This window comes from Centruroides vittatus, unplaced genomic scaffold (genome assembly GCF_030686945.1).
Source record: "Centruroides vittatus isolate TY-2023 unplaced genomic scaffold, ASM3068694v2 contig_1050, whole genome shotgun sequence".
NCBI classification, from domain to species: Eukaryota; Metazoa; Arthropoda; class Arachnida; order Scorpiones; family Buthidae; genus Centruroides; species Centruroides vittatus.
Genome location: NW_027120679.1, coordinates 699,677 through 760,624, shown reverse-complemented (window position 1 = coordinate 760,624; position 60,948 = coordinate 699,677). Strand labels below are relative to the sequence as shown.

General features: G+C 33.4%; 1 protein-coding gene across 2 annotated transcripts; it reads right to left on the bottom strand.

Moving 5' to 3' along the window:
* Positions 1-20,890: 20,890 nt before the first annotated feature.
* Positions 20,891-35,461, bottom strand: LOC136971007 (toll-like receptor Tollo). 2 transcript variants are annotated; one of them, XM_067265492.1, is made up of 2 exons: positions 35,334-35,461; positions 20,891-24,968 (listed from the first exon to the last, which is right to left on the bottom strand). In XM_067265492.1, the coding sequence occupies exon 2, from the start codon at positions 24,923-24,925 to the stop codon at positions 21,428-21,430; it is 3,498 nt and encodes a 1,165-aa protein (XP_067121593.1). In that variant the 5' UTR covers positions 24,926-24,968; positions 35,334-35,461; the 3' UTR covers positions 20,891-21,427. The 2 variants fall into 2 exon arrangements, with proteins under 2 accessions (XP_067121593.1, XP_067121599.1); XM_067265498.1 differs by having other exon boundaries at positions 20,891-24,965.
* Positions 35,462-60,948: the final 25,487 nt, after the last annotated feature.

Below are 60,948 nucleotides of genomic sequence, written 5' to 3'. Positions count from 1 at the left end.
CAGATTTTTCTTTTTTCAGATATAAAATCTTTATCTTGATAAAAATGATCCTTGTAAGAATTTACAGAAAAATGTTTTTTTTTCCCCCAGATAAAAATGCTAAAAGTCCCTAACTTTCTCTTTTGAATTACAGGAAGTGGGTTGCCTCATGGGATTATACGCTGTGCGCCTTTTTTTTTTAACAAGTTGGAACAACAACTATTTGTGCGACGCTTCCCTTTCATCTTCGTCTTCTTAGAAGCGACTCTTACTGTAGATATTATTAATTTTTATACTTGTTTATCGTCCTTTCAATTCTTATCAATACAATTTATACTGGAAAGCTAAACAAGAAAAGAACCCTCGAGGAGTTTTTGTTAATAATAATATACGACGAGAATTTTCAATTTATAAACAACTGATATGTTGTTATTGGACAATTTTTCTTTTAATCGAGAAGTTACTTTTAGCCATTTTCTTGTCGTGGAAGTTCTTTGATCGAACGCTGCCCTACTCCATAAATAAAATGGCTTGCGGTTTCTAAATTTAAACATTAAATCTACTAGATTAAAGTAGGATTTAAAAAGTTTTCTAGTCAATCCAGTTGCATGATAGCTTTTATAAAGACATAGCGACTTTTCAACAAGTTAGCCATCTTGGTTTGCCCTCGAAGCTTTCAACCATTAGACGAGAGCAGTTGATGTCTAACTAGCAATTTTAATTCCTCTGTAATAACAAAACCCTTCGGCCATACGATTGAGAGCGAGAGAAAGAGAGAGAGAAGCAAGAAGAGAGGGAGAAAGAGAAAAAAAATGGTAAAGTTTCTAGAACAGGATCTGATTCGTGCTGTGTCATTTGCTAAGCTATCAATCTCTATGCACTTCAAATTTCGTTTCTTTAATTGCCTACATCCACAGCTGGCAAGTAACAACAATTATCTTCATATATATAAGTTATCTTCATCATATTTGATTATATCTTGAGGCTATGACGTTTCTATAAATGTAGACAAATATAATTCTAATGGTCGTGTTTTGTCCAGCTGCACTTCAACTTGTTTTATAAATAGGTGTGTAGCTTTTAAAGAGTCACACTGTCACACCCAGAGAATTTATAGCCGTTGATGACAGTTCAGATGATTACATAAATATAGACCCTCTAACTGAATTAAAATGGCTAAGATTTAATTTTTAAGTGAGGCTCGGAAAATTTTTATTGTTAATTTCGTATCTCTTTTTTTTTGAGAGGATTCAACTAGGGTGGGCTTTTTTCAATGCAGAATTTGGAAACAACTCGCATCATCCAATCTAAATATTGTTTTTGAAGCAGAACCTTACTTTAATTGAGGCTTAGACTACTAGTTTATTTCTTCTTGCTTTTATAATCCGTTTCAGCTGCCGGAATTTAGTACTCGACCCATTTTTTTATACTATCAAAGCCTGATATTTACGATTCTCAACAGATTAGAATGAAGAAAATCCACCCCCTGAATCTATTATGTGGTAACAAAGCCTCTAATGTAGTAGATGCCTCATAACTCAGCGGGTTTTCAGTTAAACTAGCTAATATTGTGGTCAAGTATCTTTTCCATGTTCATCGTTGCGTTTCACGCTAGTCTAACTGTCTCTCGGCATTAGTTCCGGACCAAAGATTCACTGGATAGGCTGGTGACAACAAAGATAGTTTTCTGTTTGACCAACTGCATAAGTGGCCGGCGAGCAAATTGGCTATATCAAGCACATGCAGGTGATTCTCAGATAAATCATCGCATCAATCTATCCAGATAAGAATACACCGCCGGCGAGCCATATGTCCATCTCCAAATTCCACCCAAAAAAAAATTATTTTTACTATATTGCCAGATAAAAATCAAAATTCGTGATTTGCTTGTCAGCAGCAGACGTAAAACAAGAGCCCTTCTATATATTGAGCTATCGATCCTCACTATTCTCCACAAACAGCTGCTCGTGGGAATTGGAGGACCCCTAGGGTTCTATATCAAGAACTAGACTCATTAGAAGCACCAATTATGTAAGCAAAGCCGTAACGAAATCCCGGGTAATTTATTTAAAAAAAAAAATGCTTAGAATCTACATTCGAATTTTAATTACGCCACTTTACTTTTTTGTTTTATACGACATTTTGGGTAGCTTTTAAGTGATTTCTGTGAAGCCTCGTAAGCTTAGTCATCAGCTGGAAGGGATTAAGCTTAGGTCATCGCATGCCGACATTTCTAGAATGTTATTGTATCCCTACCCGTGACACATACTACCTTTAGCCTGGAAAAAAAATGATTCTCGACACATTTCTGTACGTTAAGTTTTATGGAAAGCACGACACTTCACCAACTAAACACGTATAGGTTTAACTAAAGAATTTCCTAATTCACGTTAGAAATATTTAAATTGATTTTTTTGTTTAGGGAAGGAGATACCTTTGAGGATCATCATTCCTGTTACGTTTTATTGCTTTGCTTGATTAACTCGTTGAGTCTGCACCAGAGGGCACAGTGCCTTTAGGGACGAGGAACACCCCAATGCACAGAAACGTTCTAATTAAAATGTATCGATGCTGAATGAATAGTAGTTTTACCTATTCATCTAATCGTCATCTGGATACAATCATTTCTTGGAATGAGTTTAGTTGGGGTGATTAAACTAATCAACTAACAACTTCCCCCTCTAACGATTTCAATGTCGACATTTTGTTCGATTAATTAAAACAGTGTTAAAACTTTTTTTTATTTCTTCAGCTATTTGTTTTTGTAAGATTTAACGTAATTTACGACCTTTCCTTATCTTAAACATCATTTCACATTCGGTAGAATGGTTTTAAAAACCTGTAAAATATTTATCTCGCTTCTAATTAATTCGTGTTTTTTACTTTTTAAAAACTCGATTTTCGTTCAAGAACATTTTTAAAATTCAATTTTTATTCTTTTCGTTCAACTTGATTATAATTTAATTCAATTGACGGCATTTCTAATAATATTTCTTCAATTATTTTCACTCAAGTAGCTATTTTTCTTATTCGTTCATATTCAAATTAACCTAAATTAAGTAATATTTCAACCGCAATCGATTATCGTTATTCAGATCACTAAAATAATATTACACGAATTATTCGAAATGCGAATTTTCCGTTAAATTACACCACATTTCTAGTCCGAAATCGAATATTACATAGTTTTTTTATACGCGATTTTTATTTGTTTCAACGCTTGTCTTACGAATTAATTGCCGTAAATTATTGTTCGCATTAAATCATTCATTTTTTACTGGATATTTTACGATTCATTCATAGCTCTGAATTCTATGCTATTTTAATTTTTTTTACTCTTGTTTTACATGTTCCCTTCATACATTTGATGCCAAATTTCGTTACAACCTGCGAATCGTATGCCGTTTTTATTCATAATGCGAGATTTTTATATCGGTTTCTCAACTTCTTGCCAAAGGAATCGTAATAAAACCCCAATTTTTTGAATGATTCCGCAGTTTAAATCTATAATTTACAGCTCGAATGTCACTTAAAATGCGATAGAAAAATCACAAATTCTGAATGAAAGCGATTGTAATTAGTTTTTATTAACATTTTCTCTTCTTTACTCTGTTCTGTTCTTCCAATTTCGTTAGTTATTTTGTCATCAATGCAAACAATTTCAATTATGCGAAGAAGAAGTCATAATTCTCTAGTATCCTTTGATCATAATACACAAACAAACTCATAAAAATGACGCCATTTTTGTTTATTTCCGACTTGGAAAGGTTCCCAAATGAAAAATAAGAATCCTAAGTATGTCCGGGAGCGGAACATATGAAGAAAATAATGGACAATCTCAAGTTATTTCTGTACTGCATCACTCAGATACGGTGCAGAAACTAGTTACTTAAACCTAGACCTAATTGTTAAATTGTCGGGCTTGAATATAAAGGAACTTTTCTTTACTCTCTCCTTTTTTTTTTAACTTCTGAATTCTTAAATAACGAATCCAGTTAGTGAACAGGTAGCACAAGAAAGTCATTCATAAGTTGTAATTTTTTTTTTATTTTTCATTTAGGTGCCACACAAGTCATTGGTCCTACAAACTATCCAAATGCTTTTTGATCGAAAACATGTACAATTAGTTCTGGTTTTACTTCTCTCTACTCACGTGTGTTCATCCGAATGTAATTGCTTTCCAACTTGGAGAAATTATAGGGTACAATAATAGTGTCAGTGGATATCAAATCGTCTTAGATATACGCTTCATCGCTATCTTTATTTGATATTATTGATGCTTCAAACTTTTGATTTTTTATTTTGACAGGTTGTATTTTACGTTATTTCTTGTTTTTTTTTCGAAATCTAAACTAGAAGTTTAAATTCATAAATAACGAAAAGAAATTCGTTTTGCATAGGTTTAGGAGCTATCTCTCTTCTAAAAATGAAAACATCATTCTTTAACACATTTCGCATGTACAGAAATAGAAAACGCGTTTCCATTCGCTCCCGACTATACTTCATTATCCGTATTTGCAAGTAGGCGCCAATGTGTTGATAATGATGCAACGTTGTATCCTAAAATTGGTACGTTTTATCTAACGAAAAATCAAAGACAAATGTTATCAACTCATCAGTAACAAATTCTGGATGTCAGTGATGCTGGAACCAAGCAGAATTTTCATAATAATCAACGTGAAAAAAACAGAAACAATTTACAAACTCCATCGTAAACTACGATGAGGTTTATTGGGGACTGGTAAATTTATACAATTTTGGTACACGCCAAATCATTTTTTTTTTTCGTTTCTTCCTCCTCGATACTTAATTGGATATATAGACTATCCATTTATCAATTCCTATAGTGTAGAACATTACTATTCAGAACACAAATTCCCCCCAAGTGATTGTTGGGAGTCAACGAACACTACTTCATATAAGAAGTTGTCATTCGAATTCATGTACAGATGATAAATGTTTTTGTACATTTGCACGAACACAATGAGCTTTCGATATCCTTTTTTTAGCTTTCGGTCGATAGGTAAAACGTAATTACAACCGGGATGAAAATACTCAAACTTTTACCCAACTTATTTTCTATCCATTAGTCATTGGTTAGATTGTTATTGCAATTATAATTATAGAAAGAGATGTTTTAGTCTTTTTCCCCCTATCCCTCGAGGGTTGAAGGGGGCTGACGGGGTTCGCTACACTGCACCCACGGCTACGGTTACAAAATAATACAAAGAGTTTTGATTCTTTGTTTCTTAACAATGGCTAACTGCATTCGTCTACATGAATTGCTTCATATATTTAAAGTTAGATGATTACAACCGTTTTTAACTTGTAGGAGGGTACAGTTAACTTCTTTAGAATCCGTTTCCTGCTGACGATATATACGGGATGTAATTTGCACAAATATTCCCATGGGGTCTATAAGTGGAGCCTCACATAAGACAGAAATGTATTTATGAGGCACTACTTTTTTAGAAATGAGTTTGAAACGGATCTTTCAAATAACTTAAAGGAGCATAGAAAAGGGTGTTAAAGTTAATTTATCTGTGCATAGAAACTTCAAATAATTTAAATGGGATCTCAGATTCATTATAAAGGTTTTCAGAAGGAATCTCGCAAGAAAAATTCAATTTCAAGAGTTTTTTAAAGGCTTTTTAATTCTTAAACATGTGGTTTCAGTTAGACCTTTAAAGGCTTAATTATATTAATTATTCAAGCCTTTTTTCACAGAAGTAGATTAAATATCGAAAGATTACATTTCAGCTTGCAAATATATCCAAATAATGCTTATATTATTACAATTAAGGCTCACGATATAACTCAATCCCGAGTAGAAAAAAAATTGTTTATACATTCTTCAAAGCTTTATTTATATACTTAAATTTCAATCACTCATTTAGGGGAGAATTAATTATACAATTTAAATTTACATTAGACAATTTAAATAGGCTTTAGGCCAATATAAACAATGAAAAATCATTAAATTCCCAAAATAGAAGACTCATCAATCGAAGAACTAAAGTAACTGCCTAACTTATATTAATAAAACGATATAATCTTTAATTAAAGGTAGAGGGATAATTTATCGAATTCAGATAATGATAACATGTTGTGCGATACAAAGAAGAAGAGAAGTGACAAATGAAGCGTTATATAATGGCAAATGACTCGATATGCTGTGTGTGGTGCATCTGGCTGTCACACATACCAGGCATCGTTTCCTTTTACTCTCTGCCCGGCTCCTACGTAATCAGATAGTGCAGGAGGACGGTCTTTGCTGTCATTTAATGTACTACTCGACCATACGAAGCCGACATCTGCAAAAATCTGTCTTTCACTCCGACCATAACTGATAGCCATGAAAACTTCTTTTTATAAAAACCATACCCTCTTGGCATTAATAAAAATCTTACTCTTTTTGCTTTTTTTTCATTTTATTTATTTTTTTCCTCTTGATTTTGATGTTTATTAGAGGTTGCGACTCGAAAATATCGAATGTTACTTTACATAGAAGAGATTCGGGAATTGCCCAATGAAATTCGCTGTAATTGTTTATGTAATAAGTATTTTTTCCATGTAAATATTGAAGTATCACACAGATTAGTTAAGGTTTGTTTGCTAAGGCGTTGAGGTCTTCGAACTGGCAAGCAAACTATAATAAATTAAGCACATTTCGGCGCATAATTATGCCCGCTGGCCAGCTCATTTGGTTGTTTTAAAAGTAAATTTTTCAACAAATTCGACGGCAGAATAAAAATATGTTTACTTATTACGAGTATGGCACGTGATGCTTGGACTTTAATTTAAAAATGAGCCCGTATACAAAGCCACCTTTTTGTTTCTTTCTTTCATACATGATTAAATTTCTACTTAAATACATTAAACCGAAGCTGTTTACTAAAAGTAATCGATGTGTTCGACCCGGCGAGTTAACTTCGATTACATTACATTACATTAAACATAGTTCTGTCGGGTGAATTTGTAACTATAAATTTTAATAAATTAAACTAAATAATTATTTATTTAAATTATATTATTTGTAAATGACTAATAAGTTTATCGATAGATTCGCCATTTTGTTTATCTAGATGCTGGGATGCATTAGGTGAAAATTGCTCATTAGAGGCAAATGATGCATTCGAGATGAGTACAGTAATTATAAACTAAACGTAACGAGAGAGAGTGAGATTATAATTAGTTAAAACACTCGCCTTTCTGGCGATAAGTTATAATAAATTAAACAGTCGAGAGAACGGCATAAAAAATAAATTAAATTCTTTTAAATTATTTGTCTAACGCCCTTGGTTAAATTTACGTGTCAGAGTGTATTTTTAATAAATCAAGCGCATCGATATGTAAATTCTTTGTTAATTATTTCCGCGGGGTGAGTCAGAGTTTATTTACTAATAATGCACCGTGGCAGTGTGTTTAATCTCTAAATAACGTTTAAGTTCTCTACAATTGTACAATTTATTTTTGAAAAATATTATTTTGTAAGATTTCGCAAGGGAAAAAAAATGGAATCAACAGACCTTAAACCGTTAATGACTTTTCTACTTTCTATCTGAGTTGGTTGCAGAAAAAAGAAGAAAGAAAAAAAAGGAACGTAACAAATCCGACTTTTATACTTTACTCGGCATGACGTCAAGACCTCCCACGTGATATGACGTCACTGGGAGGTACCGATTTTTGAATATTTAAACACACCCTTAAATTAGTGTCCGTTCAATGAGGAGTTGTGTCAGTTGAAGACCTCCCAAAGTTTGTTCTTTTTGACATGATGACCACTTAATGGACCCAAATATACGTCTATCAAGTGTATCTAGCAGACATGTTTGATGCCAATTAAACTTTTAGTTACTGTAGTAGTTTAAGTTGCTCTCTCCTATTCTTGAGTGAAGTGATGACCTTTTGCTCGGTTCGTTGTTAGTCATTAGGGGAGGCCTTTTACAAAATACTTCTTATTGTAATAGCACAACGGTACGACGACTCTTAATACTTTAGGGCATAAGAGAAATTTTATAATAAAGAATATGTCTTGGTGCCGAACCATGCATAAACATAAGAATATTAAAACGAATTTTCATGTTTTTATCCCATTTTTGGATTCACCAAGTTGGCGAGTGAGTTTTTTACACTGTTCGCCAGTTTGGCGAGTCAATTTCAATTTTTATATGCCATAATACTATTTAATTAACCCGTTCCACCGATAAAGAGCCCATAATTTCGTTATTGCAATTCAAGATGTATCGAACGAAACGGAAGTGCTACTACTACTACTATATTAATTCACTGTAGTCGAGGTATCAAGACACGATAGCGGATGTAGTAATGGGATCAATGGGAAGGGCAAGATCATTGTGTACACAGGTGTTGTCTCCAGCAGAGAAACTAAATTACAAAGAAGGGAAGAAAGAAAGAACCATGTCCGTCCACTCCGATAGAGCCCTTCGCTCATAATTCATGATTTGGAGAAGTTTACAAATACTCGTCGTGGCTCAACCACCCCGGGATGTCGTGGGTGGTTTCCTTTTGAAAGTTCGACTCGTCTGCAGAAAGAGGTCGACAGAATTGTTTGATTAATTTGACATCAGGGTGGAGCCGGGTCGATTCTCCGTGTTGGTCCCATCACCTCTGTAAAATTTTTCCTAACTTTTAAGGTGGAAAGCATAACAACAAACTGTATTGCTAGGTCTTGCGCTTATAATTGCCCCCTCCGCAGTTCTGACCCCAATTGGTCAAGTTGTGCCAAGTAACTCGCCCATTGAAGGCGTTCAGACTATATAACATAATTGTTTAAGAGTTGAGGCCATGCTATATACGGGAGTGTGGTCCGAGAACTACTCTGCATGTTAACTGTGCCAGCTTAAAAATGTGCATGTGGGTTAGCAATTTTTCTTTTTTTTTATTTTTCCGAGAAGATTCAAGCTCTCAACAAAAGCTTAACCATTAAAAGATGTAACAAATAAGTTACATCTCTTAATGGGTCTGACTTTTGTACATTTTATTACTTGTTTACCTATAAATAGAAAAAGAGAGGGTCAAAACTAGCACTTTAATTATAGTTTGGGCCTCCCAATAATCGTAAATAAAAAGTCCAGTAATCCAATATTTAGTAATAAAACCCATAACTTATAAAATTAAACGAGGTGTTTACATAGGGGATGTAGCTGACCCCAGAATGGGCAAAGGGCATCACGTGTAGAACGTTAACACGCCCAGTGACAGAATGATGGTATTACCAACTATTGGTGACATACAAGTCACAAAGGGCCTCAAAACTCTTAAAATACGAGCGAAAGCTGGTCGCGCTTTACTAAATAGAGAAATGGAAAAGTATTAAATTAGTTCGGAGATAAGATCTGGTTACCACGGTTAATCGAATTACATTACTTTCCAAATAAAAAGTGGTTATCTGATGCCATTACAATATTAAATCTCTTAACGGCGGATGGAAAGACGACCTAGATTTTTGATTTTCGGCATAAAGAGGAAGTTTCAGTTAAGGCAATATTACTCGCCAATGCGGCGAGTAATATTAGCTATAAAAATCCCCAACGGGCTGAAAATTTAAAATTATCCTTTTCGCGCTGATGAAACGTAGTCAGTGATATTAGAATTTAGGTAAACTGTAAGTAATTGAAATTGAATTTTCTATGGATTTAGACGGATAAACCATTCAAAATGGCGTGCGTGTTGATTTCGTGTAATCAAACTGAAATTTTCTAAACAAAAACATAATCTGACTCGTCAGCAGGTATTTTAAAGACGAGTTTTAAATGCTCTTATGATTGAAATTAAACCTGTTCCACACAAAATGTAAGCTTGGTTCGTCATTCTGACGAATAATCCTACTTCATCTTCATGGTATCATCAATGTGGTTAAACTTTAATAACGAAATAAAAATGCTTTAACTGAGAGGCCTCCAAGAGGTAAGTGTAATAAAAAAGAAGAAAATTTCATTTTTCTATCTATTTAGAAGGTATTACCGGAGTCGAAATTAAAATTTCGAGTTTCTTTTATCGGGAGTGTGGCGAGTAATAAAGTTAGACGTGATCGGGTTAGAAATGACAAGGCCCTTTTGTTGGATGGGTCATTTGTCGCACAGATGACATAACATGCTTCCTCGGGACATGTGACAACTGCACTTTATTCCTCTTATCCATTGATTGAGGGAAGAAGGCCATTAATTGCGTGAGAGGGGCAACGCTGCACAGATTAAAGGGGGAACCGACCACACAGGAAGATGTACCACAGGATTAGAGATAATCTCTTCCCATTTTTAGATTAAGAACACGACAATAGAACGCATTTACAGAGAGCTTCGTATCTGCTTTTTACTCGATAGCAACTTCGATAATTGTAATTTAGAAATGGGCACTTTTCAGAAAGCGTTTCAGCAACGCTACGTCCTGTGTGTCTGTTCTGGTATTCGTTTTAAATTATATTATTAGTTTAATAATGTTTAACTTGTTAGTTTGCTCGAAACTATGTCAAAATCGCGGAACGAGGTGATGCCGTCCGCGTTGTAAAGCATGCATTTGGATTAATTAATTCAGTGTCAAGTTTGAAGCGGATTAATGCATTGTTTGGACCTCATATTTTTCTCGGTGATGCCTTAAAATTAGCCTAGTCATATTCAAATTAGATATGAAAGCTAGAGGTGATGCCCGATGACAATTACAATTCACGGATATTCTCCAACAGAATCTTTTCTTCTCCGGAGATAAATTTGTTTAGATTTAGCATTAATCAACATAAAATAGTCATACGGAGTCTCAAAGCCACGCTTTTTTACATAATGTTATTCAAATTAATTTTCTACTATTTTTCCTAATTCTGAGCTGTGCTACAACGCCCTGAGATTGACGACCCCCTCTTTGATGCTCTTCTTTGAATTTTACTGCATTTAAACAATATACGGGCTTTGTAATTTAACTGTTGTGGGGAACATCGTCTTGAAGGTTCTCTAAAGGGAAGCAAAGCAGGGCGAAACTAACTTGCCACTACTACTAGTACTCCACCAGGAGAAGATTGCAGGTATGCGGGCGAGGACTTACTGATGAGTAAGAACTCAATAAGGGTTTCATAAACAAGGGTGGGCGATAATGGCAAACGAGTTCGAGTTCGAGTTCACTAACCCGCTCGTTACATTGTCACCACCTCGTCTGCGATTCTAGGGAAAAAACCCCACCCCGTAGGACACGAGGGACTTTAAAACTAGAGTCGATAATGATCGAATAGTCGCGATATGTCTATCTTAAGAGCGCGGCCACAGCTGGGAGAAGTTTCTTGACCTTTGACCTTATTTATATATTGTAATATGAGTTATCAGTAGGAGGGCGAAGTCTAACAAACAGTACTGTTAATTGGCACAGATCTCTTCTTACAACAGTGACCTAAACCCCTTTCAGTCCAGAAATATGTAAGGTTATAGACCGTAACCTTGCTACTAAGGGATTATGCTGATAGGGAAACAATAAACCTCGTATAAAGTTACTTCCTTTAGTAAGACCCTCTTTTGCTCCAGGGAGTGCTTATCGAGTTTCTTGTCGATATTCCCTTTCAGAGTTTTATATTTTTCTCCTTTTTTTGGCTTGTTGCTTGTTTCCTGCAGTCAGTTATTACTACAGAAGTATCGAAATGTGTGTGAGGATGACGAAGGGGAACTAGAGATGGGCTTGATGCGGTGTGTCAGCTGCTCGTCTGTCAGGGTAGATGTGCTGCAAATTTGTAACGCAGCTGCTACGCTCCGCTTTGCCATCTTTCACGACGCCTTCTATTTGGAGTGACGTGTGCGGGGAGGGAGGGATGATGCTCCCTTTTTTTGTTGCTGTGGTAGTATTTCTCGCCGGTGTCTGTTACTCTTACCTGTCGTGTCGGTCTTTAAGTGTATTGCTTAGCAATAAATATCGAAGTTCGAGTGAACATCTGGAGCGATGATAATACTGCTACAATAGTGTAACAGGATACGCAGAATCGACAAACGTATTACAATAAAGGACGCATTTTACTTGTTATGCTTCTGCAGTAACAATGGAATAATCTGTTCGTGCTACCACAATAACAATAACTAACGTGATAAATAGCTTTATCAACATGCGAAACGAAAATAAAACTTTGCGGCCATTGTTATGAAACTGTCTTATAAAAGCAGGAATGGACGTTATAACGCTTCTAAATGTTGTTTTAAAATCTCGATATGCTGCTATAATATTAATTTATGATATTTAAACTATACTGTGTTACTTATATCATAAACTACGAGCCAATTTTATTATTTCTCATTCGAAAAGTAATTAAGGTTTGAAAATCGATTTCCACTATAACTTACTGCTATAGCAACAAGAGGGAACGTCATATAGAGCTTAAAGCATTATAGTATCGTGTGGTTTAAATCCTAGACTATATTAGGTTATTATAATATTAATTTACACTTGTTAAATTGTTTACACTAATCAATACTTCTCCAATCAATATTTCACCTATATAGTATGGTGTTAACACTATAGCAATAATGTTTAAAGTACAACTTTTTTCATAATGGGCAATTGTGATCGATCTATAATAGCAAGAAAAGGAGCCGCCGCTTGGTGGTCATAAAGCGCTATTGGATTTGTTTTCGGTGGTTCGTACTAACGCGGATAAGAGCCAAGCGTTTTTAGGTTGTGGAGGTAGGGTAGTGGTTCAAGGGCTAAGTTCGTGCCCACTTCATCAAGATAAAAATGACTTTTGACGAAGACTAATAGAAGGCCCGATAAAATGTAGATAATTTAACACTCAACGAGACGTCTGATGGGAAATTCATGTTTTAGAAAGATATTCTTCATCTCCATTGCTCTCGTTTTTTCAGTGTTGAAAAGACAACTTTTTCCGAAAATTCCCCCTCTCTGGGTGGCCCCACCTTTGTAGAAACGAAGCTTTCTCTTTGTGGAAGAATGAAAGGTTTTGTTTTGAAGGGAAGATTGCCAAAAAATTCGTGATTTCGCCCACACTCGGTGGAACAGTTTGCGTATTTTAGGGGGTCCTAACGCTTATCTATCAGATAAGAAATCTACCTAACGAAATCCATCAGGGTTTGTTTAACCTCGCAGAAAAAAAAGGATCTTTCTGATTAGGATTGTATCTTTTGAAGCTTTTTTTACGAGTTCCGATAGCCTTAACTTTTTTAACAACACAAGCACTTAGAAGAAAGAAAAACAAGAAATTCGAAATTGTTTTTCTTATCCATGATTATAATTTATGGGTTAAATTTTTCAGGGAATTTTTATTATAAAAGACATTTCACTCACGCTAAAAATTATTAAAATAGTTCAAAAATTTCATATAAAAATCTTTTAAAATCGATAAATTGAGAAACGAACGAAGAAAAACAGTAGATATTCGATATTTCACTTGATAACAGCCTTAAAATTTAGATTTCTTATTTTAGTAAGTGGTTTCTCGCTCCGGTTTCATGTCCTAAGGCCGTGTTTTAAGTTCATGGCATTTAAAACTCTCTAACAAAATCATAAATTCGGATTTTCTTCAATAAATCTTAATATTTTCCGAAGGTTTTTGTTAATATGTGTAGAGTTTAATCATTTTAAAACTGTATATGTTGAAGGGGGTCCTAATCCACAGTTTGCAAAAGCCCATCTAAAACTGCTAAATGAAGCAAAGTCATAATTTTGGATTTTACCTTAATCACACGACCTTAAAATCTTATACGGTTACATTTAAAATAGCGTTTTTATTGTTGAAAGGCCTTCAATGTACGTTAAAAAAAGGTAAACTCTCGCGTGGCCTTAAGTTTGGAAAAGAAAATGTACATCTAAAAACTGAGTAAATGAAGAAGAATCGTAAATTTTGGATTTTCTCCTAATCGTACTACCTTTTGAATTCCGGACGGGTTAGAATAATGATTTATAGAAGCCCCACAAGACTTCTCGTTAAGGGAGGCCTTCCGGGGCCCGCACGCACTTAGGCGGAGTAAAGAGGGGGAAAGAATTACAACCATCAGTCGAAGTATAGCAAAATGATTAACTACGCTTTATCTGCGACATCAGTTTATATTTCGGAGGAGGAGCCCTGCGACAGGATATTCGACTCTAACGTATAAAAAAAGGGAACTATCCATGTATAAGTAGTTTTATTGACATGACATCTGGATAATGATCGTGTTAGGATCACCAGGAGTGTCTTTACTTCTTCAAATGACCGACCGGTCCCCTTTCTTCTTCGCTTTATCGCACAGGCCATAAAAATCTACCTTAAAGGTTATAAAAAGGAACACTTGGAAACCTGCGACAGGCCCTAGTAGTTCGAGTCCTTTGCTCTCCTTTAATTAACCAATGAGTAATAGTTGACCCCGCCGGGGCATACTTCGTTAATTCCTGGCTTGCATGACTTCTTGGCTAAACAGAAGCCACACCCAATGTCTACCGCACTTTACCTGATGTTTTCATTGATTGAGACGCTTTGCCCTCTAATTAAAGGAGTAATATCGAGTCCTGATTAGATTCGTCTGGACTTTTAGAGTCTTTAAATTATGTTTGGCACGTTTTGAATCGCTTCTTTTTTTAATAGTCCTATGACCCTGTTAAAATTTAGTATGTGTTTAATTTAGATCCCTTGAAGAGCCGACATCTCGAGTTTAATGTTTGATTTACTCTTTATCATCTTTGTTTTACACTCGTGTTTTGTTGAATGTGTTTCTCGCTTTCGTAAACTTGTTTGAACAATTTTTTTCTGTCTTCTAGTAGATCCTGTCTGGATTTATCTACCCGTTTGTTCCGGAAAATTATAAGATTTGCCCAATCCTTTGTCATGGTTATTTTACAAGCTTCTTCGATTCTTTTTATATCCCGTACATAATAAAATTCTACTCTTTCTCTATTTTGGTAACTCTCCACGTCTATTTGAGAGTTCTGAATCACATAACACCCACTCTTACCACCCGCTAACAATTTAAATCAGTTTGAATTGTGTTTCAACCTGTTTAAACTTATCAAAGCAGGGAATGGATCCCGCTAGATTGATGCCACCTTTCAAATAAATCACAGCTCCGTCACGCTATTGCTTTACTGTGCAAGCAGGGAGTAAAACAAAGCCACATTGTTTATGTTTCTGTACGCTTTTTATACATATATATTCTACGTTTTATTATTTTGTAGCCTATCTTTATCCTAAAATTTCGGTTTTTCTTAAGAGAAAACGTGTTTTCACTCGGCTCTAACACGCTTCTACTTTGTTTGCATAAGCAACACCTTGGAGATTTCTCCTAATTTTATACTCGAGCCGACTTCGGTTCTTGAGCAGAACTGAAATTTTGCTTTAGAACTCGACCATGGCCCACTTCCAACATTGTCCAGCGGGAGACGAGACATTCAAGTATTTTGGCTCTTCTCCAAAAAACTAGAACTTGTAAGCGCTTGTTGACTGTTCCGAAGGAAGACAACAAAAATTTAATGTTTTTATAATTAAAAAATAGTTTGTTTTTTTTATTATTAAAACAGCATTTTCCTTAAAATTATGATATAACCTTGACACGTTAATTTATAAAAATATTCCATTTTCTTATTAAAGTTTATTTCGTTGAATTATCAGAAAATGCATTTTTCCGCGTGACACATGATACTTTTAAGTAAATTTTGCTCATTATTTCTCTCATTTTCTATATCTGAATAGTAATTTTTACATTTTTACTGTTTATTTTTATAAATTGAATACATTTTCGCGTAAACTTCTGATATAATATGTCAATTTTTTACCCAAATAACTATCGTTTATTCAGTTGCATGCGAAGCTTACAAGGACCATATGTTCCATATAAATTCTATTTGATTATTTTTAAAAGTCTGGCGATCGAATATGAGGAACGAAAGAAGTCATAAGGCCGTGTTATATTATCCTAGAAGCCCTATAATAGTGCAAAAAGATTAAAAACTAAAGCATGATCGAGTCGCAGTCAAAATCTATTAGTAGAGGCTCATTAAAGATCAAATCACCGTTTTTCTAAAATGTATGCGGGACGATTTATTACCGTAATCTCTAAATTGGGTTATTTAATGCATTTTTGGGGCCATAGTAGCGGAAAAGTATCCTTGTATAAAAAATGACTCGATTAAGTCATCGCGAGAACATCAAATTAAAGGAGAGCCACAAGTCTAGGAGCAACGACTCCAATAATGATTTATCCCGACGGGGGCCACTATACTGAAATTTCCGGGGCCTCCTCAAAGGTTAAACATCCTATTAACATATTAATAAATAAATTTAGTCATCAGAGCGTATCTAGGAAGTGACAGTTCAATGAAAAGTTGCCATTACGAGTTATGTCCATGACCTAAATGTTTACACATTTTCTTTGTACAATTTACACACGAAAAGTTGGAGGTAAAATCAAGGGTATAACATCGTTAACGGTTGTGACTCGACTAGAAGGTTATAATTTTACATTAGCTTCGAAATAAGTGAATTTCCGAGTCAAGCTTTGGCCTATTTTTACCATTCTTTGCGAAAATAAAGTCGATAAGAATGCTGCAGTATCGACAGTTTCTCTCTCTCTCAAGGGCTTTCTCTTGTTATTGCAGTGAATCCACAATTATATAACCATTATTTTTAGTAGCTATAACAGTAGTTTAGATGCACTACTTTGCTCGATAATCCCTTATAAATATTCTATCGTCTATCTGCAAAGGAAGTTGGGCCTCCATCCAATTTGACTAGTCATCTTTAATTATTACAATATCATAAAATTATGTATGTATAGCCTCAATAATTTCAGTTTTAAAAAAGTTCCTACAGATAATTATCATTTTTGTATAAATTTGTACGTAAAAATATCAATTTTTGCATATAAAAATCATAAAAAATACAGGTTATTTACACAAATAAATCGACACTTTTCTATAAATTTTTACTTAAAAACACATCATTTTTTAAATAAAAAACTGATGCAAAACTTATTTTTATATCAGTCACATTTTATATATTTTTCAATAAACAGACAACGTTCCTATATTCGGATAAACTTCACATAAATATCAATAAAAGTCAAACATTTCGTATAAATTTCAACAATAAAGACAATATGAAATCGATTTTTCTGAAGGAAAAAATCAACTTCGAGTTAATACCAAATTTCATACGGGCTTAATTGAAATATAGGAAAGTTTAAAAAAGAAATTTGGCTTTTCTGTTTGTAGCAGAATAGTCGCAACACAAAGATAAATGAGATAAATGGACGAAGAAGGTATAAAGTCCTTTTGCAACAGAAAAGAGTGAGAGGAAGGAGAAAAAAATTTAAATGACGATATAAAAACTCTCTACACTTCACTTCTTATCTCAATTTTACAATTCCTGTGTAATTTTACTTTGCTTTTACAATTCTTACAGATTATAAATTGACTTCTATCTCTTCTCGTATAAACCCATAAATCATGTCAAGAACTCCTTTTTTTCCTTCTCCCTTGTATCCTTTTACCTATCCTCAGGAAGAATCTTTTCTTTATTACTTTAAATTCTTTCGAATTTTCGATATTTAGACGAGTGATTTAATTCTATATAACTTATAAAAATATAGATTTATATCGCTTTTAATTGTGTAAGATTATATATGATTTAAGTTCTAAATATGTGGTCTGAAATTAGACAATCTGTGTGATTCTCAGAGTAGAAATGATAGGAGATGGGGAGAAGAAAGTAATTACCAGGGGAGGAAAGTTAACTATTAGTTAGGATGGAGGGTATGGGGACTGATAAGGAGTGAATAACAGTATTGAACTAATGAGTTATTCCTTGTATGATAAGGAAAATTGATAATTAAGGCCCCCTCCGTGATGATTCTTTGCTTCTAATATACTAAAAAGGCCCAGTAAATGAGCCCTAGAGGGGTTGTTTGAAAAGAAAAAAAAAATCTCATTAAAGAGCAGCATGTTGAATTATGTCTTTAAACGTTCTAAGCGTGTTTCTGTTCTCGATGTGACTCATATTATTAAATTTAGAAGGCTTCTAATAAAGTTTATCCTTCAAAGAATCTTGAGTTTAATGTTTTATATGAATATTAATACTGTAAATATAATATAATCCCATAGAAAAACGTAATTTTTCATATATACGCTTCAAAATGCATGTTTTTACATTTTTAATGATTTAGGGCATTATATCGCGAAAAACAATAAAGCATCGAAGACTTTATCGATTTAAAAAATTGTTAGATAATTAATTTAAATTATAAGCCCTAAAAATAGGGTTTACAACTTGGAAACTTTTCCAAATCTCCCATAAAATTGTCATCACGGCGACAATTTTCTGCATAAAAATAAAATTGTCGCGTACGAATTAATTAATTCCTATTGTTTATACCTCAAACAATAACATTGTTATTATAATGGACTCATTACTAAGATAGCAACACAAAGATATTATTAGAAAGATAAAAATATGAGATAAAATAAGTTCAATAGATTTAAATATAGTTAATAGTTTAGCGGGTCAGAAAACCTAGTAATATAAGTCTAAACTATTAGAGCAATGTTTTTTTGGTCGATTCGGTCGAGTTCAATTTTTATAAAATATGAAGGATTCGCATGAGATAGCGTGCAGTCTGCCTGGAAGGACAACTGGCCATCTGCTATCGGGACCTCATCAGTTGTATAATAGCAGGCCTGGACCCACCGTAATCAGTACCTTGACAGCATCACGTGATCTTGATTGTCAAGCGGAGGGAGGAGATTTCTGTCACAGACATGTCTTCATTTCGGTCTTGCTTGGCTATTAAAACGTATATATACTTTACCCCTTCCCAGCTGCCTATTTTTCTCTGCGGGTTTCAAATTGAATATTGTTATTATAGTAGTGTGGGAATCGGTAACAGAATAGCGTAGGGCTAATTTTACATCTCTGGACGTTTTCTACCGATTTCTACTCGCTGTAAAATTATCGGAAAGAGTCCTGTTCGCTCGAACTTAATTCTTATTATAATATTACTATGGGAACAAAGGTACAAAAGAGGACCACCGGTGCGACTGGTCGTAACTGGTTTGCATTTGTCCTCGGGATAATGCTGTCAATTGCTACAACGGTAATAATTAATGTCTTGTCTACTTGACTAGATTTGTAATTGTTATTTTCTTCGTTTCTTTTTTCCCTTCTTTTCCTGGCTGTTTTCAATCTCATTAAAGCTTCTCGCCCTCTCCTTTAATTCAACATTAGTTAGAGTCTCTTTTTTTCACCCATGGGAGATAAATTTTACGTTATCGTGTCACAATTATCTCTAAAGTACGCTTAAAGCTGCCCTTTTTCTTAAGCCACATTATTTTTATTACTCTGATAGCGTGTTAAGAGGGAAAGTTCTGGTAACAGGATGTTTGAAAATGATACAACGATTATAAACCAGTAGCATCTTTTGTATGTATTGTTATATAAACATAATTAATATAAATTAGCCTTTCTTTAAGATAATATTTAGCCAAAAAAACCTTCTAATTTTAATTAATTTTTTCGTCAGGATGGGATAAATCTTGATTAAAAACTAATATACCCATCCGTTTTGATTTTTAGTGGGTCAGTTATTATCCACATTCTACTGAATTAGGCGCAGAATTCGTCCGAATCTGAGCAGTTCTTTCTATATTTAACATAAAAATTAAACCAAAAACATTTTTATGAAGTTTTCCTCGGAGAATAAGTAATTTTACAGCTTATTTTTACAGTTATTTAAACGTTCGAGGAAATTCAACAGCTAAGAAACGTCGTTAGCACGCATCTGGAGGTGTGAAGAATTCACAAAGTATCGAATTAAGTGGGAACAAGATCTCCTATCGAAACCCTAATTTACCTTTCGCCTAATTTGTGCATGCACTAGGTAATGGCGCAATCAGTCAAGAGATGAGTAGCGATAAAGATAGCAGCAGCGAGACGAAAATGAAAGGTGGCAAGTGATGTTGGTGGTCTCTAGATCAGATACAAATCTCGGAATGCAAATCGTACAATAATAGAGCGATTGTGGCATCCAGGAATAGTAATTTGCCTTCAACAAGTTTTTCCTACTCACTCGGAGATGCCACAGACCTTGAACTCTGAACGCATTTCTCATTGGTAGGTCCTTAAACACCGATTGGTACCAGTTTCCAATATTAAACTTGTTCAAATTGATGATGATATGTGAAATGAGAGCGTGGGAATGTAGATAGCGTGCTTTAATTATCATAAATATGTCAAATATATAATCATGTTGGAGGTTTTTCTAATAACATAGTGAATATTGAAGTCTAAATAAGATTGATTTAATAAAAAATATATATATCTTAGACTTGGATCTCTGAATTATAATGTTTAAAATTGCAGCTTTTAATGATTTTCCTCTAATTAACTCTATTTAAATATAGTCTACATAGAATCTACGTATTTAAAAATTCCTTATCAGCTGTTTCTAGAGTTTGATTATTTTAGATTTTAAATTGTTATAACAATTTAAAGGTAGAAGTTAGATAGATCTATTATTAATTAGGATTTTAAGCCAAAATAGGAAATTACATTCTGTGTCCTTATTTAATATAAACGTCGAATATTTGACATTTCCAGCCTAATCAGAAAATTTCCTAATAATTTAACGTAATGATCTTTTCTGGATTTAATACTATTTTTATAGTAAGAAAATTATGTTAAAAATATCTAATATTTACGTCTTTTTCGTAGAGATTTGAACATTTTACATATAACGGACTGAGTCATTAATCTGTAATGTGCTAGGGCTAGGATTTTTGTCAGAATTGGAACCTTTAATTCGACCTCTTCTCATGAAAACGGTAGCTCATGTTCATCGAGTTAAGTACTTGCGAGGGTGTGGTCGTGATTAATGATCCTCTTTCTCTTTCCAGTTATTTTTCTTTCATATTCTGCAGCCATCATTAATTATTCCAACAATCGTAATATCAAATGATGAAGTTTTATTAACAAAAATTATTTACACAAGATAAATAAAGTTCTTCCTCTTATTTTTTGATTCTGTAAAGCTTACATAGAAATGGGCAGAGAGAAAAAAAAAGAAAAGACTTGTCGAAAAGTCACTGACTGCTCTTCACTATCACACGTCCTCCTCTATCATGCTGTGAAGCTTTAGCACCGATGCTCTATACCAGATCACAGGAGATTTCCAGCGGCAGATTTGTATAATACCACAGTAAGGGCCTTCTGTAAACGTAACGGTGGGGATAAGTTATTTCGTAACCATTGAATTCGCATCCTAGTGAATGAAGGACTTTGGGCCCTGTTGGAATGCACTTGAATAAGGATGCATTTTAGTCACTTGAGTTTTTTTTAGGATAAACGACTCCGTTCTTTAGTAAAATCGGCCCTCGACGGATGTACAATCCAAGTGAAAGGCACTGGACTCGAGTTTCGCACGCGTAGTGATTGGTACTCAGTCCATCGGGTTCTTTAAATAAAAACATATAATATACAACACTAAACCAGTTTGACGGAGTTAGAAGGTGGAGAAAATTGGTGATTTTTCGGTTCCGTCACTTTCCCGTCCGGTAGGGAGTAGCGTAACTTTTCCCAGAACCTCTTATCTCCCCAGCGTATAACCGGAGAGGAGTGGAAGCACATTTTGGCATCCGGATCCATCTCTTTGAAGGAAACCCTATCGAGTAATGCCACCACCAGTCTATGTTTGGGGTTGCGTTGTGATTCTCTATGCGCCGTCTTCAATTCGAAACGGCACCATTCACTCTTCAAAAACTGCTCTGACAGCACCACAATGGTCCTATGACTGCACTCGATGGCTTCCGAAATGGCTTCTGCAACGTAGCCAGCAGAGGGCAAATCTCTATAACGAAGGCACAGTCTGTATGGAGGGTTCCCACATTCAAGTTCAGGGGCTAGAATCTGCGCAATGAAGGCTTCGTCCTTTTTACAATAAGAAACGAAAGCATCGAACAGCTTCTCGTTCTCGGGAGTGTAATTGTTACGATGGAAAAGACGGATGCCATATTTAGTAAACAACCACACTTTAACATCCTTTCTATAAATGCACGCGATTACTAACACAAATACGACTAGGAGCAGCACCGACGGTGCAGTGATCATTACAGGTATGTAATCTTCTATAAAAACAGCCTGGAAATAAGTAATGGAGCTACGATTGTTGCACAGAGTCGAAGAGTTGAAGCTGCGAATGAGGAGCCCGTGAGTCTGATTAGACGAACAACGCACACTTTCTACATCCTGCACCTGTTTTGTTGATTGTAGCCAATCATAAAAGTCTTCAACATACCTACATCCACAACTCCAAGGATTATTTCCCAATCTGACATCATTCAAATGTCTGTTAAGGCTCAGCATCCACACCTGATACTCTGCAATGCGATTGTGATGCAGATGGAGCACTTCCAGTGATTTTAATGGTATAAACGTAACGTTAGTCACAGTAACGATTTCGTTGTGATCTAAATACAATTCACGCAAGTGATACAACGTTTCGAATTCAAATCCGTGAAGAATGCTCAACCGATTATGATTTAAATAAAGAGTTCTGAGAGATGTCAAACCGTTGAAGGTACGGTTATTTATAGTAAGAATCTGGCTATTGTTGAGATATATCACGCGCATATTCTTCCTCCCAATGAAAGTATGGCTAGTTAACTGGGAAATATCGTTCCCATCCAGATAGAGAGCAGTCACGTCCATGGGGATGCGTAGAGGGATGGAAGTATAGTTGCCGCCACTACAATCGACAGCATTAGTATTCCAAGTCTGATCTGCGTAACATGTACAGTTTTCAGGGCACACCATCTCACAATCGCAGGCATCGAACTCGCAGCAGTGACACAAAGCGAAGCAATGGCTCTTATAGTTGCACAGGAAGTTTGAAGTGTTGGCTTTAGAGAGTGGTAAACTTTTATGATGTCTAGTAAATGGAAATTCACACATAACACTGTCCAGATCCACAATTTTCGGGTACTGTCGACTAGTGTCCAAATTATTGATTCTCTGGAGCCATTCCATAGTACAGTCGCAATAGAAAGGATTACCAGCGATAAAAATTTGAGGTGGTATATCAACAGTCTGTAGGCGTAAAGAATTCATATCCAGATTGCGAATCAGATTATAAGTTAGATCGATACGTGTTAAATTCGACTTGAGCATAAAAGTAAACGGGTTGATGTTGGTAATTTGGTTGTGGTTGAGGTTGAGCATCTGAACACTGTGAGGGAATGACGAAGCGCTTATTTCTTTTAATAAATTATACGAAACATCCAAAATTTCCATAGTCATCTCAGATTCAAGTTCGAAGTAGTTACCTAAAATATCCAGCTCATTATCATGTAAATCTAGACTCTTCAAATCATGTGGAACAAGAGCGTAGTCGAACCACGTTATCTTATTTCTGGATACATTAAGCAGCTCGAGGTTGTGTAAATTCATGAATAAGCCATTAATATCTGTTAGAAGATTGTCGTTCAGTTCTATCACCTCTACGTCAATAGCTTCGTCAAATATTCCATGAGCCAAATTTTGTATACGATTCTCGCTCAATTCTATGCGTTTCAAGAAGGGAGTATCCTTAAAAATGCCTCTAGTCAGGTTACCAATATCGTTGCGATTGAGCTGCAAAGTATGCAAGTGTTTAAGATTTTGTAAAGAAGAATTATTTATCTCGTTAATAACGTTATCTGATAGATCTAGGCGTCTGAGGAACTGCAAAGATGATATGGCACTTGGAATGCTTTGGAACTTGTTTCCAGACAGGAATAACTCCTGTATGCTACTACAGTTGCGGAACGAGTCTTGTTGTATAACTTCTAAAAAGTTATCCTGTAAATTGAGAATCGCCAGAACATACAATCCGTTTAACGTAAAACTTTCTAGGACCTTAAGCCTGTTTCCTCCTAGCATTAAAGTGTGCAGGTTGTATAGTGCCGAAAACGTGTTATCAGAAATCCATTCTATCTGGTTGTGATCCAATAAGAGTTTTTGCAAACTGTATTGGGATTGGAAGATGCTGATATTTATCCTCTGCAAACGATTATAGCTTAGGTCTAGCACTACTAAACGTATCAAATCCGAGAAGGTATCGGAACTAAGATGCTCATTTCGAAGTAAATTGAAGCTGACGTTCAGTACCAACAATTGTTGAAGGCCTCCGAAACAATTGAGAAGTGCTTGTAATGAATTATTCTGCAAGTGAATCTCTTTAATATCCGTGCTTCCACCGAAAAAATCTTCTGGGATGTTGCTTAATTCGTTATTGTTAAAGTATACCCTCTGTAGCTTTTTCAACGATGTGATGGCATCTTGACTTAGGAACTCCAATCTGTTGTGTTGTAAATTTAAAAGGCGAAGATTGGGAAGAAGTAGAGGCTGTAATCTCACTAAATTGTTAAAAGATAAGTCTAGCTTTAATAGTTCTTTCAGGCATCCTTCCAGGATGAACTCCTCGAGGACGTTGTATGTCAAATTTAGCACTTTGAGGCTTGGAAGGCCGCAAAAAGCGGTTAAGGACAAGGTATTTATGTTGTTATGGGCTAGATTCAATATTTCCAACTGTTTATGCTCCAAGATTTCGATGTCTAGTTGTGTTTCGTTGTTTGTTAATAAAGTTAATTCGCGCAGTTCACTCAGAGCATGGAATGCTTCCGCAGTGACATTGGCTACTCCGCAGTGAACTAATTTCAGTGTTTTTAACCAACTTAACTGACCTAAAGTACTGTTTTCTAGTTGACTCGGTTGGTCGCGGCTACAGACAACAGTCAGTGACGTCACAAATTCGATCTGGAGAGTGAAGTTCGTCCTGAGTGACGTCAAAGTGGGGATATGACATATCACCTCCGCTTCTTGGCTTTCTGGGCGGATTAGTTTAAATTCGCACTCGTCCCCTCGCACATCCACAAAAATCGCTAAAAACACCAAAAGATGAAATAGAGACTTCCACCTGCTTCTCTTCTTTTGCGCTTTATCCATCTTTTTTCCTTATTTCACCCTTTAGAACTTCATGTTTATCCTCCTGTAAAGAAAAATCGCTTATTTTAGAAATCATCGAGTGGATAGAAAGTTCTAATAACTAAGTTTTTTAAAGTTCATATATCAAAATTTCACGCTTTTCAACAAGTAAAATGAATTTTTTGCTTGGTGCACATCATCTGCCGTTGAAGAGAAATTAAGATTCGATCAACTCGGTCTAAATGCTTCAGAAAACAGCCATTATTATATCCCATAATCTAACTAAATTATTCAATTTTCTGCATAAAAATACACGTTAGAGACGAAATTATAGACGGAGAAATATAAACCAAAAAATCTTTTACTAACTCAAAAATGCCGCCAAGTAAACTTAAGTTTAATGTTACTCACGCGAAGTACCATCTGAAGAAGCGGCGACGGGAGGCAAAACTGGTTTCGGGTTACTTTTTACTGTTTTAAAGCAATTTTTGGCAATCCGTAGACCTGCAACGCGTGTAAAAAAAGGCGCAAATTGGACCCTTTATAAAGTGTATACGCAGTAAACAGTAGGAGTGTCATTACTTTTATTAACAAGAGACCATAAAGATCATAATCCGAATCCATACGATACTTAGAAATTGTAAATCTCGAATTTCTTTTCTATTTACGACTCGAAATAACTGCATTTAACGTCAATAAGGCCTTGAAAGTTTTTGGTATCTTGTTAAACAAACACACACAACCACTCCAATTGCTTCACTTTCATCCTCCCCAAATTGGAACCTTTGAGGAAATCTCTTTCGGTTTGTTTCGATATAAAGTAAAGTTTTAAATATAAATTTACGATAAAATAATCAAACAATCTTGTAGTAATTATTATTATTTAATTATTGGAAGAACTTCAAAAACCTTAAGAATATTCGGCTTTGTTCTGACACAGTTCTATAAAATTGTTAACAACAAACTCGATTACGCAGCTTAAAATTAAATTTGTTTTTATTTAATAATCAAGCATTTATTTTTAATTCAATTTTAGTTTTATTAAATTATCTTAACGATAGATATAAACGAAAAGTTGTTTAAACCAATCTCAAAATATCCAATGTTTTCAATCAATTTAACTAAAATCATAGGACCGACACGACCCCCTTATATATAACGGAGGGACAGGCCAATGACAATGAGTAAGAAAACTTTCTCATTGTCGGGTTTAAGTAGATATAAAAATAAGGGGTGTAATACCTGTTGTATTTGTTTCTATCCTTAATTTTTATAGTATGGTATAAAATGAAAATACAAATTGGGGAGGGACAGTTTACCAATACAGAAATATTGAGGGGATATGTCCCTTATTGTCGACGCCCGTGACTAAAATTAAGTTTTCTTGTTAAAAATTATATAAAATATGAAAATTGGATAACATTTTTATAGGTTTTAACACTATTGTGCGCGAAAAGATGTTATGTTAGACAGACATTTCAAGTAGCCTATGTCCAAGCATAACCACAGTCTAAAAAGTAAGATATTTACATAGCCACAAAAGCAAAATATTTCACACCTGGTATGTTGACACTAAAATTCTTTAAACCAACTTTTGGTAAATCTTGATATAACACAAATAAAAAATATTTTAAAAATCCTCACTTGCTTGATCGGACTTCTCAAAATGTAAACTTGACCATATCTCAATCTGTAGCTGTGTTTAAATAATTCGAAAGTTAAGCTAAGTTAACTCTTTAGCATTTAACAGGAATAAGTTCAAACTTTAATCTAAAATTTGTATTACTGTTACATCACCGAACTGGCACCATTCGACGTTTGAAAATGTAAATCCAAACTGCTGTTTGAATTTAAACTGCCCAAAATACGATGCAATCTTCAAACTAAAATGGAAATTTTTATGAAAAAAACAGCTATAAAACTGTATTCTTCATTTAAAATATGAAAGTTTAGTTCAACTAAAGTTTTATTTATTAAACTATGCCGAATCCAAAGTTAAACGTCAACTTTAACCCTACCAAAATCTGATGCATTTATCTAATTATGCGAAATCAATTTAAGATTTTCCAGATTAAAAGATTGATTTAAATTAAAAATTCAAATTTTACAGCATTTAAATTTCATTTCTTAGACAGGAATTAGTATAAACTCAATAACAACGCGTTACACTTTCCACGTGTAACGATCGTCTATACACAACAATGTAAATAGGAGCGTTAAAAAGAAGGAACGTCAGCTTGTCTGTTCGTCTAATAAGCTTAATCGATATTTCAACTTGTCCAGTAATGAATATATAGTTAAGGATCATAAATATCGTAGTCTGTTTATTGATTTTAACGAATACACTACTTACAGTTTAGTCTGCAGATGTCAAGTTTGATAGATGTAAAAGTGTAGAAATCGGTAAATTAATCAGGTTGCAATGGACCAAAATAGCTTATAGATGCTGTAAAATCGTTTATAAACATATTTCCTAATTGTTTACGTATTTAAATTATTTTGTCAAGTTATTAAGATGAAAGGAAAAATGAAAAGTTGTTTACGTCAGTGGAATTTATTTAACGTTTCAGAGGCTTTGTCGGGATGTGATAAGAATAAAATTAAATGTCGAAAACGGAAATATAAAAATGGACCCACCTGGGAATGTTCCTTTTTGATTTAATTCACTTCCTTTAATTATAATTCTGAATCATTTTCGGTATTCGCTTGAATATTCAAATTGTTTTTCTCTTTTATTTAAAAATTTCTCCGCTTTACAGATTTATTTTAAGAATTTTCTAATTTCAAATTCACTTCACAAACAATCAGCAAATCACTTTTATAATCTCTCTGGTTTTATAATCTCTTTTCAATATTCTTTCATTTCTAAATCGCCGAATAATAGTGAAAACGTTTGCATTTTTAGATTTCTACACTCTTTTATACTTCAGAAATTACAAAATATTTAAGGAAAATTACTCATTTTAAGGCTTTCTTTTTTCGTTCAATATTCACAAAGGTTCGATATTTTTTGAATTCTTTTTTCCTCTACAATTATTCAAAAAATCTATTTTTGACTTTTTCTCGACTGTTACAAGGAAATTTTAAAGAAATTACGGAATATTTCTCTTCAGAAAAGTTCCCTAATTCCTTCAAAATTCTTGGGGCGTTTATTCTCATATCTCTTTATAAAATTTCTTTACTTTCGTGACTTCTGGTTAGTTTTTGAGCCTGTGGGGAGATTTCCTTACATTTGAATTATTCTGTCAAAAATAGGGAATTTTTCGAAGAATCAGAGTTTTTCAAATTCCGTGAAAAATGCATTTTTTTTTAATTTTTTTTAATTTTTTTTTTTACTTTCAAAGCTAGAGGAAAAATCTGCAAATTTTTAATTTTGTTCTAAAATTTTCCAAATTTCTGCTCATTTCATCAATTTTGAGTTAGTCTCGAAAAATAAACAAAAATGATGTTAGTTTATTTACCTCATCATTAAATTATATTTGCTAATTTAAATTCTTACAATGAAAATTTTGCTTTATTTAAATGTTTATTCTTCTAAATCTACAGAAAATTCCAAATTTAATATTCTTCTACCATCAGCCTAAAAAATTCACCACGTTTTTAGTAAATATATTCAATAACTTTACTATAATATTTTTAAAAAAATTAATTTTTATCTTATTTTTACTGCTGAATATATAGAAAAATACGAGTTTTTCTTTACGTAACTAAATATTTTAAAATCTTAAAAAAAGTATATATTAAATTCTTAAATCTAAGACATTTAACTTCAAAAAAATCCTAATTTTAAATTCTAAAATATTTAATAATTTCCTCCATTTTCAAAGAAAGTTTCTTAGTTGTAAATCTTTACTGAAATATTGTTAATTCAGAACTTTTTATGTCTTCAAAAATCTCTAAATTTTTTACATTTCAAATATAAAAAAATTGGACTTGCTTTTATTTTTCATCGTTTCTACATCGAGACAATAAAAAAGAAAGCCGAAAAAGGTATTGAGTAAAACAGGCATGGCCTCTAATAAAAGAAAAACACTCCACCATAAACCGCAGTAACAGGCAGCAGAGGCGCAAAGAGTGTCATTTCGGAAACATAAAATCGAACAGAAAAGCAATTAAAGTGCAGTTTAAGTGTGGGTATTTCACACTCAAGCACTTCACTGCGGTCCCCTGTAATCTTAATTATACTGAATTGCAGCAAAGGTCTGAGAATGGGATTGAAAACGACTCGGTTCCTGACCACAAAATTTCCATTTTTCCACAGAAACCGGGAGGATCAACAGGTGTTTTCTTTTATGCGGAAGCTCTACTCCACGTTGAAAATTTTTCGAAGACAAGAACTTAGAACGGGAGGAGTCGTAACGTTGCAGATATCTACTTCATCCCTAGCGCGTTGTATGGAGAGGCTCATTACCGCGTGACGCGTCACAATCCCAAGGTAATTCCAACGTAATTAGTTACGGAAATGAGAAGCTTTTTCATTCATTTCAGAGAGAAGAATGGTTTCTGCTTAGCTAAGCGATTCATAACTTTCAAAAATGGAAAATTGTGTTTAATGCATGAATCAGCCTCTGCTTCGATGGTCGTTGAGAGATAGTCACTTGTACGAAGCAAATCAGTCGCATGATTTGATTGGTTAGATCGACAGATGTGTTTTTATCTTATTTCCAGATTTAGAAATGTAAAATCTGTGCAAAATTCCGTAATCTCTGTAAGTTTTTATGTATCAAAAAGCACTTTTTTTCCAATCGTACGAGCTTATAACTTTGAAGAATTAAGCGATTTCAATTAAACTGCTAAGTAAAGATGTAAAACGATCGTAAGCAATTATAGAAATTAGGCAAAATTATATAAAAATCAGTGCATAATTCTGTAATTTGTTAGTTCCATAAATTGGTTCCATAATTTGTAATTGACTCGTTAAAGCGTGCAAAGTATTTCTCGTTCGCAAAGCTGGTTAGTAATTAACTATAAGTAGACAAACGAATAAAAAAAAAATTAAGTTGTGTAAAATCTATGCAGAGTTTATTAACAAACTGAATTCGTTAAAGCGTAAAAATATATTTTTTTCCTGAATAAATAAGCCTTTTTTCACAATAAAGTGAAAAACAATATAGGAGTCACCAATTAAGAGAGAAGGGAAGTAGTTTCAAATTTTCTGAGGCAAAGATATAAAGAATTAAAAACGAATTTCGAACAAAATGTCAACACGTGTAAAATTAATCTGTTAAAATATAAAATATATATATATATATATTTCTTTTCCCCAACAGCAAACAAACTATTCGTTCTAAAACGCCAAATATGCTAGGTGGCAAGCCATTTTTTCCGGTCAGATAAGCAAGCCTGGGATAAAAGTAACGATAAAAATCAAATAAAATTCGATAATATATAATGTTTAATAGATTTACATTCAAATATAGATGCTTTTCTATCAAAATTGCATAAATTATTAAAAATATATAGAGCTAAGTACTTAAAAAAATGGCGTTTTTAACACACTAAACAGGAGAGAACCGATTAAAAATTCACTTAAATTTAAAAATAATCATAAATTTAAGCTAATAAATTATGCAAAATAAAATATATTTTTCCCGAAATACACAAATCTGTAATTTCGAAACATAAATCAAGAGAGAAAGCGAGTAATTTCGAGCTCGCCAGACAGGCGAGGAAGTAAGGAATTACATAAAGAAAGCGCTTATTTAATAAATTTTCTAATTATATTTTCAATTCGTATTATGTAAAAGAACGGACCCGACCTAGGAGTAGCCTCTACCTTAGTGGATCCTCTCCGGAAACTGGTTCCAACGCCAGGAAAAAAGTAGATAGAATAGTGTTGGCCCTCCTATACAATCCAATTGGTTACGGTGTCCATCACAATACATGTAAAAATTCCTGATATAACGAGGCCTAGGTTAGCGAATGTCAGGTAGAAAAAATATGTACAGTAAATAGTTGAGGTGGAGCATGATTCCGGGAAGTGCCGCTTTTATTGATCGAGTCTCTAATTTGTTATCTTTGAAGCATGACCCAAAGAAACCGCATATCTATTGGAAAATTAGTGGGTTAAATGATGCTGATGTAACAGAATGTAACCGTAATTATTTGCTAATATACTCTTCTTTATCGGTTACTTTCTTAAAATAACATTTCCGCTCAATCAGCAGTTCTCGTCCTTCCTTTTTATTTTCATTTTCTCCACTATTTACAGAGAATATTTTCGAAATTTCTCTCCTTCGTATGCTTTTAAGCTTATAATTAACAGCAATCTTGACGGATAACGTTAAGAATTTCTTCAAAAATATATTCGTTCCATTAAATACAGTGAAATATATAATATATTTCGTAGAACTATTTCATTTTCTTGACATTCTAGCGCATTGTATCTGTGGAGTAATCCGTTTTCTCGACAGACTAGAGGATTGGCGTTTTCAAAAAAATAAATTCTCGTTTCATTAACAATAGCGAAATATATATTTCAAAAAATATTTCATTTTTTCCCACTTTCTAGGCGAGTTCTTTTACAAAATATTTCACTTTATCGCCTTTTTTCCCTACTTCAAAGCAGTTCATTTTGTCTAGTCCTTGGCAAGTTGTTGGTTTCGAATACTTCATTTTCCTCGACAATCCAGTGAGTTGTACGTTTCAAATACTTCACTTTCTCCACAACCAAGAGTATTGTATTTTTCGAAATAGTTCATTTTCTCGATATCCTGGGGAGTTATACGTTATAAACAATTTTCTCGACGATTTTTATTATTCTTTTATAGCTTTTCCTTGACAATTTACAGACATAGTTTATGAGAATCTCAATTTTCTTTATATAAATTCTTAATTGAGCGTCATTGTTAGTTAAGGTAATTTTTTGTTACTTTATAGCAAACCGTCTCTCATCTGTTTTATTAAAATATAATTTTCTACCCGTACATTATTGTCATTCAACTGCTACTCCCTATGGCCCAATCATTCAAAAAAAAATGATTGAGGTGAAAGTAGTAATACGTGGCATGCGTCATCATTGGGCTCTTTGATAGACAGCGCTTTGTTTTACAAGATCTTTGTTTAATTTTATCTTTAATAAACGTACACTAAAAAGTACACAAACAGAACAAAGAGCACTTTTGTAAAAGTTCTGCATAATTAAAAACTTTCTTCAACATTTTTATTTCTATTTCAAGAGTTATTAAATATTTAACTTAGTTAATTTTTCACAGCAACACGCTCTTTTCTATCTCAAATTTAACGGATTAATATTATATTTATGTATTTTTTTCCTCGGTTATTTGAAGTTTTTTAACGTTTATTTCTCTCTCGATTATGTAAAAATTTGGCTTGTAAATGTATAAAAATTATCACTCGACAACTGCCGTTCGGTGCTGCAACTCTAGAAGAGGTAGTAAAAGCGGGTTTATTTTGTTGCTACGATAACATAACAGGATATAGAAGAATAAGATAACGTTGGATGGAGTAGAACTTCATAAATTTCAACAAAACTACGTTTAAGTTTTTGACATGTGCTGCAACTTCAAGATATCGATACACGCTTGCTATGACTGTACGTCAATATTCAGCTTTTCGATTAAACGTTAAAAAGGAGAGAACTCGACTTGGAAGTAAAGAATCTTTCTATTTTTTTATCATTTTTATTTTAAAAAAATATTAATGTTGCACAGCACCGGGCGCGTTTTATAATACTTGATGATAAATCGGCGATCGGATTGGGAAGAGAGGAGCATCCATCATCTCGATGGATGCTGTAGATATCATGCACTCATCGACGGAGAGGATGTTATTATCAATGATGATCGAATCTGCAAACAAAAAAACGCGATACTTAATCCTAACGCGGCGCTGAAGCATTGCGATGCGATGCGATGCGATGCGACGCACTGGCGCATTCAACGCGTTAAGATGCTTATAAATTGAACTTTTGAACGGGAATTTATAATAGGGGTTTCCTGATTAAAAACCATAATTAAAAATAATAGTTATTTGTCTCGATTCTTAATAAAAATGGAAGGAAAAGATTTCCGATAACGATCTGATTTAACGCGACTTATCATAAAATTCTTTTTCTTCTTTAAAATATTGTGGAACGAGAGGAAAAAATATAATAATAATAATAATACTTTTAACACTTTTTCTTTCTATAAAAGGCGATAATAAGTAGCTGCTATCAGATTTTCCAACAATTATTGGTTGAGAAAACTTCTTTTATTGGCGTGGCGCTTTGACGAGAGACACGACGTGTGGTATATACTCTGCAAATTTTAGCCCTTTTCGTTATTTAAATTCCATTTTCTCATCTAAATTGTCGGGTGGGGCGATAAAGAACGACGTTAGTGGTTCTTCCTATCAATTACTGTTGTAATTGTGTCAAAAGGAAAGCTTTTAGCAGCGGTTCGCTTTAATCTGCTTTATGGTCGTTGTGGGAAAGTGCACATGCTCTTTGCACCTTCGTCACGATTAGTTTAACGTTGACCATCTAATAAATTCGTTTTGTATTTTCGGTTTTCGACTTAAGACCATGAAATCCTTTTCTACGAATCGCTTCTCCATTGTTTTTAAATTGATTCCATGTGAAAATCCACCTTCGAATACATTCCTACTTAAAACCTTTAAAAATAAGGTTCTATTTAGATAGCCGTAGCTAATTTTAGACCCCTTTCAAGTACTATCCACTTCCAAGAAAATCATTGAGGCCCGACGCGACATCGGTATCAAAGGCCTTTTCCCATATGGAACGTAAGTTTAAATCTAAACGGTCTTTACGCCTAATTCGAAGGGGTCAGTTTTTGTGTTAGGAGTAATTTAGGCTCCGGGCGGAGGTGGAGCCTCACCCCGAGCGTTATAAACCTTCCTAGCGGGGTGGATATTGTTTAAGAGGGCACCGAACTCCGATACATAAATCGGCCGCGCGCTATTTTAGTAGTTAGCACTAGAACAATCGTTCCCCCTAAAAAAAAAAAAAGAAAGAAAACTCACACGAGTAAATGAAGTAGTAAAGCAAATTACCTGTTTTTTGTTTGTATAATTTTTAAATTCGAATTTAGGACAAATGTTAATAATAGTATAAAGCAGTTTCCTCACGCGGCTCTCAACATTGTTACACCTTAGACGAACTTTTTTTTAATCTCCTATTTGAGGGTGGTCGCACTTTGCATAGTACAAGTTAACATATCTTTTTACTCTTCGGCCTAGAGGCAAGACGGGTGGCCCACCCCGAAAAAGTCACGATTCGCACCTTCTTGACTTTTAACAGGTTCGGAAAGCAACTACTGTTTTTCCTACTACACTTCTGACCATTTCGCTACAGTATAATAGCCTCGAGGCTCTATAAATCAGCAGTTAAGAGATCCACCTGAATCTAGTGTTTCGAAAACTCGTAAAAAATACAAGGTCTCGCGTAAATTAACAGTTTTCTTTGTAGTATCCCACCAATTGAAGTGATATAGTATTTGGAGGGAGTAAAGCCGGAGTGGAGATTAAAACCTTCCTATTTTACTCTAAGCTATTGTTGATTCAATCTGTAATAGCTTATAAGATCTGCATGTATCCATAAATTTAACACGATAGCATTTTAGATCCGAAGGTAGAAAACGAGAATCTTTGATCAATAATTAAATCGAGATCATTTTAAATCACATAATATACTGTACTGTACATAGTGAAATTATAGTATGTAAGCTATGAATGTGTAGATTGGAGCATTTTTAATCCACATTTATGCTAGCATTTTTGAATTTTTTAATACAACAGTTATAATATTTTTATTAAATTTTAATCTAGAAGTCTTCATAATAATATATATTTTTGAATCTATATTATTCAATGTATAAAATTCTTGATAGAAGTTACTTTTAGTACGTTATAAATACACACCTGTATAAATAAAAGTCTAAAAGTAACTTCTACCAAACTTTTTTATAAATTTTCATCTTTGAGTAATTGAATATAATTGATTCAGCACAATTTTCGACTTTATAATTTATTTACTTCAGTAGAAAAATAATTAAAAGAATGCTAAATAAGTTAACAATTTTCATAATTTAAACGAAAAAAAAACGGAGCAAAATACTTACATCTACAGATTTGCAAGTAATAATGACTCGAAAGATTATTTTCGGAGCGTGTAATTTAAGTTAATTTCCCTAATATCTTTACAATTTAACGGTAGAAAAGTTAAGTTTCGAGCTAAAAGAACGACTATATCTATGTGCGAATGTTGTAAATAGCAAAACTTAACAGGAACTCCGCTCTTGAAGCTTATTTTAGTGACACGATATACAACGCAACCACGCCGAACGAGTTAAGACTTTAGTGTGATCGATCAAGGTTACAAAAGAGTTGAAGAGCGTGAAAGTCTCTTTTAAAAAAAGCTCATGCTATGTTAGAGATGCGAAAAAGTCAGGGGTAAAAAACTACTCACTTTATCCACGCTTCTAACAGCGATAAGGCCGCATGTCAATGACTCATTGTTAATCTCTGAGATACAACCACACACCATAAAAACGTTCTACAGACTGAAAGAGTGGCAACATTGCTTGCTCTTTTATATCGACGCTACCGCCATCTGGCGTTGCCAAAGCGAAACTGGGGGAGGTTATCTTATCGCATTTCTCATTGGTTCGCTTCAGTACGACGGAAAGCCGAATTGCAGGGATAAGCCCTTCTTACCGTCCTCTTTCCGTCTTAAGCACTTTTATAAATTATACAATTCCACGCTGCTATGAGTATTAAGTTAAATAAAACTCCACGCGCTGGGATTACCGAGAAGAAAAGATGGAATTGTATTCTGTTCTGTTAATTCTGATAGGAGTTTCGCGTTAATTTACAAGGTTAATTACTGTTATCTTTCTCCCCTGTAAAAATAGTCACGTGACACGGCAAAGGTTTGCTTCTTTTCGGCGTAGGAACGAAAGCAGAAGGGGAGCATAAGGTGGTTTAATGATGCGCGTGATATCCGCAGATGGTGATGAGGGAGGTCGTTATCGCTGATTAATGAAACTCTCACGTGATCGATCGATGAGAAGTGTGTTTATAAACAAACTACAACTTTTGTTCTTCTTTTTTTTTTCTTTTTATTATTATTATTTTAATTTTTCCAGGTTTAAACTTTTCCGGTTTTGACACCGTTCTGATTTGGAGCGTGTAAGCGATTAGCGTTGATAACGCTTGTAGCAGTTCGGGGTGACTGATGACTTTCCTAAATCACACTTTTATGATTTTAAATTGACTCGCTGCTCACTTTTTTTTCTCTCTCTCTCTCTCTCTCTCTAATTTTCTTCTTCTTTTATGGAATTTTCGTAAAAATGTTCGTTAATTTAAAACGTGTAATTACCCGCAGTGATTCACGTCAAACCTTTGTTAGCTGTTTGTAAAGTTTAGTCACGTGATTTAGTGCATGCTTAATACCCGTTAATCACGCGCTTTCAAATCAAAATAAAGTGGGCAAATACATGAAAATGTATTGTAGTAACGTGATTGAAAAATAAATATATTTAACGGTTGATATTATGCCATATGGTACAATTTACTAATCGGGTTATAATTAATCTCTCTCTTTTTTTTGTGCTTAAATTGGGCTTTGTGATATAGTGTTTTATATATATAAGCTTTATTCTCATATATTATTTCATAAAGAATGATCACGTGAATGAAATTCTTAAATTTTTTTACCAAATATGTGCGCGAGAATCACAATTTAATTGTTATCCTCCCCTCTCTTTTCTAATAATGAAACATTCTAAATTTCTATGCTTGTTCTTTCTTTGTAGATCGTGTGTACAGAAATGCTCGTCGCATTTACTGTATCATAATTTCTGATATACACTCGGAGTATACGCCATTTTGGGCAAATCACGTGATCGGAAAAATTCAATTTTCTAAATGCATTAGACTTACTTTCCCATAAGCTGACTACGTGATTATTGGCCTTTCCTCTTTGCTAGTTTTCCATCGATAAATTGGCATTATAAGAGCATTTCACACGTAAGAGGAAAACTCTCAAAATAGTACCAAAAAAAGGCTCACGATCTTCGTGTAAAACCCTAAATTAGTTAAATCACACCTTTCTATTCACGTGATACGATTCTCAGTAACTGGTTGCAACATTAAATTCCAAACAATACTGCGGTTTTTACTCGATTACTCACGGAACTATTTTAATTATACTTGATCTAAAATGTGAAAAAGCCTATTAGAAGCGGAGTAACGTATATCCTGCTTCGAAAAAGTTCGAGTATTCGAAGCCATACCACCCACACCTGGTTTAGATTTAGAATTTCGAAAGACCCATAAACCGTAAACAAACTCATAAATCTGTACAGATTTATCGGCCATAAATTTAGTGTCCACTAAGGCTTTTGAATCCTTCTTTTTTTTTTTTTTTTTTGGTCGAGAAACGAAAGGAAAAGGGATGCAAAATTCCTTCTTTTTGAGAGAAAGGGATGAGGTTAATGTAGCAAGAGGCACGACTCTGTTATATCTGCTTGTAGATTGTCTACTAGGATGGACAGCCTTCCCTTCCTCGCAATTCAAAAGAAGCTACTGTTACATTGTCGAAACCCTAATTACAACTCTTTCAAACAAGAAACTGCCCTTTTGTCATCTTGTCGACGACAGGTTATTGGGGGATCGTAAAACGGGCACCTGGTCATGCTGAGTCGAGCCACTTGACCGGCTTTCTTCTGAAAATACTCTTGTAAATCCGCATATTTTTAGCATTTATAGATAGATAAACGAATATCAAATTTAAGGGCCCCCTTGCCGTTTTACATTTATAAATGATGGGTTACATGCGAAGAAATACATCATAAATAACATTGACAAAGATTTGATTCGAGAGTAATTTGACCAAGGGTAACATATACATGCCCAAGGGCTGTCTGTATACACGTTTTCATAATTTATTACCCGGCGTTACTCGAGTTTATTGTTATTGTTGCTGTTGTAGCATTTTATGGAAGTTACCATACTATTACTTTTTTCCTCCTTCTCTGAGCGGTTGCAATTTCTTTTCTCATGGCCACTTGATGTAAAACAGCATTACTCGTTTCATCGCCCCCCGTGTTAATGAATTTGTCACGTGTTTGATAACTTTATGATTTCGACATCGGTTCTCGCAGCATGATCAACGTTATCATAGATGTGGCTTTCGAACAGGATACACAATTCTTCTCCACCATGATTGGTTTAGCGTCGTTAAATTTAATAGCTTTTGTCGGATGTCAAGTAACGTCCTTGAGCTCTTAGTCCTTAAAATTCGTCCTTCAGTATTTTTTGTTTATTTTTTTCAGGTATTTGTATTCTGACACGCACTAAAAGACTTTTTATGAAGTTTATCTGAATTACCTCCACTACACTCACATGAGTAACTCATTAGAGTTTTAAAGCTTCGTATATCTCATGAATGTTATGCTAGTTACTTCATTTCCCAAATTGCATGAGATGATCTCATTACCTTAATGTGCATCCTCGACAGCTATGAGATCATCTCATAATTCTTCTTTTCATCAAGTATTGTTAAACAGTAACAAATAATAACTTTAACATGTATTTTTGTCTGCTTCTTCTACTTTTATCATGCAGTTAGACAGCCATTACTTTCTCAATATCTCACTGAATATAAAATAAATAATTTTGTTTATTTCAACTCTTTCTGCACATCATGAGATAAAAAGAAGTGTTTCCCTACGTAAAAACCATGTGATAAAGAGTTATGAAGCATCCATCTTTCTGATTGAACAATAAAAATCTCCTTAAAAGCATGCTGTGATTTTTCTTGTTTATCTATTCCTTGCTTCAAAGCGTTAAGTAATTTCATAGCTCTCACAGGTATGATAGAGTTGTAGATTACCTCCTACTCTAAGGATTTAAAGGATACGTGATACATCAAAATGTTATCAAAATGAATAACGCTGAGATGAACGAAAGAAGCTTAAACACGTGTTTAATAGAAGATCTCGTAACTTTCTTAAGATAAAGCAATGGCAACTATACAGACTTTACAGTTTCAACTAGTAAAGTTAACTGATTAATGTAAAACTATACAAAGAATATCTTCTTAAAGTATATCCTTACACATAAATAAACACACACACGTATATATAGACTATAGAAGGAGAAGGAGGTCTGTTATATCTATAGAAAAATTATGTATTTATGAACACTTTTCCGTAGTTGGGTTAGATAAAATACACGCTAGATGATTATTTGTCGCTATGTTCGATGAAGAGATGAGCTGTATAAGGTAATGTCAAAGTTGTTGTAGATATAGGGTTATGAAATCGCCTTTTTATAATGTGGGATATAGAGAAAACTATATGCCGCATGCCATGATTTCGTCAAACAGTAGGTGAGCAATAAATAATCGGAGTATGGAAGTCATTTTTATTGGAAAAACAGGTGCTAAACTGCTTACGCTTTTTTTATTATTATATAAAACAGGAAAGATCCCCGCTGATAACGGAAACGCTAACGAAATTATCTATGGGAGGAAAGCATTTAATGCACAAGTTTCTCTTAAAAATAACTCCATTGCCGCACCACAATGGTCATTTTTCTTTCGAGTGAAGAGAGAAACATTAATAGAGACATCAACATTAATGGTGACGTCACCTCAGCGGGTAACAATGACGGAAACGTGTCACAGTAATTACTACTCTCAACGGTTGAGGAAATGACAAACAAAGCCGCAGAAGACCGAAATTAAGACATTAACTCTTTTCTGAGAACTACAAGGTGGCCCTAGGTGCTCGTTTCTGCCATTTCTCGGTAGCGTAGCTCCGTACGGGCCCCCCGAAATTCCGTTTTTTTGGGGGGAGGTGAAAGCTCGTCTCTGTGACGTCAGTAATTCGAGAGGGCGGACTTTGCATCTTGCCCCGAGGATAGGATTTTTGAATGAGGACGTGCGGGCTTTGTCGGGGGAAGTGGGCACATTGTTTGTAATATTGTAACTCACCTGGTGCCACGAATGCCTGAGGCCTTCTGGGTGGTTATTGTTTGCCCCAGGATATATTTTTCCTTGTTTTTGGGCGGTCATGCGTGTCTTTTTTTTAGTTTTAATAGAAATCCGATAGTTTTCTGTCGTGTGGCCGCCTTATGTTAGTTGTTTGATGCTTCATACTAAATTTCGAGAGACTAAAAATGAGAGAATTTTCAAAGACAAATATCAGATTTTATCAGAAAATAGTTTAGAGTGTAAACGATGGAATAATTGTCGTAAATTCTTTTCAAATTACATGTATACTCCGCTATTTTAATTCGATTTTAAAATCATCGAAAGGAATGCAGTATTAAATGTCTGCATTTATGGAATCTACTTTTCGTGTTATCAGCGTGAGAACGGTGTAAGCATTTCAAAAGAACAGAAGAAAATCTTAATTCTTTTTACCTCTATATCCTTAAACTTTTACTGTTTTTGTTTTTATATTGTCTATTTGGACCTTGTTTATAAATAGAACTTATTATACCTGTGTAATTTCTGATTAGCAAAGAGAGGAAGTCAGTCAAAAGTTAAAACAAAAGTAATAAGAGAGAATCTGTTCATTTAACCCGTTTACATCCCCATCAAGACCGATAGAATCTCGTGTAGCCACCTTTAGTTACAGTCATTCCGCTGAATGCTCGCTTTTATTGAAGCTTACAACTATAAATTTCAAACTAAAATAGTTAAAATTTTTAATTAAAACAGTATTATAGCAAAGACTCTTTTCTTCTCCAGTGGGTTCAAAACATTCGAACTCGACACTAGCCAAGGAACGTCACAATACGTAGACAAGACTTGACGAATCGAATATAAAGAATTTATCAATAATGCCATACAGATAATCCAGCTTTTACTTGCGACCTATAATTTACTTAAGAAAGAATCTTGGACTCGCATCCGTGCTTCGAACAGAGTAATTGGGTTTAGAAGATGCCAGTTTGATTGGCTACAGGGACATCAGACAGGTGCGAAAATTGAAAACAGGTGGGCGTAGTAGAAACCGGTGATTTTCTGCATGGCCGTGTACGAAGGGCAAAATAAAAAACATCGTAGAAGATTCGAAAAAACTGGAGACGAAAAACAATTTATGTGGAAGAGTAGACAAATGCCAGCATCGTGCATCATCTCTAGTTGTGTGGCCAGAACAAAGAAGGCCTTTAGGCGTTTTCAATTTTTATAAAGGCATCTCACAGGTGTACTAGAAGAGGACACGAGAAATTCCCGTAAGAGATTATGAGTAAAACGAGTAGCGAAATATCACGTGGTACCTCTTGACAACTGAAGAAGAGCAGTACCCAGTTTACCGGGGAAGGGAGCCGAAAATCACGTGATTCCCTTAACCAAATCTATCGGCTTTGACTAAGAAAAGAGATCGGTCTGTCGGGTGTTTAGACTGACCTCGTTGATAGTCGAGCGATGATTGAATGCAGGATGTTTATGCAGCACATGGCTCTTCTATCAAAATAAGTAGTCACGTGCTCATCATCTATTCGTTAACAGTTATCATCCTTTGAAGAACCTCTTATTCTTCAAAACACTTTAACCTGTAATTTTATTTTCCTATTTGTTTTAGCTTGAATTTTTGCATGATTTAGTTCTGCGAGCGTGGAGGAATGCGATATGTGAATAAATCATCTCTTACCGGTCCAAAGTTTGTGTTTTGTTTTTATTATAAACATGTCATTAGCGTTGTTTACATTAAGAGGTCGACAAAGGATTGACTCTTTTAAATATTAAACAGATAATAATTAGGATTCAGTTTAAATTATCGGGTTGCAGCTGTTCTAAAGTCGTACCGATGAAGAATTCCTGCCTTTGAAATAATGGTTTTAGTTAACTACACCTTAGGGTATATTATAGTTATATAATACTATGAAAATTGTAGTTAAAATCAATTTTAGGCCATCTAAATCATGAAACTCCTCCTTTCTAATCTAGGGAAATGTATAGAATGCATTTTTGTCTACTCTCAATTTACTGAATACAGTAAATTATCATTCCCTGTATTACACTTCTATGTTAATAGGTCTATGTGTTATTAATTCATCCATAAAACTTCTTATTCACTTATAAAGATAAAATCCTTAGTGAAAATTGAAGAATTTCGTGTTCGGAGTGGATACTTATTTAGATAAATACACTTTTTTTGGCTTTTAATGTATCAAGATTAATACTTAAATCAATTTGAAAGTCTTGGAAAGGTAAGTTCTTATATAATTTTCTTAATTGCCTTTTGTTCCTCTTATTTCAAGAAGGCTTCAATATACCTCTCCTACTTCTGAATCATGTATCTTATAGGCCTAGTGTTTTCGTACCTCACCTTAATAAATCAATCAACATCTTCTGACGTTTAATCTTAATTTATCTTAAGATTACTTAAGATAAATTTGTTTTGACATAATTTTATCATTTTCGGAACTTCAATATTTAGAAACAAACATAACAAGAGAAATTAAAATCGGTTTGGGAGAGGTTTTTAAATGACATGTTGGCCCCTATCCAAGAAATAGTAAACGTGAAACAAGCCCGAGAGAGGTTACAGCCTAAAAAAGGGGAGTTCTTTATCATAATTAAACTAATGTAAGTATTCAAATTGACTTTGGTACACCTCTTTTTCTATTATATCATGTATATATGCCTTTGTTTGTTAGTTTAGTTATAATGGAGAAGTTTCTTCTTACAACAATTCTAGTCTTGTTTTACGTTTTATATTTATTCAAATGAAGAATTTCAGGAAAGTGGACCCTAATACGCTAACAAATTACCTAGTGAAGCGTGATAGCACACGTCGCTACAGTGAACTTCTTGCCTCAGCAGAGATTTAAGTAAAGGTGTTGACCCGAGAATGAGGAGGCGAAGGTTGTCGAATAGGCAATTTGTAGATGTCGAGAAGGAAGAGAACCTCTCTCTCTTGTGATTTATCGTTCTACTAAAAAAGAATAATATAATTATAAATAGGTAGATGCAAGGAAGGTTATTATCGACGTCATCCGTTTATTTTCCCATTTCGAAAGAAGTAATTTTAATAGTTCGAAGCCCCTAAGAACGAAAGAAGACCGTAAAATGTTGTAATTTGAGCCTCTTACAGTTTATTCTACTCTTCCAGGTTTCCGATAAGGTCGACCGTGACAATAATTAATGATAAAATAGAACAATCTGATACATTATCTACGATCATTATCTTCAAATAATAAATGTCATCTCTCTCTCTCTCTCTCTCTCAGTAAAAAGAAAAAAGTTTATTCTCAAGGTCTTTGTTAGGATTACTTATAAAAAATAGAACAATCTTCAACTTGGTCTTCGTATCAAAGTTATTTTTAGTTGTTTTGTTGTTGTTTTTAAGGTCTGTCATAAAAATCAAACTTTGATTATTTCTTTTGAGTATATTTATAGGGTCAAAAGATCGATTTCTATTTATTTTTGTTTTATTAATCACCACGCGATGACAGCATAAAAGCAACGAGAAACCGAACTTGAGTAGAAAAATGACCTTTCCAAACTCTCTAATCATCGTAAACTCATTTTTTTTCTACGAATGACTTCATTATCTATGCGATGATCTATGTTCTTAAGTGATCTATGCTCTCTTAGCTATGCATTACACAAGGAAACACGTTAGGATCTTTGCTTTAACTAAAATAAAACTTAGGACAAACTCCCCTTTAACTGATTTGAAAGAGGTAGTAGTATGACTGGTTGTTACATCAGATAGAGTGCTCACACCAGGAAAAATGCTACCTAACTAATAAACTTGCTGACGAGGGGAGTACTCTTCATATAAGCTCTTTTCAGAGACAAAGCATAGTTAGTTACGAGCTGTGCTTTATCTCTCTTCCTCTCTACATAAACTAAACTGCTGACTTAACTAATTTGCCGTCAAATATTTTAATAATAAAAGAGACTACCCCCTCCAACCTAAGTCGTCTGACCTTCACAGTCTATCGACGAAGCAAACAGTTTTGCTTCTTTATTTTTCGTTTATTTTTTTCTCTGAATAAACTAAATTTTCTTCGTGACGAATGGAGACAATAGCAATATTCTGAAGGCAGAATTATTTACTAATTTATTTATGATCTTAGTTGAATATATATTAATCACTTCAGAGTAGAAAGCTATTGTGAAATTTCAATTCTTCAATAAGATGCTCCGAGGTAATTAATCAAAAATAAATTAATTTAAGAAGATTTTTAAAGAATAGTTAACTTTGAATTACATTCAATTATTAGAAATCAACTTAATTAATGCTTTAAATTTACTAGATATTAAAGCATTAATTTAATATTTTGACTCGGCAATCTTAACTTGTCGTAATTACTTGAATTCTTAATTTAGTCTCGTTTAAAGATTAACTAAGTTCCACTTCAGGCATTAAAGAAATTCTTAAGATATTTTACAGTTTAACACTAGACGGATTCCTTAGTCCCACCTTAGTTAGACCTGGGGTTAAAAGATTTAACCTCAGGTCTAAGGCGAGACTAAATAAATCCCAATTTAAAGATGCCCTTCTTGCGAAAAAGAAATTTACTAAAACTATCCACAAACTAGTCTCGTGTATCAATCCCTTAAAAAATAAATTGCGAAAAGGGCTGTTTCATCGAATCAAAGGAGAGAAAAGGTGAACAAAGCAAAGTCAGGCGATAATGATCAGAAAGCAGGAGCAGTGAACTTGACCCAGAACTCGCGAAGTGCGAGTGTAAAGTCCATATACTGCACTTCTCTATATTTACAACCGATAGATGACCGATAACGAACAGGGTGGAGACTGACAGTGTTGTTATGGAAGCGGCATCACAATGCACGATAGTAAGGGTGGAGTCGGACTGATGGCTCGTCATCCTGATAAAATATACGTGCAAAGGTAAACACACATCAGATGAAGGATAAAGCCGGCCACTTTCACTCCTTTTCCCATATTTATAACCTATTTGCAGCGCTTTTACAGCATTAAATGAGCAGAGAAATGAAACTTGTGATAACTCTTATCACGTCTTAAAACTTCTTTTTTGTGTGAAGAAGGTGAAGCCTTTTCAATCTCTGTAAAATCTATTATGATATTTACAGTATTTTATAAACCAAAATTTACATATATCAAGAATTAAATAGAAAACAGTAAACCTATTTTTTCAAGCTGAGCAATGTTTGTTTAATAGAACAATAATAGGGCTTTAATAGAAAATAAATTATCATTTTATTGTTTAAAAGAAAAAATATACATTTTAGAAAAATTAACTTTCGTGTACAATTAAGAAAAAGGCGTTTTTATAATCTGTCAAGAGCGCATTTTTAAAAGAAAAAATACTTTTTTTAAGGGTTAAATAGTATTATTTTCGGATATAATCAAAAAATTAAGTCTTGAGAGCTTCCAATTAAACCTTTAAAGAAAAAAATCACTCGTTCACAAAGTAAAAAAAGGGTATAATTTCGAATAAAATTAGAAATTTTTATACTTTTTTGCCTCTAGAAACGGGGATTATTATTATTATTATCGTACTATTTTTAATGTAAAATCTACCTTCAGAGCAGTTTTTATAATAAAAACAATCATTCGGTAAGGGTAAAAATAGTCATTTCGAATCATAATATTAATTTTAATTGAGAAATAAAGCCTTTCAGACCACTAAAATTAAAATTTGAAAAGAAAAAATATCAGTCCATTTAAGGAGATATAATTTTTAACATAACCGAGGACCCTTCATAACCTTCGGGTCTAATTTTTTAGATGGAAATTTCCTAATTTAAGTTTAAAACTCAAGCATTTATGGGGAAGACAAATATTTGGAGTATAATCGAGAAAAGAAGCACAGTTTGCCTTTTTTAAAGGACATAAAAATACATGTGGCACTTACACACTGAAATAGCGATAAAAATGTAGTTAAAAACTGCAGAGAGTTTCGTGCCGATAGGTTATTATTATCTTTATTGTTATATTCTAGATAAGATTGTTTTATCAGCATCGCTCCTAAGATGAGGAGTAAAATAGAAAAAGAAAAGAAGAGGCTAATAAACCAAAACGGGAGAACGTCTATATAAGAAAACGACTTTAATTCCTCAATAAACATCAAACTGAAAAATAAACAAACCCTTCGATACTTTAAAGAATAAATAAAAGGGCTGAAAAAGTTTCGTATCCTATCAAAGAAAAGAGTCACCCCTCTTTACTGCTTCATTCTAGCAAGTAGCTGAGGTTGATGCTAATGATAAATGATAATTATCGAGTTGACGAAACTACCGGAAAAGCGGTTAACCGGCAACTATATCGCCCTATTTAATCTTAATTACAGATACAATCAGTTGATGAAGTTAAACAAATTTAACTTGGGCACATTAGTGGAGTTTCAAAATCGAATTAAGATGCTTCTTTCCATTAGCGGTACGACTCGACTTACTTTTTGGAAAAGTGTAGAAAATATATGGCTTAATCTTTCGTCCTACGAATTTCTTCCGAGTATTAATGAAGTATTTGATCTATTTATCAGATTTTTCCACTTTATTTTCTATATTATAGCGCTATCTTACAATTAGTTGCATCTTATAACTCCTTATCCTTTACTTCATTAATAGCTGCTTTGGCTTATCTTCACCTCTTTCAATGAAGATATATATGCTTTATTATCACTTTTCTTGCATCTTTGTTCGTTAGTTCATCACTTTTTTTAATACTTTATGCCTTTATGCCTGCTCCTATCTTAAACTGATTCTGTTAACGGTTAGTCAACATAACCCGTGTTTCTTTTTTATCGCTAGTTTGCGTTTAATCTATAGATCATAAACTATATTAATAATAGATTATTTAGATTGAGTTTAGATCATTTTTTAGTTTAATATTTAATGTGTTAGATCAGTATATAAATCTAGATCATAGCTACTTAGATAATTAATTTACCTAATGGATCAGTAACCTAGTTCAGCCATAAATTGCAACTCAAACTGGACAGGCTAGAATGGATTTAAGCTGGACGATCGAATTAGTTTCTTGATCTATTCGAATATTATTCAATTATTTGAAGTCATAATCACTTTTAACTTTCGGGTTTTCTGGTTAAGAAGCGTGCAAAGAAGCTAAAAACCTAACACTTCCGGTTTAGAAGTATGTAGGGAACAGACAAACGGACAGACAAACATTATTCTTTATATATATAAATAAAGAGGTCGTAATATTGTGAAAATCAGTACTTAATATATTATATCAGTCTTACACGAAAAACATTTTAGGTAAGGAAGAAAGAAAAAATGGCTTTGGGGATTTTTATTTATAATTTTTCCATCAGAATGGTAACTGTTAGAAAACAATTTTGAACATCTTTAAATTAATTTTATTTATATGGTAAAGCTTTTCATCCTGTAGCTTATTTCTTCCTACGTACAATACAATAACAACGTGGTTATAGGCTATGTAAAGGACAATCACACAACAGGTTGTCGCACCGATATCCTTTATTTACCATTGATATCTCTTTTCATGTTTTTAAAAATATTTTAATTGTCGAAGTATGTGTACCATTCGTTAATTCATGACCTGTGGTGTAATTGTCCTTTAAATATAACCACGTTGTTATTGTATTGTACTGTACATATGATGAAATAATTTTACTTATTTTAACTCACCAAGTTTCTGCTATTATTTAAAAACTTGAATCCATACACTGATAGATTTTTGTAATATTTGATGAGCGAATGAAGAGCATGGAGGAGGACACAAGAGTGATGAGAGGAGCTGAATGTGGCTCAGATCATTACTTAGTGATCCCGAGGGTGCGAGTGATGAATGGATGGAGAAGCAAGAAAAAAAAAAAAAAAAGAGCATGTGAAAAAGGATACCTGATCAGCAAGGATGATGAATACAGGGTAAAAGTTAAGGAGATATTGAGCAGGTAGATAATGAGAAAAATGTATGGAAGCATTTTGAATGTGTGCTATGGATACTGTAAAATAGATATGTAAAGTTTACAGAGTGGTTCGAGAGAAAGGAAGTGCATGGTGGAGTGAAGTGGCGCAAGCTGTGGCTGCCAAGAAGGAAGCTGGGTATATTGAATGGCAGTAAAAAAGGTGGATGAATATAAATCGAAGAAACACGAGAAAGAGTAAGAAGGAGGATAAAGAATGGACTTAAAGGTTGCAAAGAATATTTGTGAGAATAGAAAACTGTTCTAAAAAAAGTGAGGAATTTGCGTGCTGAAAAAGATATACCTTCTATCTGAGGTATATTGTGGGATAAACATGAGGGTGTGGCAGATGGCGTGAATACTTTGAGTGCTTGTCAACAAAGAGCAGACAGGACACAGGTGAATGAAGGAGCAGGTGAAAGATGATGTGGTTGAGGATGGTGCGCATATTCTCGCCTATTGAGGCTATTAAGAAACTGAAAAATGAAAGTTTTGCTATGTGCAAAATGTGTGAATAGTTTAGTATTGAGGAGGGTGTAAGACAGGAATGTGTGATGTCATGGTTGTTTAATGTGTACAGGAATGTATGCATGAAAAGAGCTAGCGTATCTGAGAATGGGGTGAGAATTGAAAATGAGAGTGTGTGTCGATTGTGGTTTGCCGACGATGCAGCACTGTTAAAAGGGAGTGAAGAATTGCAGATCCTAGTGTCGAAGATGGCTGAAGCATGTGAAGAATTTAAGTTGTATGTGAATGTCAGTAAGACAAAGGGTGGTTGTATTTGAGCATGTGAGAGAGAGCAAAGAGAACGTGCAATTTAGCTGAATGAAGAGCGTTGGAAAAAGTTAATCAGTTTGTGTATCTGGGAAACATGTTTCAGAGGAATGTAAGAATGGATGGCAAGATAGAAAGAAGAGCAAATGCTGGAGCACAATTAGTAAGTAGGCAGTGGCGCATTTATAAATATGGCGCTCGAATAAGCAGGTGCCCCGAAACTATTAGCGCCCTCTTGCACATGATTAATTATATTTTATAATTTTAATTCTATAATAATTTTTACAGATATTTACAGATTTGAGAATCGAAAGGGCAAAGGACACTGCTACTGGAAACCTGTCATTAGTACCATCTGTTCCTGCAAAATATTTTCATACGAGTATATTAATACCATTCAACTAATATGTCTTATTTTGTCTCTAATTAAGCTTTCTATTTGCATTGATTCCTTTATGAATTGTTTCTACATAATATTATTTTTTCATTATTTTATGTTATTATTATTTTGAATTTTTGCTCTCTCAAACTTTTGCGTTCCTAGCCCCGGTCTAGTGGTCCTAATCGAAAATTTCCTCCGCTTGTAGGTGTTCTAAGTAAATTTGTAAGGAACAAATTTATGTCGAGAAAGACTAGAATGACAATGTACAGAAGTGTTGTTGTTCCTGTTGGAAATATTGGAGCATTTTGGGTCACCTTCACGACAAAAGAACACACAGATTATTTGATATAATAATAAACGTATATTTAACGATACAAAAGAAATGAGTTTGCCGAAGATATGTTATACAAGAATTTAAGAATATAACTTATAGTGCAGACCTAAAACCAAGATATAGGCCTACGGACGTGTGCTTTCATCTACTTTCTGAGCTGTTATGTTATGTTTAAGCTTGAGGGCTTAAAAAGATCATTTATCCCCAAGGTCTCTCATTGTAATAGTTTTTAACATGTTGTCAGAAATTACTTTAAATCTTAATGACTGACTTCCTTTCAATCATTCCTTTCTAGAAGAAGTCTACACACCCATAAAGAATCAGTCAGAAATTGAAATAATGCGATAAACATAAACGTAAACGAGTTAATAAAAACAATGTGGAAAAATAAAACTGTTTCCAGGTGTTAAGGGACCACTGTAAAGATAAACAAATGAAATATCTAATATCTGAATCTGAAATATCTAGTTCCTGTTCTGATGTATGATAATGAGACATAGATATGTCAGAAGAGGCACAGGAGTCGCATCACTGCTTGTGAAATGAGATATTTGAGAGGACTGTGGAGTGACGTAAAGGGACTGGTGAGGAATGAGGATATCATGGGAGAATGTGTTGTGAAAGTGAATGTCATACAAAAGGTAAGAAAGTCTGCTTTACGGTAGTTTGGGCAATTTGAGAGAACGAATGAGAAGGAATTACTGAAGAATAGAAGCAAAACAAGGGAGACCAAGGGAATCCTGGCTGGAGCAAGTGGATGAGCATTTGAAAGAGCAAAAGATTACGAGCATGAGAGATGTGAGGGAGTATGCTAGGAAAGTGATAAAGGTGACAGAAGCGAAAAAGGTATGCAGAGACAGGAGTGTCTAGAAGAATTTGATAAATAAATGAGTGTATGTGTGTGATCCCGCTTGCCTGCTGTCCAACCCGTCTGGGAAATGGGAGTACCATATGTATGTATGTATGAAACCTTTCGAAATATGCATCACATACTACTAAATACAAAATGTGTTTGGTTCACACCTGGGTCTGTAGTAAACTGAGATCGAAACATAATTTCTGTTTTCGTATATGTATTTTACTTATTAAATATTAAAAATGTATGATTTAAATAGGATTCATGTAGATATTATCGTCAACAGCATGTTAATAGATCGGTTATTTAATATATAAATACATTAAAATATACAAATTATCTACAACACATATTTCGGAATAAATACTTGAGGAATAAGTAAGTCATTAATCATTTTGTTAGAATAATTTGTTATATTGTAACAGCTTGCTCTCAGAGGTATAATAATAATCTGCTACATTAATTACTTCTAAATTTCGCTTTCATTTTTAATAGTATTTTCTTCATAAATTATATATATATAACTTACTTATTAACCATTTTAATCTTAATATTAAAATATAATTATAATATTTTTTCTTTAAATTATTTTTTATTTAATTATCAACCGGATACAACAAAATTACAAGTTTCTCCTTCCAGTAATTACTCGGTTTTTATCGAAATATTGACAAATGAAGAACTTTTACATTTACATAAATTTCTTAAATGGTTTCCATTTAATTATTTTAACAGTCAATATAATAACCAATTATCTCCTCTTATCTCTCTGTTTATCGTAACATAATTGGATCACTATTTTAAGATGAGTATTTACGATACAAATTAGTAAACAAGTGTAGTAGAAAATCCTTTTACATGCTAAATCAATATCGTCCAAGTCTGCACTGCTAAAGCTAAATACAAGCTTTAACACCACTGACAAATCATATCTTGTCTATTAAGCAGGGAAGCTGGAGAGGGCTTTTTTCCAAACGAACTACTAAAAAAATAATAATAATAACAAATAAAATCTTTAAAATTGCAATTTATTAATAAAGAAACGTTTTACGTATTTCATTTGTTTAAAATAATAATAATAAGAGGAAAAATGGATCCACTCTATCCTCAGGCCTATACCAAGTTTTCGACGGCTCTACGGGAAGAAAATTTAGTCTTTCCGTGTATATTTTTACATATTTTTACGACACTAGGCTACCGAGTATAAAACTATACAATTGTTACAGTTTTTTTTACTTTGTAGCCTACTATTGAAATGATTAAAGACAATTAGAACTATAACACAAACCAATTATTCTTATAAGAATTTGTATAATCTACCAGAACTGCAAAGTATTTAAATAGTGAGATCATATTAAGTCTCTCAATGTTCATTCCGTTACAGGCCTACTATTAGACTATAATTTAACTTATAGTATATTAGTAGGCTTAGTGGATCAATAGATTAGTAGAGTAGATTATGTTTGTCTTTTATCTCGCCTCTAATCGAAACTGATCGATATTTTCGTCTTTGACTGCGATCATCTTCATGACTTTCGTGACTCCCGACCGCAAAATCTCAGTTAACAACGAATGATTATAGCAATTAAATCTCATTCTTTTGTTATTAAAAATTATCAAAATCGGAAACAAATTAAATTTCTTTTGTGTATAAATGAATACAAAAGAAAATTAGAGGGGGGCAAACACTAATTGGTGATTTTTGAATAGGGATCGATTTGAGCTTTCTTCAACTCGATAGCAAAGTCTAGACGAATCGAAATTGTTCTTTCCATCAATTTTCTCATTCGTCCGAGTAAATTTTTTGGTAGACAAATTTTATTACGCCATGTTAACTAGATTTGAGCGGAATGTATATTTCGGAGAATTTAACTCTTAAAATTTAATGTGGTGTGAATGAAAACGTCGAAACATTTTTGACACGCTCGTCGGTTCGCAAACAATTTGCAACATGGGAGAAAATGCTGATGAAGAAGAAAAGTAATTCACTTGATGAGATGAATGATGGAGCAGTTTGCTGTTTATCCATCTCTCTGTCACTACTCCTCTTGGTTATCCGGATATCCTCCCCGTAAATTCCCTTCGTCTGTTCGTTGTTGCTAAACAAAGGTCACATTGTCTCTTGCGGTTAATTAATTGTATCTTTTATATTCTCAAATTCCTTTTATTCGCAGCTTCTCCCGTTTCGGTTAGTTCTTTTAGTTAGTGCGCTTTGATAATGTCAGCGTGTCTAATTTTCTGCATTCTCGATGTAGTCTCATCCGTGTACTCCCTTACTCGGGTTTGATGACTGGTAAAGCCCAAAGGCATAGTTTTCTACTCTTCTCTACTGCTCAAATTAATGGGTTCAAAGTCCATTTAAAATAAAATCGATACACTTCATTAGAAAGTTATAAAAGTGATCCAATTACTTAATATATTTAATTAATACGACTGTTGCAAAATTGTAGAGCATTATCTACTCTAAATTCCGTGTCCAATTCACTGGAAACAATCTTAAAAACTTATCTAAGAGATTCATTAGTTAAAATATCTTGTGTATTACCTAGAAATAAGTAAACTTTAAGTTCAAATCTTAGTCTGGTTAGACAGTTTCCCGCATATATAGACTATGCTTATTTATGTGACAGCTATGGCTATAGGCCTACAGCTAAAGAGAACAGATGACTCAAATTGATTGATTATTTTAACAAATTATAGTGGAATCTTAATTATCCATTATTCGTCCAAGGTCATGATGGATAATCAAATAAATGAATAATTACAGTCGAATCGCGACACCCTCGACCGCGATAACTCGACACCCTCGGTTAAGTAGTCAGTTTTCTGTGGTCCCGGCCGACTTACATAGGCATTAATGTTAAAAAACTCCGGTTTACTCGACACCACTGATAGGTCGACATACTTTTGCCGTCCCACACTCCGATAAGTCGTCACCCCCTCCCGAAAAAATGAATTCACTCCGCACGTGTGGTGCGAACTTTTTTTTTCAGGAGGGGGAGTCGATTTATTTATTAATATATAATTAATATATTTAATAATATAATAATACATTAATATTATTAATATATATACATATTAATAAAAATGCCTTAACATTTTATGTATTTTTATGTATAAAATAATAACAGATAAACAAAAAGAAAATATACAATCTACATCAACGTCACACCAGAATCCAATTTTGCATTTTCTCACGCCAGAGGCATTAAGAATCCTTAGACGTTACTTGCCAACAAGTGACAATTGCGAAGATGATGTTTTCAAGGCGTTCATGATCGTTGAAAAAAAAGTCGAGACAGTTAAGTGCTCAAAACAGACAACACTAAACGAATTTTTCAGTTTATCATCTACAGAATAATTGTAAATGGAGAACACAATGTTTTGTAAGTCTATGTTACTGTATAAAGCACTACTGTATTTTCCTAATTATAGTTTTGTGGTTTTTTTTCCGACTTCGCTTTAGTCGTCACATGGGATAACTCGACACATTTCTACTTCCCCTTGGGGTGTCGACTGTATAATTAAAAACATCATATATGTATATGCGTATACTTTTATTAGTAGATAAACCACATAATTTATTATCTGCATAAGAGTTAATCTGCACATTTTAAAAAATAAAACTATGCATTTTAAGATAATTGAATTTATGCTTAAAATGAAATTTCAATAGAAATAATCGACTTACATCATGTTCCAACTATTTTATAATTGGAGTTTAAATCAAATAGTGATTCTTAGAGCTTGTATTTTAAATTAAATTAAAATAAATTCGAGCCGTGGTTCGATCGATTGACATAATTTTTGAAAAATTGAAATCTAGGCATAATTTTCTACAGCAACTCAATAACAAAAATTAGTTTGTATGATAAAACAAATTATTTTATAATACCATTCTGTATTTTGAATTGGATTTTAGCATTACATTTTCTTATTTTTCCATCCAAAAATTCAGTTTTACAGGAAAAAATCTAAAGGAAAAATTGAGCTTATATTTATAATATAGTGTAGACCTACTGTGAATATTGTTAATCAGCCTAAACCTCGGCTCTGCCACTCAAATCCTGGATTGCCTGTAATTCAGCAAAGGTATCGTTTGTATTCTAATTTATACACTGAAATTAATCTATGAATATTCATTTATATTCTGCCTAATTCTTATTACCCGTGTATTAAACAGATATAATTTCATTTGTGGTCAATAGTGTAATTAGAAGTGTTATTAGGGGGCTTAAACTAGAACGTGCAAACATACATTTACCCCTATACCACTATGGATTTTCTTAATTTATTTATTTACAGAGGGCCCGGTAAGGGGCCCGGGCCCCTGGATCCCTCTTTGGTTACGCTACTGTTTTGCGGTAGATCTAAAGACTATGTTACGTTTAAACTAAAAAGTAACCGATACATTACAGTTATTCACTGCTCATTTTAATTTTTTAACTAAAGAGATTTAATTGGGAAACAGTCTCTTAATTTTATTTTTATTAATCATTTCCTTCAACTATAATTATATTACATCATTTCTATCCCAGCAAATATAGCTACAGTTATTTTTACTGTTTCTGCTAACAGAAAACTATAATTACTTTCTATCGTGCTCGATTCATTTCCTTTTAACTGCATCAATTCCCCTAAACATTAGAATTAAAAATACGTTTAAGAGACCACTAATTATACGACTAAAACAGAAAAAAAGAATTAATATCATTACAAAACCCGTCTGTCTGTCTAACGATCGCAAACATGAAACAAACTAAAAGGATCCTGTTTAACTTATCAATCTTATTAAGTAAAGCAAAACTCTATTTTATAACATTGGAAATAAGGGAATAAAATCCGCTTTGCTTTCTATTAAGAGTGCAACATCAATTATTTTAAATGGGATTTTTTTTTTTCCTTTTTAGTTTATTTCTCCTCTCATCGATCGTCACGCATCAACATAAACTCCCTTTTCAGGTAGGATTTCATTCATTTTGTCAAAAACCGTCGTTGCAACAAAAAGTAAAGGAAGACTGTTTTAACGGATCAGTAAACATTGTGAATAGGAAGAAGGGCAGAAGGTGTGTTGCGCTCCTTTGTCAACAACAACTTGTTGCCAGAGCTTTTTCTGCCTCATAATGTATCTCTCCGGGATGTTGTTCCAGCTGATTGATGCCCCCTGTGGGAGAGGTTCTCTCCCCGTTTGCAGCTTTTCTTTCCATCTGACAAAGCCACCCAGTACAGAAGATCAATTTTCTATAGGCACCCCCTTAAATAACTCATAATCATCCGACAAATTGAAAAACAACTCCTCCTTGTTCACGTCACATATACTACATAGGTAACAATATGGCATTAAAAAAAAAAAAATATATATATATACAGTATATATATTTATCATCTGTCGAAAGTTGACACGGAAATTTGTCAGGCTTCTATGTAAGGTTTAATAATACTGCTACAACAACAAAATTCGATATACAGGAAAAACAATTGTAGAAATCTTAAAGCTGCAATGCTGTTACAGCAACGATGATTGGCTCTTTAAGAAATTTCAATTCTTATTTTTAAAATATGTTTTTAATTAACTTAAATAATAACAAATGAAAATTGTTATAACTAGTATAGGTTATCGGAAATGCTTAATAATAATTAAATATTTTAAATTATTTACAGAACATCTGGAACTGTATTATATATCTTTATATGTAGCGTGTGCTTTTCAACGAATATTGATTTTGGAACAAATAATGAAGTAATTTTTATTAATTTATCGCGAAATTTTATCAGAGTAACAAGCTTAAGGGGGTTTGTTTCCGCTTAGTTAGCCTTACTTCCCCATTTTAGATTCGTATAAAAGAACGGTAGGGAAACGGAAAATCGTATTTATATATATGTACAAAGCTTGTATAGTTTCTTAGTAGGTGGCCCTTTATTTTCAGATAATTATCGTGTAAAAAGTTGTGTGCAAGTAGAAGTGCAGTTGCTTAAGTCATTACAAGCCTATTAAGCCGAATAAAGGTCGTTACATCATTAACGTTCATTACTGTATTGGCTCTGCTTTTACTAATTACTTCCCCGCTTTGCTTAAAGGTAGGTAAATGAAAGAATACGAAAGAGAAAGGGGATGGTCGGTTAATGGATGTTTTGTTACAGATTTAGTCCCATCTGCATTTATGAAATTTCAGAAGATTCTCTCTCTCCCCTTGTACACTACACTTATTTTTCGTTTGCTGTTCTCTGTCTCTTAATTAATGATTTGTCTCTCCTAACTATTGGGTCGGATCCCCCCTCCAGGGATCGAGAACATATTCTTGATCTTTCACTATGATAAAAGGGATCATCGACAGAAAAAATTGGAAAACAATATGTAGAAGGTGCTAGGAATTTTAAAAGTAGGCAATTTTTAATGGATGCAGTTAATTAAATTGAATTGATGGAATTGCTAGTTCTGTAAAAAGGGGTTAGAGCAATAAAAAAAAGTAAAGAATGTGATATAAAGAGACGGAAAAAATTGAGAGCGAAAGTGATGTGGAAATATAAAAAATGGTCTAAAAAATATGAAATAAAAAAACATATGAAAAACGGGTGAAAGAATGAATAAAAAAAGGAGAAAAGATGAGAAAAAATATTATAAAAAATGAGAACTTTAACGAAAAAAAAATATATATATATGTATATGGAAGTATTTGATGAAGAAACGATAGTAAATTATGAAGTAGAAAGCGTAGAGATATAATTATCAAAATGCAGTTAGAATATGATGAAAAGGATAAAAGTAAAATGTATAAAATAATAATTTAAAATATATAATGTTCTCTCTATACGATTTTTGTAGTAATGTCTATCAATAACGTAAAGTTTCTTTACTATTTTTAAAAAGTAATAACTTTCATTTCCGATTTTAAATCGTTCACGAGAAAAATAATGTTTTTTTTGGTGCATTAATTCGCATTAAATCGTTTTTCATTAATATTGAATGGCTATAAACATTCGAGTAGAAGAATATCGATGCCAACATAACGTTAAAAAACATTTCAAACTCATCTAAATATCGAATTTCTCATGAAAACAACACTTCTCATCGTCTCTCTAGTCTCATTATATTTTGTAGGGAACGTTTCAAATTAAACAATGATCTATTAAGAAAAATTTATATAAATAATTTAAGAATAGTAATATGAGAAAAAATACATAATAGGATGAACAGGACTTGTAGTGGGTCAGGGACAGAGCGGGCCCCTTTTACCCCTTAGTGGGCCCCTTTTACTGTTTGAGCAAATGAAATGCGTAGAATGTCTTTTTATTAGTAAAAATAACGTTAATTTATAGAGGTAGGAAACCACTAAGTTTTCTCGGAATTCGGGGAAAAACCCCTAGTTCTCTCTTCTCGACGGTCCTGATGACGGAGGAAAACAAAAATAATGCGAAGAAAAGCTGGAAAAATGGAACACGAGAGAGAATAACTGGAAAATGGAACAGTACAGGTATACAGTAACAAAAGAAAAGGAGGGGAAAGAAAAATATAAAGTGAAAAAATATGCTAGAATAACATTATAATTATTAAGGGAAATTATAATGTGAAAATAGCCTTTAACTATTTGTATAATAAATAAAAAATTATAAGGAGAAAAAAGAAAATAAGATAAAAATAAATTTAAAAATACACCACTCACAAATGAAGAAAACCTTTGAAAACTTCTCACATTTAAATTTCAATAAAGATAAAACAAAGAAATGCGATTAAGAATTAAAAAATTGTTAGAAATGAAAGAAATGTCGTAAATTGATGGAGAGAAAAAAAAAATGAAAATGTAAAAAGGAAGACAGCAGATCTAAAAGAAGAAAAAAACAATAAAGCGTTTGTGTAAAATGGAGAGTTGGCGCGAAAAAATAATCTAAAAGTAAAACAATGTTAAAGTAAACCACGAGGAAAAAGGAAAACAAAAGAATAAGGAAGTGGAACGATATCCAGCCAAAGAAATAAGGTCAAAGAACGACAGAAGTCACACTACGCCTATCATATCACCCAAAAAACGATACTAAACAAATATGTAGAAAAAAATAAATAATAAATGTAATCTTGGAAGAGATATACGAAATAGATAAATACGAAGCTGTTAAAAAAAGTAAGAAAAAAAAGAACCGTCAGATGCTATATAGAGTACGGTAAAGCAATTTACTGAAGTGGCACTCATTAAAATAAAATTGATTAATGACGAATGATGGATGGATTTGCTAGCAATAACTCCTACCTGTTCTCTCTCTCGTCACTTCCATACTAAATGAAAAAAAAAAAAAGAAAGAAAGCTGCACTGGTGTGTCATTCGTAAACGTGACTCTCTATCATCCTAAAAGTGTTTCTCCTCTATTATCGAACCCTTTAGTGCATTGGGAGAGCGTAACATTACTGGAGGATTCGAGTTGCAATCCTTGTGCCCGCGATCCATCGGTTGAATGACGTGGTTTTAAAAGACGTAAAGGTAAATGTCATATATATTTTCATTCGAATCGCTTTATTCTTAAATCATTAAAATATTTTGGAGTTCCTTTTCCACTTTTACTAATTGTTAAATGCTATTAGAAGTCTTAATTTGTCACGATTTGCCATTATCTGATGTAATTGTTGTGTAAGTAGAACCGGTGCTGAAAAAAATTCTTTAGGATTAATTAATTAAAATGATAGGTTGAGTTATTCGCTTTTTTTTTTCTTTTAGTTAGTGAAGTATGATAATTATTTTGTCCTATATTTGAGACTTCGAAGGTGTCTTTATTTAATAAAATCTTAAGTTTTTTCTAGTCTTTACTATCGCATTCTATCTAAAAACCTCTTCAGAAGAATCATATATAAATCCATAGATTTTCATAGATGTGGTGCGGATTTATTGATATTCTACAGATAAATCCGGAATATTTTGAACGTACTTTCCTTAAAAACACCTTATATTATTTATATATGAGCTTCGATACGATATAAATTCTCATAGATACAGTCTCTAAATTTATTTCCGTGTTATAATAAAACAATTCATATAATTTATAAAATAAGATTAAATTCTACGGTTATTAAAATTCTTTTAATTACTTAGATAAACAATGTTGAAATGAGTTAAACTTGTAATGAATAAAGATGAAATTACAATTGTATATTCGAGATTCTACTGTAGTGTATTTACTTTTATAATTAAGAAGATACACGTCTAATTTTCAAATTAATTATTATATTCAGGGGTTTTTATATTAAAAAATCATATCTAAATATTCCTAGATATATTTTCTTAATGAAATAATTCATACTATATCTACAGAAATTTAATTTCTATCTATAATATTCAATAGCCTATAGCATTATAGATGCTGCATGTATATTATAGTGCGATTCGATATAAACAGACTATTTTGGAGACTCAATGAATTTTGTGGTTCCTCTAAGGCCTTCATTGAATGAAGACTTTAGAGGAAATTAGAAGGTGAAGGCCTCTTGTCGCTTAGAAGAGGTCTTTGTCCTTTAAGCTCTTCTAGCTTAGGACAACAAATCTAAATCCAGCCCTGGATGTAAAGTTAATATAGACTTATATTAACAAGTACCCATTAATATTATATTACACTATTATACAGTGTTAATTGAATCAATAATGTTGTGCAGCATATAATATTTATATACAGTAATATATATAGATTATCTATGAGGAAATAATGTAATCTCTATTAAATTTACACTTTAAATTCGCGAATGAACTTTAGATCTATTGTATAAAAATCTACGTTAATTAATATAAAAGTCTCATAATAATCTAACAATTTCTAAAATATTAAATATTAATTCGAAATTAAGACTTAAAATATATATATTTTAAGAAATGTATAACGTCTCTGTACGTGGACATGGCAGAGTTTCCATCACGTCAACAAGTTTATATCGCATGTATGAAGTCGAAAGCGCTTACTATATACATCAGGATCTATGGATTATATAGATGATATAAAAATCCATCTCGTAGTCTATAGGCTTAATAATAATAATATTAAAAAAGAGAATTAAGAGAACATAAATCACGACTTTTTATAAAATGAAAATTAACATCATAAAGAGAAAGAGGATGGAAGCAAAAAGCGAAGAAAGGATTGAAACGAGTCAAATTGAATGAAACGAAATCTAGAATTAATAAAAGATTAGAATAAAAGCAAAAATTGGTCAGATCGAAGCACCTGTCTCGTTGAAGCCTCATAATCGCTACAGGGTGTGACCCTCTCTTGGGTCCAGACTCGGAAGTCGACAATCTCGGACTCAGGAAATTCTGACGAAGCTCATCAATCATTTTACTTTTCGGTTTTGTCCAACTTTTTGGATGACAAACAACCACTTTTACTCTAACGAAATTTCCTATTTTTGCTAGAAAAGAAAGAAAAGAGAGAGGAGAAGGAGGAGGAGGAGGAGGAGAGGAGGACGACTGGGGGGAAGGAAGAAATCGATTTTTAAAATTTTTATACTGGCTTCGGCTTCTACCTTTCCAATGAGTCAACTTATGTGAGTTTCCTGCTTACACTTTTGTGCCGAGTAAAACTGGGAGGTTGCAACACGCGATATCGTAGTTAATTCGCGAATATTTCAAAAGAATAGCTGCACAGGAAATTAAATAATAGAAGACTCGGCCATATATCCGGATCTTTTGGAGACTTGTGTGCAGAAGGCTTCAACCATCGAAAAAATATGAGTAAATTGGTCTTAATTGGCTTCCGAACCTCTGCGAGGAAATTGTTGGTTTAGGGCCTTTGACACTTTTACTAATCACACTGGTCTAACGGACTCGACGTATTTTAATATAGGCCTATTTTGGGAG

Coding starts and splice junctions, on each gene's coding strand:
- LOC136971007 (XM_067265492.1), bottom strand. CDS start 24,925: ATGGATAAAGCGCAAAAGAAGAGAAGCAGGTGGAAGTCTCTATTTCAT.